Raw genomic sequence first — 70,597 nt, 5'->3', positions numbered from 1 at the left:
ATGTGAGTTTGAGGATATGTCTCTAATCTGAGAGACATCTCCATTCTTCATGTGCTACATAACCAGAGTTCTGAGACTGTCAGGATACTGGACCATGGTAATGCCAGCCTGTGAGGGGTAAGTCTGAGTGGCCAGCTGCCTTCCCTGAGGAACACATCATTAGCCGTACTGCAGGCCTAGTTCTTACCACAACCAGATTACAAGGTCTTTAAGAGCACAGATCATGGCTTCCCCTTTTTTATCTCCTACTTCTGGGATCTCTGGGTGGTGCAGCGGTTTGGCGCCTGCCTTTGGCCCAGGGCGCGATCCTGGAGACCTGGGGTCGAATCCCACGTCGGGCTCCCAGTGCATGGAGCCTGTTTCTCCCTCTGCCTGTGTCTCTGCCTCTCTCTCTCATTCTATGTGACTATCATAAATAAATAAAAATTTAAAAAAAATTTTATCTCCTACTTCTGCCTAGCAGAGGGCTGGGAAGTTTAGAAACTTCCAAAAAAGATTAGGAATATTAATGAAGGAGAGAATATATTTAGTACATTTGGGGAAAAGTCTCTTAATTGTGGAAACTCATATTCTGTCTCTGTTCTCAGACCAAAAAGCTGAGATACCTTGGCAATGGTGTCCATGATTTTGGATTGGATGCCAGGCGCCAAGCAAGCACCTCATTTCTGAAGCTTTGCAAACAGGTGCCTGGGAAGGTAAGAGGGAGTGTGTAATTCTTAGCTAGCTGAAACTCCTTTGTCCTTCAGACCTCAGACATCATCTTTCCCAGAATATTTTTCTCTGGTTTCTCCTGATTCTTTTATACTAGCCAGTTCCTCTTCTCTGTAATCCCACCGCCTCTTCTGCTTTCCTCTATCATAGCCATCATCACAGTGTACGCAGGCTGAAAACCATGCAACAGGTATATTAAGTAGGAGAACCGCAGCTGAAGACCAATCGCACAAACAGAATCAGTCTGGCCTATCCCAAACCAGGCCTAATTCTTGGTCCCACCTGCTACAGAGGTATAGCAGTCTACCTCTACACTGGTCACGTGGGACTGGCTCAAAAACTAGCAGAACTGACCCTTTGGTTCCAGGGTATAACACGGTTAATAGTTATAATTTATAAGCGATTACTCTTGTGGAGATTGGCACTGATCTTTTCTCCCTACCTCATAACAATCGATGGAGGTGGGAATGGAAATGGGGACTGTTATTTCCAAAGAAAATTTTTCAGAAAAAAATTGAGTTTCAGAGGTGGTAGGCAACCTTTCCAACTATATAGTTAATATGTGGTATGGCCAGGAATTTTATTTATTTTATTTATTTATTCATGAGAGACCTAGAGAGAGAGGCAGAGACACAGGCCAAGGGAGAAGCAGGCTCCATGCAGGGAACCCCACGTGGGACTCAATCCCAGGTCTCCAGGATCAGGCCCTGGGCTGAAGGCGGCTCTAAACCGCTGAGCCACCCGGGCTGGTATGGCCAGGAATTTAACAAGTTTCAAAGTTTGCTTGCTGACGAAAAGAAGAGGTTTTAGGGGTGCCTGGGTAGTTCAGTTGGCTGGGCGTCTGCCTTAGGCTCAGGTCATGATCTTGGGGCCCTGGGATAGAGCTCCGTGTTAGGATCCCTGCTCAGCAAGGAGTCTACTCTCCCTCTCCCTCTGCCCGTCTCTCCACTCATGCTCTTTCTCAAACAAATAGATAAGATCTTAAAAAAAAAAGTTTTAATTTTTGACAAGGCAAAGAAATTTTTTTTAAATTTTTATTTATTTACGATAGTCACAGAGAGACAGAGAGAGAGAGAGAGAGGCAGAGACACAGGCAGAGGGAGAAGCAGGCTCCATGCACTGGGAGCCCGATGTGGGATTCGATCCTGGGTCTCCAGGATCGCGCCCTGGGCCAAAGGCAGGCGCCAAACCGCTGCGCCACCCAGGGATCCCCAAGGCAAAGAAATTTCTGAGGAATTTTCTAATAATATAACATATCTCGGGATCCCTGGGTGGCTCAGCGGTTTAGCGCCTGCCTTCCACCAAGGGCGCGATCCTGTAGTCACAGGATCGAGTCCCGCGTAGGGCTCCCGGCATGGAGCCTGCTTCTCCCTCTGCGTGTGTCTCTACCTCTTTCTCTCTATGTCTATCATAAATAAATAAATATATAAATAAATAAACAAATAAATAAATAAATAAATAAATAAATAATAAAATATATAACAGATCCCTTATAAGCACAATATACCTCCTAGTATCTCAATATGGAGCCTAGCCTCAAACCTTCAATACTTCTACCAGAAACTCATATAACAGAGGGCAGCCCTGTGAAATATTTTCCACAGGAAGCATCTGCCCAAATATTTCTAAGGCTGCAAAGTGTCCCAAGAGGAAGTGGGGAGAAGCTGAGGCCAATCACAAGCATGGTGGTAAGTCCAGGTACCAGGTGGACTGAAACAGAGAGAAAATGCAGGCTTCCTGCTCTCTGCTCCCTCTGGAAGCATGCTCTAGTAAAATAAACTTTCCAAGACTCAGGTTCTTAGGTTAGTGATCTGGTTTTCTTCTAATAGGAAGTGAGCTGTCTCTCAATCAGAGAGTGGGGGAGGGAGAAATTGTTGCCAATTACGCTAAATACTTTGGGAGGGAAGATTCAGACGTTTTATGTCTCTACAATTAAAAGACCTTTTTTTTTCCCTTCTCCCAGCCCCCTCCCCAGACCTCCACTTTATTCTTAGAGTCAATTACCCCAGCCACAGGATAGACATTCTTTCTTTGAGTGTTTACAAGAGAATCAATTTTGAAAGATTTTTTTATAATCCTTTTTTTGTGTAAAGAAGTGGACATAACAGAAAGGATTGAGTCCCTGCCAAGAAAAGGATTTCTGAACCTTCTTTGGCTCAGATCAACAACACTTTAAGGTCTTTTCAATAAACCAAGTCACTGGCCCCAAACAGAAAATTGCTACCAAGGAAGAATTTTTTTTTTAACAAGATGTCTGAGTTAAATTATAATCACCCCGAATGTACTATTCAGACTCATGTTTGTTTGTTTTTTAATATCTGCTCCTTTTATTATCTTTTGAAATTGAAGTATAGTTGACATACAATGTTACATTAGTTTCAGGTGTAGAACATAGGGATTTGACAACTCCCTAGGTTACGCTATGCTCACAAGTGGAGCTGCCATCCGTCACCATACACTAGGACAATCCCATTTGCTATATTCCCTATGCTGTCACCTTTCACCTTTGTGACTTATTCATTCCAAACTGTTCCAAGCCTGTTCCTCCCACACTTCTCTATCCATTTTGTTCATCCTTTACTCCCCTTGCCTCTGGCAATTGCCAGTTTGTTCTCTGTATTTAGCAGGTTTTTTCTGCTTTTTTGTTTGTTCATTTGTTTTGTTTTTTTAGATTCTACATGTAAGTAAAACTATATGGTATTTGTCTTTGACGTATTTCACTTAGCATAATACTTTTGAAATCCATCCATGTTGTCACAAATGGTAAGATATCATTTTTTAATGGCTGAATGATATTCCATACCTATACCACATATTTATCCATTCATCTGTTGATGGACACCTAGGTTTCTTCTATATCTTAGCTATTGTAAATAATGATATAGTTAACACCAGGATACATACAACTTTTCAAATTAGTGTTTTCATTTTCTTTGGGTAAATATCCAGTAGTGAAATTACTGGATCATATGGTTTCTATTTTTTAATTTTTAAAAGATTTTATTTATTTATTTGACAGAGAAAGAGAGCACGGCAGGCCCAGGGAGAGGGAACTGGAGAAGCAGACTCCCAGCTGAGCAAGGAGCCCAATGCAGGGCTCCATCCTAGGCCCCCAGGATCACACCCTGACCCAAAGGCAGACGCTCAACCACTGACTGAGCACCTCAGGTGCCCTTATTTTTTATTTTTTGAGGAACCTCCATACTGTTTTCCACAGTGGTTGTACCAATTAACATTCCTACCAACAGTACACAAGTGTTCCTTTTTCTCCACATCCTCACCAACACATATTATTTATTGTCTTTTTGATACCTAGCATTCTGATAGGTGTAGCATTGTGGGGGTTTCTTCTTGCTTTCTTTTTTAAGATTTTATTTACTTATTCATGAGAGACACACAGAAAGAGGCAGAGACATAGGCAGAGGGGAAGCAGGCTCCCTGCGGGGACCCACCCAGGCATCCCTTCATCGTGGTTTTGATTTACATTTCCCTAATGATTAGTGATGCTGAGGTCTTATGTTTGTTGGCCATTTGTATATCTTCTTTGGAAAAATGACTATTTTTTAATCAGATTATTTAGTTATTTTTGGTGTTGAGTTGTAGAAGTTCTTTATGAATTCTTCTATTAACCCCTCATCAGATATATAATTTGCAAATATCTTCTCCCATTCAGTAGGTTGGCTTTTTTAAAAAGATTTACTTATTTATTTGAGAGAGAGAGAGAGAGAGAACAAGCAGGGGAAAAGGCAGAGGGAGAGGAAAAAGCAGATTTCCCACTGAGTGCAGTTTGCCAACTAAGGGCTCTATCCTATGACCCTGAGATCATGACCTGAGCTGAAACCAAGAGCTTGGCACTTAACCTACTGAGCCACCCAGGCATCCTGGTAGGTTGCCTCATTGTCTTTTATATTTCTACTTCACGTGATTAATGAGAGCCATTCCTCAAGTGCCAGGCATTAATCTATCCTGATCCCTCTTCTCCAGGATTTTTCAATGTGGGGAGATGAACTCACAGATAATACAAGAGAATGAAAAGACAGTGGGCAAAGTGGGAAAGTCTAAGGGGGGCTGAGCATGAAACATTGAGTTAGAGGGTTGTAAATTGGAATTTGGAGTTCTTGAGTGGGAGGCACAGTGCTTTAGTCATCTCTCAGTGATGAGGGGGAAATAATCGTCTCTCATCTAAGGTTGGAAGGGAATCATCTTTTCCTTGTTTGTCTTTTCCTATGTCTTCTCTTCAACCACTGCCATACCACCTATCTGCCCATTCATTCAACCAGTATTTACTGTGTGCTGAGCATTGTGCAAAGCACATCACATACATCTTTTCATTCAACCTTCACAGAAGCCCTGTAAAAATGGAATGATTGCTTTCCTTGACCACTGGGAAAGTAAACCAAGGAAGGCTAAGGTCCCATGGCTAACACCTAACTCAACTGACGTTGCCCTTTGTCTGTGCTCGGAAGCCTGTGCACTCTCCAGTAAACTCAAAAGCCAGAGAGTTCTTAGAGATGAGTTAGATAGGATCCTGGGCCCTGAGAAACTCATATTTCAGTGGAGAAGACGTATAAAGAGTTTAATTCATTCCGTCATTCATTCAACAACGCTTACTAATGCCACTGTTTGTTGTTGTCATAAAGCAGAATCAGTTTCCTGCCTTTAAGGTACTTAATGGTCTTTAGGAGAACAGACAAAATTTTACAATCCAGATAAATGACAATATAATGTAATGGATCTTTTAAGAAAAGACATAAGGCTTTGGGAAATAGCAAAGGCTCCAAGTCTCCCTGGGATAACTGGGAACAGCTCCACAGGGACAGGGGACATGTTTGAGTGGAAAAAAAGAATGTATAGGAATTTGCCATGAGAAGCTTCAACCAGTTGTCCAAATGCACCACGCTGTCTTGCCTCTGAACTTTTACACACATTATTCCGCTGCCAGACCAGTTCCCTGCTCCTCCCCCCTGAACTGGCTAAGTCCCCACATCTTTCTGGTGTCTATTTGGGTGACAGTTCCTCCTGGAAGTCGTCCTTCACACGCCCCTTTTCCTTCCTACATCCAGACTAAGACTTACTGCCATAGTTTCCTATAGAACTATGTGTGCGTGCAAATGTTGGAGAGGGATAGAGCTTTTGGAACTAACAGTGTTCGGTGTGGGTGAGGTTAGGGTATGCGGCTCAACCAAAAATATTTGCGGCATGAGCATGCGAATGAATGCTTTAAAGAACTATAATTTTACCCAAGAAAGTAGGCATCAACTAGATTATTAAATCTCTCCTAATTCACACATCCAGACCTATGAACTGTCTCTATCACATTCCCCTTATTTCTCCCTAGTCTTCTACTCATTGTTCAAAAAGTCCTTTTGTCCTAGGAACCTTTCCAGACAACTCTCCTCTGTTTTTCCAGTCTTAGCCAAGTGCTTACCACTCTCTTGTGCCTTTCTGGAATCAGTGAGGTCAGGCAGATGGGCTCTGGGGGCCTAATGTTGCTGCTCTCTGGATCAAAGTCCACTAACTGGAACTCTAGATACCAAATTGTACGGAACCTTCAAGATTATCCCTCCTCTTAAGGGGAACTGATCTCCCGGCCTTAGGCCTTAAATTATTTGTTTGTTGCTGAAGCACCTATTCCATGGGAGGCGTTGATGGGAGGGACAGCAAGGCCACCATGGACTCCTGGGTCTCTCCACTGGATGATCTTTGGGCACCTCAAATTCAACTCATCCAAAATCAAAATAGTGGAAAGGGCTTGGGTTTTGGAATAAGAAAAACCTGGGTTTAGCTCTGCGCTTTACTTGTTATATGGACATTGGGCAAGTTATTTCAAAGCTCTGAACCTTAGTTTCCTCAAATGAGAGCCCAAAGGTTTTGGAATAGGGGAGTGCTATGGTCTATGCCGGTTTTAGAAAAGATCTGTCCTGCAGCTGTGTGGGGGATGGGGCGGAGGGGCGAAACCAGAGGCAGTTCAGAGGCTGCTGAATAGAAGTGTTTCCAATTACCTCAGCCTCAGCCCCCATAGCACACTCTCCACCGTGACCCCAGAGCCAACCTCATGCTGTTGCCTAGCAACTCACCTGCATCACCCAGGGATCTGAAGCCGGGGCCCCACTGACGATGGGGAAATGACCAGTTTAATTACAAAGTCTCAGGGGAATCATGCATCCGTTCATTCCTCATCACTGGGCTCCCACCAAGTGCCAGGCCCTGGGCTAGGTATTGGGGGTTTAACGATTAATAAAACACTGTTTCTTTCTTCAAAAAACTCATAATGTAGCAGAATGGGTAACCAAATGACCTATGATGAGTGAAAGAAGCCAGATAGAAAAAGACATCATTTGCTCACAGGCTAAGTCACTGAAGGGTATTTAAACAAAAGAGAAAGAACCATGATCAGTTTTTTGTGTGAGAAAGATTATTCTTGTGTCTCTGTGGGACATTGCATTGGATTGGATGGGGCAAGAGTGGAGGCAGGGAGACCAAAGAGAAAGCTGCCCCAGGAGTCCATGTGAGAGAAACTGAGGCCTACTTGAGGACAGAGGCTAAGGAGAGGAGGGGAGGATCTTTAGAAATCCATGACAACCTAACTGCTTTGCATTTTGCATATACTGCTAGAAATAAAACCCCAAGAAGGCAGAGATTATAGTATTTTATTTTGTTTTTAAACTTTAAGTGTGAGAGTTGTGTTAAACATGTTACTTAGCTGTCTTATTTGGCCTGGAAGTCTTGTTTTATTTATTCATTCATTCATTCATTCTCTCTCTCTCTCTCTCTTTTAAAGTAATCTCTGTACCCTACATGGGGCTGAAACTCATAACCCCAAGACTGAGTTACAGACTCTATGGACTGAGCCAGCCAGTGCTCCTCTTTATTTTCTTTTACCTTCTTTCCTCTCCCTACCCCTGCAAGTATCTCTTTAGTGTGTTGTTTGTACAACTGTTTTTATTGCAAAATGTGCATTTTCTTTTTTTTTTTTTAAGATTTTATTTATTTACTCATGAGAGACACACAGAGAGAGGCAGAGACACAGGCAGAGGGAGAAGCAGGCTCCACGCAGGGAGCCTGATGTGGGACTCGATCCCAGGTCTCCAGGATCACACCCGGGGCTGAAGGCAGACACTTAACCGCTGAGCCACGCAAGCGTCCCTGCATTTTCATATTGTGTGCACCTATTTCATATTTATGTAAATGGCACTGGATTATGTACAACACACTATATTTTTCAAGATCTATCTCGGCTGCTATGTGTATCTTTAGTCCGTTGTTTCTAACTGCTTGCCAGGATTTTAGAATTGGATTGACAATACAATGCCATAGAAAATGCTCTACTGTGGAGCGGAGAGCCTTCAACTGTAACCTCTGCCTCTCTATTAACGTTGTGTGAACTTAGGCAAGTGCCTACCCCTAATTCAATCTTGGCTACCTCACTTGTAAAATCAGAGGTTTCTTTTACCTCTAATTTCCATGCAATCTCCCTTATTTTTTTTTAAAGATTGTATTCATTTATTCATGAGAGACAGAGAGAGACACACACACACAGAGAGAGGCAGAGACCCAGGCGGAGGGAGACGCAGGCTCCATGCAGGGAGCCTGATGTGGGACTCGATCCTAGGACTCTGGGATCAGGCCCTGAGCCAAAGGCAGACACTCAACTGCTGAGCCACCCGGGTGTCCCTCTCCCTTATTTTATACCCAAGAAACTCAGGTCTGGATTGTATGACTTGGTCAATGTCACACAACAGTTATCAATAGGTTAGCCCACATTTATTGCGTACCAGGCATGGTGCTAAGTGCTTTGGATACTTAAATAAGTAAGCCCTGCTGAGTCCTCCTCCCAGGGCCTCTAAACAGAGCTGTGTTAATTTTCCAAGAGCAGGTGCAGAGACAGCCTGCGGGCACCGGTCAGAAGCAGTAAAGATATTAATAGGACATAGCCTCAGATAGAATCTAAGGCAGCACCTCCACCACCCCAATCAGGCCCCACAACATTCCTGACCTCAAGAAAAGGAAAGAGGTTGGGTACTTAACTTCCTGTTTGTAAAAGGTTATTTATTGCCATAGCATTTACAAATAATAACTGATCTAAGACAAAACCCCTTATCTATCTGTATACCTAATACTATACAGCAATAATTGCAGGATAAATAGGTTTTATACTCTGTTTTTAAAAAGCGTTTTTTTGTTGAACAATAAAACAGCTATTGTTGATTATTTACTCTGTGCTAGACACCAAGCACTTGATGTGTATTACTTCATTTAATCTTCATTACAACCCCATGAGGTAGGAAGTACTATTATTATCCTCATTTTAAAAGATAGGGAAACAGAAGCACAGAGTTTGGTAACTGTCCTAGAGCAGTGGAGTTCCAGCAGTGTGAATGCAAGCTACAGTAGAAACATAGTTTGTGTTGCAATCTGGATCACTCATACCTCTTTCACAATACTACCCCAACTCTTACTATTTGAGACCTACGTTGATATTTTTCTATTCAATCCTTTTTTACCCCGCCATACTGGTCTGAGACACTAAATTGATCCTACGACCTACTAATGGGTTGCAACTTGCAGTTAGAAAACAATGCCCTAGGTGACAAATATACCACAATCCTAACAAAATTACACAAAATGTGAAGTCATCATACTCTGTAATGGGAACTTTCACGTCCTGAGCACTTGCCATGTATCAAGTTCCATGCTGCGTGTTAAAGACATCATCTTACCCTCAAAGCGCCCAGACAGTCCTCAAGGAAACACAGGTAGGTAGGCAATGATATCACAGCAGTGGTTCTCAGTCCTGGTTGCACCTTAGGAGGATTTTTAGAAAGCACTAATGTTGAGGACCTATTTCCAGACTTTCTGATTCAACTGGTCTGGAATGGGACTGGATGTTGATACTTTTAAAAATCTCCCCAGATGGGGATCCCTGGGTGGCGCAGCGGTTTAGCGCCTGCCTTTGGCCCAGGGCGCGATCCTGGAGACCCGGGATCGAGTCCCACGTCGGGCTCCCGGTGCATGGAGCCTGCTTCTCCCTCTGCCTGTGTCTCTGCCTCTCTCTCTCTCATTCTATGTGACTATCATAAATAAATAAAAATTAAAAAAAAAAATCTCCCCAGATGATTCTAAGGTGCAGCCAGAATTGAGGATCCTTGCAATAGAGCATAAGCACTAGGTTAAAGGGAAGCTTAGAATAGACACACCTCCCTACCTAAAACTGTTGGGAGGGGTGCTGGCTGGCTCAGCTGGTAGAGCGTGAGACTCCTGATCTTCAGGGTTGTGGGTTTGAGACCCACACTAGGTGTAAAGATTACTCAAAAATAAAAGATGTTGAGAAAAGCCTTAGAAGTTGTTTTTTGGATCTGGGATTGTGTGCTGGATACTTCTGTTTTGCTCTTTGTGTTTTTTTTGGATTGTCTGGCTTTTTGGATCTACTGTCCTCTCACTGCCCAGTACAGTGAACCTATGTAGACTAAGTTAATTGGTTCCTTCGCTCCCTGGCTTCCGCTTAGGTATGGGCCAACACTCTTGCAGGGGACTGGTGAGAGGGAGGAATGTGAGGGTAATTAATTCCCTGGCTATTTCCTCCAAGTTTCCCCTTGAGCTGGCCGTGAACCTTCTTTGAAGGTAACTGTCCCTTTCACATTGGTCTGATGAACTGGACTCCTCCAGTTTCTGAAACTCCTCTTTCCTATCCCCACGCTTTCAGGTCAAGGGGGCGTTAACAGCTACCATTCTGCTCTTGAACTGTCTCCCTTTGTCTTCCTCTATCCCCCACCCACAGGTTTGAAATTAGTCCCTTTGTAAATAAACCTTTGTCTAATTGTCCTAATCTGAGTGTGTCATCTGTTTCCTATTGAGACTGACTGATAAAGCCTGGAAGCAGGATGGGAGCCTGCCATAAGGATAAGGAAGGGGGAGAAAAGGGCAGAGGGAGTGGGATGAGTAATGGCAAAAAGGCATGAAAATATTGTATTTTTGTTTGTATGATTCTCTCCATTGGTTAAGGACAAATTGCTAAATCCAATGTTCAGTTCTCAGTTCTAATATTACTATTAGCAGTATTTGACTTGTTAATAACTTCTTCTTGGTAAAACAAAAAAAATTAAGAACTTACAAAATTAGAAAAATAAGCAAAAAAACCCCACCACTCCTTGACACAAATTTGTCACTTGGCCTCCATGGTACTGCACTCTATTGGTTCTTGTCCTTCCTCCAGGTACTCGTTTAAGTCTCATTTCCCCCGATGTCTTCATCTCCCTGATGCTGAATGTTGGCGTCCCAAGAACTGTTCTTCGTTCTATCTACACCAACTCTTCATCATCATCCAGGATCATGGTTTTTGGTTTTTAAAGATTTTATTTATTTATTCATGAGAGACAGAGAGAGAGAGAGAGAGAGGCAGAGACACAGGCAGAGGGAGAAGCAGGCTCCATGCAGGGAGCCCGACACGGGACTCCATCCCAGGACTCCAGGATCACGCCCTGGGCTGAAGGCAGACGCTCAACCACTAAGGCTCGCGGGCATCCCAGGATCACGGTTTTAAATATTCCATCTGCCATCCACTCCCAAATTTATATCTCTGACCTGGAGTTCTCTTCCAAGTCCAGACTCAGCTAGCCAACCTAACTAGAGAAAGGAGTGTTGTCTGGAGCTGTCTCCTAGAGCCCATTGTTACATTTTCAGGACTTTTCCCAGCCTCTTGTTAAACACAGCCATTACTAAAAATTAAATTATGTAAACTTAAAAATTAAATAAATTCTATTAAAAACAAAGGTACTATTCAAAACTCATCACTTTTTTTTAAAAAAATATTTCATTTATTTATTTGAGAGACAAAGACCAGCAGGAGGAGGGACAGAGGGAGAGGGAGAAGCAGACTCCCCACCCAGTGGGGAGCATGATGCAGGGCCCGATCCCAGGACCTTCATTGAGATCATGATCAGAGCCAAAGTCACTCAACTAATTGAGCCACCCAGGCACCCCAAAACTCATCACTTTCCTATATTTTATTATTTCCTATGCTCTTGGTGTTATTTATATCTATTCTCTCTGTATTATAGAAATACTATTTAATGTGTGCTGTTCTTGCATCTCTTTCTAACTCCATTTTCAGTGACGTCATGTTGGTAGCTCTGAAATCAGGCATGGTGAGAGTATTATTATTCTGCAGAAATTGGCAAATTTGACCAGTTTGATTTACTACTTTATCGGTTGCCTATACCTAAGAAAGTGATGTAAAGAATATTAACAATGCAGATTAAATTTAGATTGCAGGGATGCCTGGGTGGCTTAGCAGTTGAGAGTCTGCCTTCGGCTCAGGGCTTGATTTTTAAGTGATCCCAGGGTCCCCGGATCGAGTCCCACATCGGGCTTCCTGCATGGAGCCTGCTTCTCCCTCTGCCTGTGTCTCTGCCTCTCTCTGTGTCTCTCATGAATAAATAAATAATATCTTAAAACAATAAATTTAGATTGCATTGTGTCTGTAGATTTTACACTGTAAATGACATTAAAAATTTGAGGAACTATTCTTCCAGCGTTGCAAAACTGCTGAGTCAACAAAGCAGTCATTTGTGTCATTGCCTGGTGAAGTTCCAACATAAGTATTTATTATTTCACTTTCATCTTACTAGTTTAAAGATTTTATTTTTTCTATTTATTTATTTGAGACAGCAAAAGAGAAAAAGAGAGAGGAAATGGGGGGAGGGACAGATGGAGGAGAGAATCTTAAGAAGATTCTGCCCCAAGCCTGCAGCCTGACCCAAACCTTGATCCCACAACCCTGAGACCATGACCAGAGCCAAATCCAAGAGTCGGACACCCAACCAACTGAGCCATCCAGGATTCCTACTTTTGCCTTTCTATTAATGTAAATAAATATTAACTAATATTTACCTTGGAACTATCCTTTTTTAATTTTTATTTTAACTCCAGTTAACATACAATGTTATACCAATTTCAGGTATATAATATAGTGATTCGCCAATTCTATATGTTACTCAGTGCTCATCACTGTAAGTGTACTCTTAATTCCCTTCCCCTATTTCACCCCTTTCCCCATCCACCTCCCCTCTGATGACTGTTTGTTCTTTCTTTAAAAAAAAAAAAGATTTTATTTATTTATTCATGAGAGACACACAGAGAGAGAGGCAGAGACATGGGCAGAGGGAGAAGCAGGCTCCATGCAGGGAGCCCGACTTGGGACTCGATCCTGGGTCTCCAGGACCACACCCTGGCTGAAGGCAGACGCTCAACTGCTGAGCCACCCGGTGTCTTTGTTCTTTCTTTTAAGAGTCTGCTTTTCAGGTTGTCTTTTTTTCTTTGGTCGTTTGTTTCGTTTCTTAAATTGTGCATATGAGAGAAATCATATGGTATTTGTCTTTCTCCAGCTGACTTATTTTGTTTAGCGTAATACTCTCTGGGGATCATTTTAATTGCATGTCGTTGCAAATGGCAAGATTTCATTCTTTTTTATGGCTGAACCTTAGAACAATACTTGTTCAGCAATTGCAACCATTAGTTGGCTACAGATACAAGTTTGGCAAAAATCGTGGCTGCCTGGCTGGCTCAGTCAGTGGAGCATGCAACTCTTGATCTTAGGATCCTGAATTCGAGCCCCAAGTTGGGTAGAGAAATTACTTAAATAAGTAACTTAAAATTTTCATTGAAAAAGAAGCAAACAAGTGAACAAACAAGCTTGGCAAAAATCAATTAAGGCATTCTGTGAGAATAAATTGGCCATATGGAATTTATGATAAGGAGGATCATATAAAGTGGTCCTCCTTTACCCGAGGCTTTGTATTCTGCAGTTTCACCTACCTAGGTCAACTGCAGTCTGGAAAAAGTCCTCCTCATGCACCATCAGAAGGTCAGTAACCGCCTAATACTGCATCACAAACGCCTAGTCATTCGCCCCACTTCCTCTCATCATCTAGGCATTTTATTATCTCACATCATTACAGGAAGGGTGAACATAAAAGAGGATGTCAGCTACCTGCATTATGACCTCGGTCTGTACTTTCACATTGATCAGTTCTTCTTTCCAGCTCAAATCTTGACTCAGGCAAAAGACTCTGCAGGCAAAGCATCCCCGAGGGGAGCCCGAGCTACCCCTCAAACAACAAGGACTGCCCTTATTGACCGAGCCAGCAAGACCCTGCCAGTGATTGACTTCAAGATAATGACCAACCTGACCCTAACCGCGCACCTGCGTGGACCCACCTTCCACTGTCCCACTTTTTCTTTATAGAAACCTAGAAGTATTTTCGACACTTTGGAGACAGTCTTTGAGACCCACCAGTTGCTATCTTCCCGGTGTTGGCTTCACTGAAATAAATTCCTTTCTTGTTTTACTACCAGTCATCTCTCTGCCTTCGGATTTTGTCAGTAAAAAGTAGCCAAACTCGGTTTGTTTGGGACCCCTGGAGCCAGGTGCTCTTCCACTTCTATGCCCTGACTACAAACACAGTACAAGATATTTTGGGAGGAGGACCACATTCAGCCAGCGTTTACACTATATTGTTATAATTGCTCTATTTTATTATTTGCACTTGTTGCAAATTTATATCTATAAATTAAGCTATTTATAAATTAAACTTTCTCAGGTATGTATGTATAGGAAAAAACATAGGTTTTGGGGTCTTTTTTAGGGGGGCAGAGGGAGGGGGAGAGAAGGTAACTCCCCACCGAGCACAGAGTCCCACGCAGCTCAATCCCATGACCCTGAGATCATACCCTGAGCTGAAATCAAGATTCAGATGTTTAGCCAGCTGAGCCACCCAGGCGCACCAAAACATGGTTTTATAAAGGGTTCAGGACTATCCATGGTTTCAGGCTTCTATTGTGGGTCTTGGAACACATCTCCCATAGGTGGGGGAGAACTGCTAAATTTAATTATTTGTGAGTTGTGTGCTATGCACCCATTTATATCAGTAAACTTTATAATAAACTTATACGGACACACACACACACACACACACACTTTTCCCTGGAGAACCAGTTGTCAAACACTGACAGCATACCACCACTAATAAGCAGCTGCAGAACCGAGCTCTTGATTTTCCATCCCAAACCAGTTGCCACTGTAGGCATCTTCATTTCAATTATGGCAAAACTTCATTCTTCCAGTAGCTCTCACGACCCCAGGCCAAACATTTAAGTCATCCGTGACTCTTCTTTCTCTTATCCCCTACATCCAAGCAACAGGAAATCCTTTGGCCTCTACTTCCTTTTTTTTTTTTTTAAGATTTTATTTATTTATGAGAGCAGAGAGAGAGCAGAGAGAGAGAGAGAGAGGCAGAGACACCGGCAAAGGGAGAAGCAGGCTCCATGCAGGGAGCCCCACGTGGGACTCCATCCCGGGACTCCAGGATCACACCCTGACCCAAAGGCAGACGCTCAACCACTGACTGAGCCACCCAGGTGTCCCCAAGCCTACATTTTGCTTCACAATGATTACCGCAGTAGCCTGCTGACTGGTCTCCTCACTTCAACGATACAGTCACAGTGATTCTGTTAAAATATGAATTAGAAATGCTATTCCCCTGCTTAAAACTCTGTTTTTTCTTTTTAATTTTTTAAAAAAGACTTTATTATTCGAGAGAGAGAACATGCCCGTACACGCGTGAGAGTGACAGCACGAGGAGCAGAGGGAGGGGACAAGCAGACTGCATGCCGAGCGCAGAGCTCCGTGCTGGGCTCGATCCCACCGGTGAGGGAGCAGAGGGCAAGCTGAGGGCCAAGCTCGAGCGGACACCCGCAGTCCACTCCCACTCACAGGTGGGATGTGTGTGACACTCCTCGGGCACTCCTGGCTGCCCTAAAGCTAAGGAAAGGAAAAACAAATGGTTAACTTGTTGAGGTCACAGTTCAGCAAGACCAGACCCTCCCTCAGTTTACAAATGTCTTAGTGATTTATAAGGAAAAAAAGCATTGTTACCAAGAACCTAACTTCCAGAAGGAAACTCCCTTAACTCCTTCAACTATCTTAATGTTAATGCTTTACTAGAGGGGAAAACAACCTGAACTTGACAATGGCAAGGCCTTTAGAGTCTTGTAGGTCCTCTTTAGCATATAAAATTCTGAAAATCCTCCTTTCCCTTTACTCCCCAGCTCCCAAGTATATAGTCAGTGCTACCCCAGGGCAGCAGCTCTTTCTGCCCACAGGTCCTGGCCCCATGCTTTAACAAAACCACCGTTTTTGCACCCAAGATGTCTCAAGAATTCTTTCTTGGCCATCGTCTCTGGACCTCACTTACACTCAAAAACTACATCACTAGATCATAACCCAACCTGAAATCAAACAGATGCTCAACTGAGCCACCCAGGCGCCCCTCCCTGCTTAAAACTTTTTTAAAAAATTTGTTTATCTGACAGAGAGACAGAGAGAGAGAGAGAGCACAAGCAAGGGGAGTGGCAGGCAGAGGGAGAGGGAGAAGCAGGCTCCCTGCGGAGCAGAGCCCAGATGGTCCCAGGACCCTGGGATCAGGACCTGAGCTGAAGGCAGGCACATAACCAAGTGAGCCCCCCAGGCGCCCTGCTTAAAACTCTTTAAGGGCCTTACATTCAGATTCCAAGCCAGTGTCTTTGCAATGGCTCCTGAGGCCAAAGGGCCTGGGTCTTGCTGGATGCTGGATCCCATTACCCCGTAGTGTCCTCCCCCCATACCCTTCCCCTCACTCCCTCCACACTAGCCTCTTTGCTATGCTCCTGCCTCAGGACCCGTGTCCTTGCTGTTCCCTCTTCCTGGAAGGCTGCTCTTCTAATTTTCCCCATTGTTTGCTCTCTTTTCTTGGGTCTTTGCTCAAATACCACTTTCTCAGTGAGGCCTCCTGCCAGATCATTGGAATTAAAGTCGCCAAATCCCTCCCACTACCCACTCCATTCTCAATCCCTCTCCCCAGCTTATCGCCATCTAATGTACTGTATGTTTCATATTATACTTTTAGTTATCATTCTTTTCCCTCTACTAGGATGTATGTTCAAGAACTATTGTCTTTTTTTTTAAGATTTTATTTATTTATTCATGAGAATACAGAGAGAGAAAGAGAGAGAGAGAGAGAGAGAGAGAGAGAGGCAGAGACACAGGCAGAGGGAGAAGCAGGCTCCATGCAGGGAGCCTGATGTGGGACTCCATCCCTGGTCTCCAGGATCAGGCCCTGGGCTGAAGGCGGCGCTAAACCGCTGGGCCACCCGGGCTGCTGACTATTGTCATTTTTTTGTCTGTCTTATTAACTACTATATTCCTAATCCTTAAAATTTGTTTTGTAGATAGTAGGTGCTCAACTATTTGATGAATGAACAAACCATTAATGGGTATTCTAAGTACCCAGGAAAAGCTTCTTTGAGCTTATTATGGGAAGAGGAGTACAGGGTATCTAGGAGTGAGTCCCTTGCCCTTTCAGGTGCTCTGCTAAGAACTGTGTGTGCATATATGTGTGCCTGTGGGTCTCCTACTTGTATAGAGAGACCACCTGGAATCAGCTGCGCTCTTTCAGAAACACAAAAAAATTCATAGTGGACTGAAAAGAAAATGACAAAATATTCACTGATGGCTAAAATCAATAGCATTTCATATCAGATTCTAGCACAGACAAGTAATAAAAGTCACCAGACTAGGGGAGGAGGATAGATCCCAGAAGAGAAACATTTCACCACTACTTTTTTTCCCTGCTTAGTAGAAATGCCTACCTATCTGGATTTTATTTTTTTTAAAGATTTTATTTATTTATTCATGAGAGACACAGAGAGAGAAGCAGAGACACAGGAAGAGGGAGAAGCAGGCTCCATGCGGGGAGCCCGACATGGGACTCGATCCTGGGCCCAGAATCAGGCCACCCAGGCGTCCCATCTGGGTCTTAACAGGAAATAGCTTGGCCAAGCTTGCAAAACTCCCAGTTGTATGGCGCAGAATTTGCCGACCGCCGTCATTGGGACTTGCAGGGAGAGGCTGAGTGAAAGGGACAGGCGGCACCGGCCCAAGGTTGGGGGGGGGGCACCTTTTCTCTTCTCTGCCTCTTCCGAGAAGGCTGCTGCTCCTGGGCAGAGAGGCCACCCTGGCAGTGCAGAAGGAGCCCAGCTCTGACTTTAAAGGCCTGGCTTTCAGTTTCATTGACTGTGAGCTTGCGGCCACCTTCCAAAACTGCTCATCACAGCAGAGAGCAAAGCCCAAGCTCCTCGGCGTGGCCCTGACGACCCCCTCCATGTGGCCCTGACGACCCCCCAATCTCATCTACCCTCTACCTTCTTATGCCAACGGCCAAGCAGCCCCTTGTTGACTCCGGGCCTTCACAGGCCCTGCTCTCTCAGGCTCACATTTCCCCCTCCTCTTCCCTAACCTGCAGAGTTCTCATTCCTCCTTGAAGACAGGATTGTAGTGTCACCACCTCCAGGAACTTTCCTGACTGCTAGGTTCACCACTGCTCATGGCTTAAGAACCCAGAGTTTCCTTTACCTCAGTGTCCAGAACACACATGCTTTTCCTGTTTCTATGCACTTTCTTTGGAACAGCCAGAGAGACCTTTCCACACCATAGGACTCCCTGCCACTCCCCTGTTTTAAATAACAAAAACGGGCCCTTGGGTGGCTCAGTTTTTTTTTTTTTTAAATTTTATTTTAATTTTATGATAGTCACAGAGAGAGAGAGAGGCAGAGGCACAGGCAGAGGGAGAAGCAGGCTCCATGCACCGGGAGCCCGACATGGGATTCGATCCCGGGTCTCCAGGATCGCGCCCTGGGCCAAAGCAGGCGCCAAACCGCTGCGCCACCCAGGGATCCCAGGTGGCTCAGTTTTAAGAGCTGACTCTTGATTTCAGCGAAGGTCCTGATGTCAGGATCATGTGATGGAGACCTGCACTGGGCGTGGGGTCTTCTTAAGATTTTACCCCTCCTCTCTCTCCTTCCTCTGCCCCTCCCCTCTTCACCTTCTAAATATAAATAAATAAATAAACAAACAAACAAATAAATAACCATGATCATTTCTTGGTTTACTCTTGACCGTACTCTTTACTGTGGCCTACCAGTACTGCGTGACCTCACCATTACCCGCCTCATTCCTTCCCCTTTGCTCTCTCTGCACCCCCAGGACCAGCCTTCTGTACTCTTGAGTGCACCATGTTTCTCTCTCCCTCAGGACTTTTGCACTTGCTTCCTGGCTTCAACCTGGCTAATACCTACTTACTCTTCAGAGTGCAGCTCAAACTTTTCTTCCTCTGGGAAGGCCTCCTTGTCTGCGCCCCCTCCCCCCAGCAGGCTGGTTTAGGATGGTACTTAACACAGCAGTGATTATAGACCTGTTTATGAATTAGTTAATACCTGTGTCCCCCGGGAGGGACCCTGCTGTCCTGTTCATCACTACATAGAGGCACCTAGAACAGAACCTGGCATAGACCGGGTACTCAATAAAGTGTTTGTCGAAGGACTATAGGAGTGTGTAGCCATGATATTAACTGAAAAAGGACTTCAGCTGCCTCCATTTTGATCTCAAATTTTCCAGTTGGGCTCTTTTTTTTCCAGTTCATCTCTTAGCTTGGATTGAAGACCTTGCAGGCAAAGCATCCCCTGATGGGAACCCAACTCACCCTCTCAGGCAATCAGGACTGCCCTGACCATAACTTGACTCCAAGACAGTGATCAATCTGCTACTGCCCACCTGCACATCCCACCCACTTCTGTCCCACGTTTTCCTTATATAAACCTGGAAGCACTTGTGGCTCTGTAGAGACAGTCTTTGAGACTCTAGTCTGCTGTCTTCCCAGGAGTGGCCTTCCTGAATAAATTCCTTTCTTGTTTCACTCCCACACATCTCTCTGCCTTTGGATTTTATCAGTTAATAAACAGGTGGCCAAACTTGGTCTGTTTGGGACCCCTGGAGCCAGGAGCTCGTCCACTCCTGTGCCCCAGCTGCACTGTCACAGTGGCCTGTGAGGTCCTGAAGAGTTAGTAGAGCATCAGCACTCAGCACCATGCTTGGCATTTTGTGGAGCTCAGTAAGGGTTTTCTGAGTGTGTGAGACACTGTGATATGCTGCTCAGACTCCCCATCAGTAAAGACCCGAGACACCAGCTACTGGGAGGGCGGTCAGTGGAAGGCCTTCAACTGTCAGCCCCTCCAGGGACAAGGTCACCTTCCTAGTTGGCCCCACATTCAAGGACTGGTGAAGCAGGGATATAAAACCCTAGTCTGGCCATTTTAGTTTATCTGGGGGACTACTGTGATGGGCCATTGTAGCTCCAGAGTCCCGAGGGGGTCAGCCAACACTGGTCTTTGGCCTGTAGGACTTCTGGACCCTATAGTAGGAGCCCACTCCTGTTCCCTCCCTCCCTTCCACAGATGTTGATCCCAAGGGTGGTCCCTCAAAAATTCCTGCACCGTAACCTCCATCTCTGACTGCTTCTCCAAAACCCAACTTGCAACAGGCCCTTTCTGTCTTCTCTTCCCTTTCTCTGTGCCATCCATCTCAGGAAACCTACATGCATTCACCTAAAGTTTGTAGACACCATTCAACTTGACAAGCACTTTGAAGTCATGGACCAGGAGCAAACAGTCAAGAAAAAATTCTTGGGATGCTTTTTGGTGCAAAAGGTGCTTTTATTAAAGCACAGGGACAGGACTCGTGGACGGAAAGAGCTGCACGAGGGTCCTGAGGGGTGACTGACGATACATTTTTTAGTTAGTGGGGGTTAGGGGTAGTGTGAGACTCTAAGGAATTTTGAAGGAAAGCTTTCAGGACCTTGAGGGGGCCAGCTGCCCTAAGGTAAGGTCATTTACTACTGCCTGGAAGGAGCTCATCAGGAGACCCTGAAGGTGCCTGTCAGTGGGCCAGCGCTCAGGAGGGATGCCAATAGCCCCTGGGAGGGGTCCCAGCCACCGGGAAAGGGACACTAAGAAGAAGAGCAAAGCGACAGGACAACGCAACGAGGCAAGCCCTAGAGAGCAGAGGAGTCCCGATCCGTGGACCTCAGGACTCCTTTGTTCCTCTCTGCCCTCAGTTCACCCCATTCTCTCTCTGCCCTTCCGCGGGGGGTCGGTGCGCGGGTGCCCCGGGGGCTGCGGGGTCGCGGCGGCCTGCACCCCGACCGGGCCTCCCTGCCGCGGCTGCGGGGCTGCGGGGCTGCGGGGCGCGCGGGGGGCGGGCGCAGGGGGGGCACCTGAGGCCCCGCCGCAACCCGCGCCAGTGGGCAGAGGGCGGGGCGCGCCCGGGCCCCCGGACCCACCCCCCGACCCCCTCCCTGGGGCCGTCCCCGCTCCTCCTCCCGCTCCTCCCCCCACCCGGCCGCCCCCCGCCCGGTCCCCCGCCGCGCCCCCGGGCCCCCTGCCCGCCCCCGCCTCTCCCTAGAGCCGCCCATGCCCGCCCCCGCCTCTCCCTAGAGCCGCCCATGCACCCCCCGCCCCTCCCCGGGGCCGCCCCCCGCCCCCCTGCCCCCCTCCCCCCCCCCCCCGCGCCCACTCCGCCCTCGCAGCGCTGCCTGCTCGGAGCCAGGCATGGTGGCCCTGGTGGCGGCGTGGCTGCTCCTGTGGGCTGCGGCCTGCGCGCCCCGGGAGCAGGACTTCTACGCCTTCCAGGCGGTCAACATCCGGGGCAAGCTGGTGTCGCTGGAGAAATACCGCGGCTCGGTGAGTGCGGGCGCGGGGGGCGACCCCGGCAGGGCCTGCTGCTCCCCCACTCCGCCCCTAGGCAGGGCCTGGTGCCCCCCCCCCGGCAGGGCCTGCTCCCCCCCCCCCCCCGGCAGGGCCTGTCCCCCCCCCCCCGGCAGGGCCTGCTCCCCCCCCCCCCCCCCCGGCAGGGTCTGCTCCCCCCCCCGCAGGGCCTGCCCCCCGCCCCCGGCAGGGCCTGGTGCCCCCCCCCCCCCGCAGGGCCTGTTCCCCCCCCCCCCCCCCCGGCAGGGCCTGCTCCCCCCCCCCCGGCAGGGCCTGTTCCCCCCCCCCGACACGGCCTGCTGCCCCCCCAGCACCCCCGGCAGCCCCGGGGCCCCCTGTCCCCCCTTCTCCCCCTTCACCCCCTCAGCCCCGCGGCGACGTGGCCCCGGCCTGGGCAGGGAAACCTGAAACCCCGTCCGCCGACGCGGGTTCCCCTCCCGGCCCTGGGCTAGGGAGTCAGACCGGCCGGCCCAGCCCCTGTCCCCCGGGCTGCAGAGCGCCGCCCCCTTCGCCCCCACGCTGGGCCCGTGCTGCTCCCCAGGCCTCTGAGAGCCCCGCGGAGGCCACGTGCAGCCCGGCAGGGACCCGCTCAGGTGCGCGCACACCTTGCTCCAGCGCCCGCACCAAGGCCCCAGAGGAAAGGCCTTTGCCCAGGGTTTCGCCCAGCTCCACAAAGCAGAGCGGAGAGGGGACTCCCCCATCCATCCGTAGACTTCTCTAGGCGAAACCCTAAGATGGCAGTGGGGCTGAGCTACCAGAGTCCCCCAAGGCTGACAGCTGTCTCCTCACCAAGGCGGGAGCTCAGCTCAGAGAGGACTCACAGGGAAAATGGGCCTGGGTAAGTCTTTGAAGCAAGAGTGAGTGGCAAGACCCAAGAAGAGCATTCCAGGCAAAGAACTGTTCATACCAAGGCTCAGAAGCAAACCAACACGGACAAGGAAGGAGGAGGGGGGGGTGGGCTTCGAGCAGCTCTGCTGGCAGGAGTATCAAGCCTGAGGCTGAGTGCGGAAGATGAGACTGGAGAGAGTAGGGAGGGCCCAAGAGGGGCCTTGAACGCTATATTCAGAGGCCTAGATGTTGCACTGTGTGTAATAAAGAGCACTCACAGTCCATTTCTCAAAATGGGCTTGAGGCAAAAAGGAGGAAAAAAAAGATGGACCTACCTAGGGCCTTGGTGTGGGAAATGTGGGGAGTTGGTAATGGACACATAGGTACAGCATCCAGATTTGGGTGGACCACAAAGAAATGGCTATCAGCACTTTCTAAACCTTAAAATGCCAAATTATGGCGGGAGTCCTGGTGTTCCTTGTCCTAATTGTTCCCTAATGTGTTGTGAATTTCAAATGAGATGACAGTGTGGAAGTGATGTGGGAAACAAAGGCAAAAGAAAAAAATAAATTTCCTTGCTGCTACAACCCATTGACAAGTCCTTGAAACAGGTAGAGTGACTTTCCTCTAGGAGCTCAGCTACCTCGATGTTGACACTTTGCTAAGAACAAAAGACAATCTTAGCCTGACCCCCAGGATCCATTGAGTCTGCTTTAACATATAAAAATTCCTCTGGAAACTTTTTTTTTTTCTCTTGCTACCCCCCTCCCCCCAAGATACAGGTTGGCAATCATTGTCCAAGCAAATGAGCCACTGATATACATCTGAAGGGTGTATATCAGAAGCACCCTTGACTGGGTCTCATGACTGGGTTTTTACTAAGTAGTAATAATTGACCTTTTCCTAACAATAGTTAGCCCCCTCAGGATCCTGGAAACCTTGCTTGCAAAATGCCTTGGAAATTTGTGCTATCCCTAACCCTCTCTCAACTTGAAAGTGTGTAATCAGCCACTCTCTTTCTGCCCCTGGGTCCTGTCCCTGTGCTTTAATAAAAGCACCATTTTGCACCGACAATGTCTTAAGAATTGTTTCTTGGTTGTTGGCTCTGAACCCCAACATTTTCCTCCATCAGAAGCACTGTACCCAGCAGGGCAACTCATCCAGGACTGAGGACAAAGAACCAGTAAGAGAAGGCCTTCTCCGTCCGGTCTCTCCTTCCTTCTAGTGTTGGCATGACTAAGCCCCAGGTTTAGCACTTGAGCAACTCTGCTATTCATTATTTATTTATTTATTTATTTATTTATTTATTTATTTATTTATTTTTTAAAGATTTTATTTATTTATTCATGAGAGACACACAGAGAGAAAGGCAGAGACAGAAGCAGGCTCCATGTAGGGAGCCCAACGTGGGACTCGATCCTAGGTCTCCAGGATCACGCCCCAGGCTGAAGGCGGTGCCAAACCCCTGCGCCACCGGGGCTGCCCTCATTCATTATTTATTATTGAGCACCTACTATATACTAAGTATTAGGCCAGTCTTTAGGATACAGTGGTGAAGAAAACAGACAAGTTTCCCTTTAATAAAGTGTATCTGAAATGGAAAAGAGAGAGACAATAAACAGGAACAGAGAAATGAACAAGGTAATTCTTAGTACGGTGGTATTAAGTACTAAGACATAAATAGGACAAAGTCTATTTATTTTCAGAATAAGGTACTCAGAATGTGAGGAACAGATCCAGAGAAGTTATCCCAGAATTCTGAATGTTTTAATATTCTAGGTCAGGGAGATCCCTGGGTGGCTCAGCGGTTTGGCGCCTGCCTTCGGTCCAGGCATGATCCTGGAGTCCCGGGATCTAGTCCCACATCTGGCTCCCTGCATGGAGCCTGCTTCTCCCTCTGCCTCTCTGTGTGTGTGTCTATCATGAATAAATAAGTAAAATCCTTAAAAAAAAATTACTCTAGGTCATTGGTAACTCCTAAAAAGCCAAGGATTTTCACTCATGGGAATGAGAAGCCAATAAATCAATCAGAAAAAAATTGAAAAAGAAAGAAAGAAAGAAAGAAAGAAAGAAAGAAAGAAAGAAAGAAAGAAAGAAAGAAAACAATAGAAAAAAAGAACAAAGTCACATACCTACTAGGAGATAGAGTGAGAATTTTAACCCAGGCAGTCCAGTTCTAAAGCCCAAGCCCTTAACTGCCAGGTTTAAAGGGAAATCAGAAACAGGTAGTTCAGGGAAGCTGTTAATAACTACTGGCTCATTATATGTATTTTACCATAGCCTTTTTAAAAATTGAAAAAGGTTTGCTGGCTGCCAGTACCTGCCTGGCACTGAGTCCAATCCCAGAGACAAAGCCATGAGCAAGATTGTATGGATTGTGCCCTCAGGCTCAACTGGGAAGGCTGTCATTCGGACCAGTGTTGAGTATGATGCATAAGTGACTGCCTGGGAATGTGCTTGTCTAGGACGTGAGCTTACACATGTAGAGGCCTGAGTGTAGTGTGTGTGCTAATGCTTTCTTTGTTTACTCCTATGTGCACACCTGAGTCTGTATCTATATTTGGATATATATATATATATATATACTATGAGCATTTGGATGTGTCTGTCCATGTTTTGGTCACTTTAAAGATAAACTTTATAGGTTTCAGGTATGGAAGGACAAGTAGAATTTCCTTCCAAAAAAGTGGGCAGATGCACAAGATGTAAATTAAAAATAAGCAACCTTTCATGCTCTCATTGCTCAGGGATCCAGCAGAGAAAAAAGAGAAAGACCCCTAACTAGGGAAGGGAGTTAAGGGTCCTAGTTTCTCCCCATCACAGGCAGACTATGACATGCTGACACAAATGAGAGAGGTTGTCCTAATGACCTGTGGCCCCATGGACTGGGTCCTTCCTTACCTGGTGGAAGCAGGGGAGGGGAGTTCTAACTCAGTGTTCTCATCATTCAGCCCAGTAGTTCTCACCTACTCTAGGACACATGCAACAATGTTTGGAGACATTTTGGACTGTCAAAACTAGACATCTGGTGGGTAGAGGCCAGCGATGCTGCTAAACTCTGTACAATGAATAGGACAGCCCCCGTGTAACAAAGAATATCTGACCCAAAATGTCTGAAGTGCTGAGGTTGAGAAACCGTGTGTAGCCTGAGCAGTTGTGCCTGTGCGTGGCCAGGCTGCCTATGGGAGGGGACTCTCTTTATGGAGCCAGCCAGTATAATCCCGGCTCTTCTAAAGAAGTGGCCAAAGGAATGGGGCTGGGCTGCCCAGACACAGGGTAAGATTTAAGAATTCTTTAACAATGTATAACTAGAAGCTAAAAACAGCATTGGTGCCAAAATTCTAAATGCAGTATTATAAGTGAGTTCTATCAGCCAGCTTTGTATTTATCACCTAAAGGCTATAGTTAAACACATTTATTATAAGGTGATAATACATTTAAGGTTTAGTCTAGTGACTCAAGAAAGTGATATTTGTGTGCTGGAGGGAGAGGGGCAAAATGGGGTTGCCCTGGGGGCCTCTTATGAAGAAACCTCATGTCTGTCTACAACCCCTGCAGGTGATTGTGTACGTGTGCACATGTATTCATTCAGCAAACACTTTCTGAGCCTTTTCTGTGTGTCACGCCTGGGAGTGAAGCAGACATAGCTCCTGCCCTCCTGGGTTTCCAGTGGGTCTATTGCAAGGGAGGCCACTAGGGCGATGAGCACGGTGGACTGGGCCCGAACCTGAACGCACATCCACCTTTGCACTCCCCGGCGTTACCTCAGGACGTGAGCGCACCCGTGGGTGCACCTCTATAAATGTGTGTGTTGGTGGGCTTTGTGTGATGTGTGCTAAATGTATTTTTATGGCTGGCGGAGGCTTGTCCTCAGACGTGCATGTGCACGTGTGATGTGGGGCGCCTCTGTGGGCATGTTGGTGCCCATTGGGGTGCTGCCCTTGCGTGCGACCCGGCACTGGAGGTCAGGGCCCCGGGGCGACCCGGCACTGGAGGTCAGGCCCCGGGGCACCCAGGGCCCGACCACTCAGGCTGCGTGTGTCCGGTTGCTTCTGCCACAGGTGTCGCTGGTGGTGAACGTGGCCAGCGCGTGCGGCTTCACGGACGGCCACTACCGGGGCCTGCAGCAGCTGCAGAGGGACCTGGGGCCCCGGCACTTCACGGTGCTCGCCTTCCCCTGCAACCAGTTCGGCCAGCAGGAGCCCGACGGCGACCGCGAGATCGAGAGCTTCGCCCGCCGCACCTACGGCGTTTCCTTCCCCATGTTCAGCAAGGTCGCGGTCACGGGCACCGGGGCGCACCCGGCCTTCAAGTACCTGACCCGTGAGTCCCCTGAGGTCGCGGCTCCGCAGCAGAAGCCGCTGGCCGGCTGGGTGACGGGCCCTGGCCCTGGGCGCTGGTGATCGAGAGCAGCCCCCCCCAGCCCTTGAGCCCCCCCCCCCCCCCACTCCTGCAGGCCTCGCTGGGACTCTGTTTTCATTCGTGGGGCTGCTTAAAGGAGACCCGGCCCTCAGGTGCCGTCAGTGTGCATCAGTTGAGCTTAGGATAGAGAAAACAAGCCACATCCCCAGAGAAGGCTGGGCAAGAGGGGGACAGGACGGGCGACTCTTGCCCTGAGTTAGGGGCCAAGTCTGGAGGCCATGAGCCAAAAAATACCAGACCTTAATATTTCAGAAACAGATCCCTTCTGCAACCCCAGAAGCCTCGGAACCACAAGATGGGGTCATAGGCCAACCTTGTCACTATGGCCCTGTTTCTTCCCTTGGCCCTTTCTCTTCCTTTCTGGGCTCCATTTTTGCCCTGTCCTGCTCCATGCTTCTGATGCCTTCAAATCCCTACCACCACCCCCCATTCGCCTGGAGGAATAGATGAAAAACAACAGTATGGCAAACAAAGGATCCCTTACCGAGGCTGATTTGAATTTTGTTCTATGAGTCAATCCTAGTATTTGTTTATTCCCCTATGTTTTTATTAGTACTTTTTCCGGGTCTCATAGTTATAGATCAAATCTAATATTGCTTTAGAAGCAACTGGGGAGCTCTTAAAAGTGGGTTAGCCTGAGACCTACTGAAGCAGGGCCTGAGAATCTTTATATATATATTTTAAAGATTTTATTTATTCATGAGAGACACAGAGAGAGGCAGAGACACCGACATCTCCCTGCAGAGAGCCTGATGCGGGACTTGATTCCAGGACCCCAGGATCACACCCTGAGCCAAAGGCAGATGCCCAACTGTTGGGCCACCCGAGTATCCCAAGAATCTGTCTATATTAACCACCTCCCCACACCACCACCCCACACCATCTCCCCCCCACCACCATGATTCAGATGCAGCCAGTCCACAGATTAACGTTTGGAAACCATTAAGATTTCATTAGAGAATAGGTGTAGACTATTCAGTAGTTTGAGATCATTAAGAAAGGAGGAGCTGATATTGCTTTTATCAAACACTTAACAGAATCCTAAAGCAATAGTTCTCAATGTTGGAGCCATACTGGCATCTCCTGGAGAGCTTTTAAAAAATACTGATCCCTGAATCTTACTACCAGAGATTCTGATTTAAGTAGTCTGGATGTGGGGATCCCTGGGTGGTTCAGTGGTTTGGCGCCTGCCTTTGGCCCAGGGTGCAATCCTGGAGTTCCAGGATTGAGTCCTGCATCAGGCTCCCTGCATGGAGCCTGCTTCTCCCTCCTCCTGTATCTCTGCGCCTCTCTCTCTCTCTCTCTCTCTCTCTCTCTCTATGTCTATCATAAATAAATAAATCTTAAAAAAGTAGTCTGGGTGCGGACCGGGCATCAGGATTTTAAAAAGTTAATTCTCACCAACAGAACCACTGCTTCAAGGGAAGGATGGACTCTGGTAGTGGAATTCTAGGAGAGGGGACACAGGGGAAGCACACTTAGCTCTCTTTCTTCCTTTTTCTCTAGAGACTTCTGGGAAGGAGCCCACCTGGAACTTCTGGAAATACCTAGTGGCCCCAGATGGAAAAGTAGTAGGGGCTTGGGACCCAACTGTGTCGGTGGAAGATATCAGGCCCCAGATCACAGCACTTGTGAGGAAGCTCATCTTGAAGAAGCGAGAAGACTTATAACCACTTTCTCTCCTCTTCCACTATCCCATTCCCTACTCTCCCTCCGTCTTCCACCTTGAATAGGTGACCAAAGCAAACTCAGTGGTGCTCAATGGTGCTTGGAGGGAGGGCCTATGGACTCCACTTTTATCCCACCTTCCCTATTATTCCTAAGGGGGAAATTTTCTAGTATTTTGGATTACTTGAGTCTTAGAACAACTTATCGGAACTCTTGGCCGATGAGAGCTCTTGACCAATGAATCACCAGCCAGTAAGAACCTCTGGCCCGTGAAAACATGTGGCAAATAGAAGTATATCAAGCAATAATCTCCTGCCTATTAAGAACTCTGTAAAATGGGACCATTTCCTACCTCACAGGGCCGTTGTGAGGATGAGGATGAAAGATCTATTAAAGTGCCTAGGGCAGTGCCAGCTTATTAGGAGTCATTCAATAATTTTTTTTTGCATATAAACCAAAAAATAGCTTGTAATCAATAAAAACTTGTGCCCAACATGAATTTCCAGCCATTGAGAATCCAGGCCAAAGATTTATTTGTTGTTGTAATTGTTTTCCTCTGTATTATTTTTTTAAATTACAAAAGTAATGCATATAGATTGTAAAATAACACAGAATGATGTAAAATAAAAATGAAGATATCCCCCTCCTCATTTTCTATATCTCACTCCCTGGAGGTAAATAAATACTGTTAGCAATTTGGTACAAAGACTTCCTATTTTTTTTTTATCGAGCCAATCATTATTGCTCAATAAGAACTCACTGACCGAAAGTACTCAATAATAATAAATAGGCAGAGGTTATAAATAGATAATTCAATGAATATTGTGGAAGGATAATAAGGCTATGAGAAGATATTCAGCCTCATTAAAGTTGGAAAGATTTTTTAAATGATAATACCCATAGCTGGTAAGGGTGTGGGGAGATGGGCATTCATAACACCTGTTGGTGGGACAATGAACTGGCACAAGTGGGTGATTTGGCAGTATCTATTATTTCTTATTTATTTTTTCTTATTTTTTCTTATTTATTTATTTTTTAAAGATTTTATTTATTCATGAGAGACACAGAGAGAGGCAGAGACAAAGGAAGAGGGAGGAGAAGCAGGCTCCTCGCAGGGAGCCTGATGCAGGACTGGATCCGATCTGGGAATCCCGGATCAGGCCCTGAGCCCAAGGCAGACACTCAACTGCTGAGCCACCCAGATATCCCAAAATAAAATATTATTTAAAAAATCCAGAATAAGGAAGTATAATATTTTTATCAAAATTTTTTAGTGTTAAGTGAGGGAGAGAGAGAATATGGACCAAACTATTTTTTTTTTAAGATTTTATTTACTTATTTGAGAGAGAGAGCATGAAAATGGAGAAGCAGAGGGACTGGCTCAGTGGGAAGCGAAAGGCAGAGCTGACCTGGGGCTCAACCCTGAGATCAAGACCTGAGCCAAAGTTAGACACTTAACCAATTGAGCCACTCAGGTGCCCGTAGACCACCTTAACATGGTGGTTGTCAATGCGGGAGTCAGGGGAAAGGGGATAACAGGAGATCTTCACTGTCTTTGTTGAGTAATTTCTGTAATATTTGAATTTTGTATGTAAAATATTTATATAGAATATATATTCTATAAAAAAGTATTTTTTTATAGAAATATAAAAAGAGGCAGCTAAAAACTGAGGTGATAGACAAAGTCACTGACTGATAATTCCTTAGCCAATAAGAATTTCATGTCCACTCTTCCCAAGGTCACTCTTCTAGAAGGGAGACTCAGATTTAAGTCCTGGCTGTGCCCCTGACTCCTAGACCAAGCAAATTGTTTCCTCTCTGCTGTCTTCCATTTTCCCACTGGACAATGAAAGGGTTAAACTGTGCTTATCCTTCTTGCAGTGTCCCTTAATGGTCCCTCTCCAAAGCTACCCAGAGTAAATGAGGGCTCTCTGTGAGTGACCACGAGCCCCACTATGGTGGCTTCCAGGGTGCCCTTACACACCCTGCTCCAAGTTCCAGCTCCGCATATGCTGTGTGCGCACACACAGAATGAAACGCAGCAATGACAGAAATGTTCCTAATGGACACCTCGGAACCACGTTCTCAGTGGACCTCTCTCTGACCTGTCTTGCTTGACCTCTCAGCCACATCTGACATTGCCGACTGCATTCCTTTCCCTGACTCATCCTCTTCCCTTTCTTGGTTTTCCCCCTTTCTCTTTGAGTGCTCCTTCCTCCTCAGTATCTGCTGATGTCTCTTCCTCCTGCTTACTCCTTCCTGTTGGTCTTCCTTGGGGTAACAGGCTGGTCCTTCTCACTCCCTGTACCCTTCTACAGCCATCTCATTTGTTTGACCACGATCAATGCCCTATTTTCAAAAAACATTTTATTTATTATTTATTTATTTATTTATTTATTTATTTATTTATTTATTTAGAGCTAGCAGGGGTTGGGGCAGAGGGATAGTGAGAGGAAACTTTTTTAAAAAATTTATTTATTCATGAGAGACACACACAGAGAGGCAGAGACACAGGCAGAGGGAGAAGCAGGCTCCATACTGGGAGCCTAATATGGGACCCCATCCCGGGTCTCCAGGATCAGGCCCTGAGCTGAAGGCAGGCGCTAAACCGCTGAGCCACCCAGGCGTCCCAGGAGAGAGAATCTCAAGCAGACTCTAAGCTGAGCATGGAGCGTGTCATGGGGCTCAATCCCATAACCCTAAGATCATGACCTGAACTGAAATCAAGAGTCAGGCACTTAACAACTGAGCCACCCAGGCACCCCGCCATTATGCCCTACTGACACCCAAATCTCTACCTTGTATCTACACTGGACTCATAGTCACCTGCCTACTAGGCATGTCTACTGAGATTTCAGTTCAACATGTCCAGAACGAAACTCATCATCTCTCCCTGACATACTGTCTCTCTTCCACTGAGCTTTTGCAAACCCCACAACCTTTCCTTTCACACACCACTCACTCACTACATTATTATTATTTAAGCAACTGCTCTCCTCTCCTTAGCACAGTGCCTGGCCCTTAGCATATATAATTTAATTACAAAGTAAACATTTCGAGCACCAGCTCCATACTGTCCCTGACTAGAATCTATCTAGAAACCAAAGATGAGCAGTTTCCCCCAGAAATTTAAAGTCCAGCTGAGGATTCTGCAGGCCCAATTAGGCTGTCATTCCTATGCTCTATCAGCTTTTTGATGCTCCCATGTCCCCTCTACTGTGCAAGGGTTCCCTAGGGGGAAAAAATCTCTTTAAATCCTTATCAACTGTCACCTTCATCACTGGCTAATCAGTATCTGCTAACAATTTAGTTTTAAATTAATCTATTGGTAATCAGCTAACAGTTGAGTAGTTAATATTTGAGTTTCAACTAACACTTTAGTTATCTTCTAACACTTTGTTTATAAGCAATATTCTTTATCAGGTTTTATTTTAGCATTTAGTACTTTAACTATTTGCCAAGCTTAATTTTTAATCAATATGTTGTCTGCTTAAGTCTTATTACTGTTCCCTTAGCTATCTGCTATTAGTTCAGAGTAGATTAGCAAACCAATGACCCTTGGAAAAGGGTCATTTCTCGCTGTGGGTATGAAAAAGGCCTTTTTGTGTTTGGCTGACTTCTCCTTTTCCAACATCAACTGGTCCCAGGTCCTTCAAGAAAGGAAGACCTCTCTGAGCTGGGCTAGAGTGTGCTAAGAAGAGAGTATACTGATGAGGATACTTTCTGGAAAGTTATGGTTGAAAGGGACATTCATTCATTAACAAATATGTCTTCAGCACTGTTTATGTGTCGAGTTCTGCACCACGTTCTAGGGATACATCAGTGAACAGAACAGGCATGTTCCTAGCTGTCATGGCACTTAGAGAATAGTGGGAAAGCCAAACATTAGTGGGAAAGACAAACATTAAACAAATAATTACACCAATTATTACATAATTATGACAAGCGCAGGGAAGAAGTACAGAGAGACTGGCACTGGAGCTATTCTGGAGTTCAGAAATCTCCCTGATGAATGCCATTTAAGCCAAGAGCTGAAATTTTATTTTATTTATTTATTTATTTTTAAGATTTTATTTATTTGAGAGAGTGTGTGCGCGTGCACCAGGTGGTGAGGGGCAAAGGAGGAGGGAGAAGCAGACTCCCCACTGAGCAGGGAGCCAGCTGTGGGGCTCCATCCCAGGACCCTGGGATCATGACCTGAGCCCAGCAGACGCTTAACCGACTAGAACCACCCAGGCACCCAAGAATTGAAACTCTAATAAGAGTTAGGGGGAAAGGAGACACCTCGGTGGCTCAGTGGGTAAAGCCACAACTTTACCATATGTAAAAGTTGGACCTTTAGCTAGGCTAATGGCTCTGCCATCCCTAGGATAGTGACATCATTTGCACAACCCAAGAGAGCTGACCACCTCAACTTTGTATCTTTTTTTTTAAAAGAAGATTTAAAAAATTTATTTGTTTAAGAATGTGTGAAGAGGGGGAGATGCAGAGAGAGAGGGAGAGAGAGAATCTCAAGCTGAGCACAGAGCCCAACATGGGGCTCAATCCCACCACCCTGAGATCATTTACCTGAGCTGAAACCAAGAGTCAGGTGCTCAACCAAGTGAGCCACCCAGGTGCCCCTCCATCCTCTACTTTTATGTTAGGGCACTACAGCACGTCCTCCAGGTCAGAAGAACTTAACCAAATAGCCACTCAGACAAGGATCACTGAGAAATAAAGTTTTTACTTGTATGGCCATGTGCCCAGATGAAAATTGAGAGTTTCATTAACATAGAAGAAGGGGAGAACAAATAGTCCTAATAGTTGGGGGGGGGCAGGAACACAAAGCCCCACATCTTAATATCTTTCAAATCTCTCCCCTCTCCTTCTTCCTGCTATCATTATCCTAACTCAAGATTTCTCATCCTTCTAGCTCATTATCTTGGTTCCAACTCCCTCCTTCAATCCATCCTTCACATCACAAGCTAAATGATGGTCCAAAAAGCAAACCTGACCATATCATCATTTTGCTTCAATGTGTCCTCCATTCCTATTCTTGGAGTAAAGGCTCAGTTTCTTAGTCTGCCATTCAAAGTCCTTGTGCTTTATGTTCCTCAATTTCTTGCCATATTCTCTTTATTCCTTCCTCCGATCGCACAGGTAGAAAATTTTCTCACTTTTCTTGATATTGCTATATTGATATTGCCTTATCCCTCTTGTATTTTATATATATATATATATATATATATATATATATATATTTATTTATTCATTCATTCATTCATGAGAGACACAGAGACACAGGCAGAGGGAGAAGCAGGCTCCATGCAGGGATCCATCCCAACGTGGGACTCGATCCTGGGTCTTCAGGATCACTCCCTGGGCTGAAGGTGGCGCTAAACCTCTGAGCCACCTGGGCTGCCCTCCCTCTTGTATTTTTTGGGTATAAGAAATGCTTGGCTCAGGGATGCCTGGGTGGCTTAGCGGTTGAACGTCTGCCTTTGGCCCAGGGTGTGATCCTGGGATCCAGGATCAATTCCCACATCAGGTTCCTTGCAGGGAGTCTGCTTCCCTCTTAGCCTATGTTTCTGCTTTTCTCTCTTGCTGTGTCTCTTATGAATAAATAAGATCTTTAAAAAAAAAACAAAAACAAAAAGAAATGCTTGGCTCAGAGTAGGTGTTCAAAAGGCATTTGTCATTTGACCTCATGGTCATCATCTATTGTTTTTCTGAATGTCCCAAGGACTGTCTGGACCCCTGCATCTGGTAGGCTCCCTCCACAGAGGAGATGACCCATCTCAGCAATATGGGAAAGCCCAGTCAGAAACCCCTTCTCTAATCCCTTAGAATATAAGTGCTCCATTCTGACTGCATGGCCAATTGAGCCCTACTCATCATTCTCCAGAGGGAGTATCAGGGCCACAGTTGTCTTTGATATTAGTGATATCATCATGGGACATACCTCTATTAAAAAATTATTTGTTGAAAAAAAATTATTTGTTGTTTACCTGAAATTCAATTTTAACTAGCCACCCTGGCAACCCTTCCCTGGATTGAATACCATACAGTAGTGAGTTGAGCTAATAGCCTGGTGGCTCCTTTCAACTCCAGGAAACAAAGATTCTAACTCTTCTGATTTACGTTGTTCCTCCCAATGAAAGCAGAAACTCTTTGGATTAAAGTAGAAAACCTAAGAACAATAGTTAACAGGTTAATTGACAGGACAAATGACAGTACCCACTTACCAGCTGTGTAAACTTGGAACTGTCACTTAACCCCACTGAACTATTATTGCTTCAACTAGCCAATAAAAGAAAATCAAGATTTTACCTACTAAGCACTGGGGACTGTGCTAGACACCTTTGTCTATATGTTCCTTCACCTGGAACATTCAGATAAACTAATGTATGAGAAGGTACTCTGTAAGTGGAAATGGGCTGTAACATATATGAAACAGTATTATCACCAATGCAGTACTTGTCTGCAGTTGACTTCCTTTACTGACTCTTGTGGGGAAAGAAGCTTCCCTAGCTTGGTCATATTGCAGAGGAAAGACATTGTCTAGGACTCTAGAGTATAGACAAATGGTTTTTAATTAAGGGTGACTTTGCTCACCAGGGAACATTCAGCAATATCTGGAGACATATTTTGTTGTTGCAACTGGGGGATGGGTACTACTGGCATCTAGTGGGTATAAGCCACAGATGCTGCTAAACATCCTGTAATGCACAGGACTATCCAACGCAACAAAGAATTGTCTCAAAATGTCAATAGGTTGAGAAATCCTAGTTTAGAGAATTGCAAAGCAGGATTCACATCCCAGCTCTGCTGCTTAGCAGCTGAGTGACTCATAAACAAAGTACTCTACCTCTCTGGGCTTCAGTGTCTTCCTCTGGGACATGGAGGATATTAATAGCACTTACCTCATAAGCCTATTGTGATGATTAAATTCTAATAGACCCACAAACCACTGCAGTGCCCGACACATAGTAAATATCCAGTAAATGATAGTTCCTATGGCTATTTAGGTATTATTGTCTCCATTTAAAAGACAGGGAATTGAGGCTCAGAGACGAGAACAGACTTGCCCAAGATCAAGAGAAAAAGCAGTTCCTGTCATAGGGTTGACAAACGTCACTAAGAATCCCCTGTAAATAAATGCTGCAGTCTTCTTGTGTGTGACATAAGACATGAGACATAATCCTTGCTCACAGCAAAGTGGAAGGAGTGCTCACATACCTCCACATCATTCCTATAGGGTTGGATATTTTGATTTCCATTTTACAGATGAGGCTAAGTAAAAAGTCCAAATTCTTCCAGGAAGTCAATTGCCAAGTAGAGACAGTCTGATCTTGTACCAGAATCCTTGCCTTTCCCTATTCTTTGCTTCCTGGACTCTGATAACACTCCAGCTAGGACAGGGGTTTAGGGTTAGAGACATAATCCTGGAACAAGGGAAGACATTCACCCCAGACTGCAGAAATCTTGGCGTAAACTCCAGAAGTGGCTGACTGTGGGTTGAAAGAGAACTGTGAACATGAAAAATGCTTACTAACATGTAAAGTGCTGGACTAATGTTGAGACCAGAGAGGGAGATAGGCAAAGGCAGTGTTTCCTTGAGCTTTGGGGACCGACAGACCCAGGACAAAACCGACTGGGTCCTCAGGTGAGTAGTTTAACCTCTCTGAGCTTCAATATATATAATACCTACATATTTATATTTAAAATACATATTTCAGAATGATCTGTTCAGTTATTAATTGCTTCCTTGAGGTATAGTTGACCCTTATGGCCATGCAGGTTTTGAAGATGTGCAGCAGAGACAAGTGGAAATTGAAATCTGGCCTGAACTCTAATTACCCAGCCTTACCTTTGGCATAGACCTACATCAGACCACAGGAAAGGTTCCTTTTTTTCCTGTTATGCACAAAGGAATAAAGACAGCACAAAGCAGCAGCCCTGCCTTCAAGAAGACCCTAAGCTGAGTGCGGTGAAACTGGGACTAAAGCAGGTGCAACTTCCATCAAAGAGGAGCCTGTAGGGGATCCCTGGGTGGCGCAGCGGTTTGGCGCTTGCCTTTGGCCCAGGGCGCTATCCTGGAGACCCGGGATCGAATCCCACGTCAGGCTCCCAGTGCATGGAGCCTGCTTCTCCCTCTGCCTGTGTCTCTGCCTCTCTCTCTCACTGTGTGACTATCATAAATAAATAAAAATTAAAAAAAAAAAGAGGAGCCTGTAGTCTGAAGCTGTAATTGCTAAGTGAGATAATAGTACATGGAAGATGTTCAGTGAATGGTACATGTAGTCAGAACAACAAATAATGTATAAAAGAACGATGCCCTGAGAATTGCTCACAGAAGGGCTTCCTGTAGAAGGGGCTTTTTTTTGTTTTTTTTTCCAAGCTGAACATTGAAGGGTGGAAAGGATTTAGGTAAGTACAAGGGGGGAGCTACATGAACAAAAACCTGGGGGAGGAGGCTCCCTTATCAGGTCTGATTAAATCAGAAGTTTCCTCTAGGAAAGGAGAGTCAGATATAATTGGAGGGATAGGGAGAGTTCAGATTTTAGAAGTAAAACTGGAATCACTGGGGCTATTGCAACAGCCCAGGTCAAGCCTTCAGAAAATCTCTGCTGATAAGTGTGTGAGGAAAATAATCAAGTGCAGATAAAAGAAGTGCACAATCTGCCTCAAAACTCAAAGGAATTTTTTTGACATTATACTAGAGATCCTAGATAATGTAATAAAACAAGAAAAAAACTTAAATGGCATAAACTGGAAAGGAAAAGTAAAACATGTTGTCTGTGAATAAATTATGTTTTTATATTAACATAAAAAATCTTAAGGGATCCCTGGGTGGCGCAGCGGTTTGGCGCCTGCCTTTGGCCCAGGGCGCGATCCTGGAGACCCGGGATCGAATCCCACATCAGGCTCCCGGTGCATGGAGCCTGCTTCTCCCTCTGCCTGTGTCTCTGCCTCTCTCTCTCTCTCTCTCTCTCTCTCTCTGACTATCATAAATAAATAAATAAATAAAATTTAAAAAAAAATCTTAAAAGTAGTCTACAAAAAAGCTACTAGAACTACTAAGTGAATTTAGTAAGTTCTCAGAATACAAGGTGAATACAAAAAAATAAATTGTATTTCTTTTACTAGCAACAAGCAATTGGACAATCACATTAAAAATGTCATTCACAGAATGCCTGGGTGGCTCAGCAGTTGAGAGAGAGCCTACCTTTGGAGACTCTAGAATCATGAGTTCTGGGATTGAGTCCCCAAGGGGAGCCTGCTTCTCCTTCTGCCTATGTCTCTGTCTCTCTCTCTCTGTGTGTCTCTCATGAATAAGTAAATAAAACCTTTTAGAAAAATGTCATTCACAATAGCATCGAAAATAGAAAAAAGGGATAAATTTTACAAAATATGTACAAGACCTTACATAAGAGTACAAAGCATTGATGAAATTACAGAAGAGCTAAATAAATGAAGATATATACCATGTTTATGGATTGGGAAACTAAATATTAAGATGCTAATTCACTCCAAGTCGATCTATTCATTAAACATAATCCTAAGCAAAATCCCAGCAGGATTTTTTTAAGGGGCAGACATTGACAAGCTGATTCTTTTTTTTTTTTTTTTAAGATTTTTTTATTTATTTGAGAGAGAAAGCAGGAGTGGGGGTGGGGTAGAGGGACCAGCAGACTCCCTGCCAAATAGAGAACCCAATGCAGGGCTCCATCCCAGGATCCCAAGACCATGACCCTAGCCAAAGGCAGATGCCCAACTGACTGAGCCACTTAAGCCCCCCTGATAAACTGATTTTCAAACTTATATGGGCACACCTGGCTGGCTCAATTGGAAGAGCATTCAGCTCTTGATCTTCAAGTACTGAGTTTGAGCCCCATGTTGAATTAGAGATTACTTGAATAAATAAATCTTAAAAAAAAACTTATATGGAAATGCAAGGACCTAGAATTACTAAAACAATTTTGAAAAATAAGGACAAAGAGGATTTATACTACCTGATTTCAAACTTACTTATAAAGCCACAGTAATAAAGACAGAATAGTATTGGCTTAAGGATAGATTCCGATTAATGAAATGGAGAATCCAGAAGTAAATCCACCCATTTTTGATTAATTGAGTTTTGACAAAGGTGCCAAGTTAATTCAATGCAAGAAAAAACAATCTTTTTAAAGGATGATTTTGGAACAACTGGATCCATATGTATTTTTAAAGTTTTACTTATTTAAGTAACCTCTACACCCAATATAGGGCTTGAACTCACAACCCTGAGATCAAGAGTCACCCACTCTTGTCACTGAGCCAGCCAGGTGCCATTGGATATCCATATGTAAAAGTGCACTTCAACCATTGCTTTACACTAGACACAAAAACTAACTCAGAAAGGTAAATGTAGGGACACTTGGGTGGCTCAGTGGTTTAGCATCTGCCTTCTGTCCAGGGTGTGATCCTGGAGTCCTGGGATAAAGTCCCACATCGGGTTCCCTGCATGGAGCCTGCTTCTCCCTTTGCCTGTGTCTCTGCTTCTCTGTGTGTGTGTGTCTCATGAACAAATAAAATCTTAAGAAAAAAGGTAAACATAAAACTTCTAGAAGAAAACACAGGAGAAAGTCTTTGCCATCTTGAGGTAGGTGAAGATTTTTTTAGATAGAACACAATAAGCACAGTCTTAACAGAAAAAAATGATAAACTTCTGTTTAAAAGAAAGATTTAGGGCAGCCCGGGTGGCTCAGTGGTTTAGCGCCACCTTCAGCCCAGGGAGTGATCCTGGAGACCCAGGATCGAGTCCCACGTCCGGCTCCTTGCATGGAGCCTGCTTCTCCCTCTGCCTGTGTCTCTGCCTCTCTCTGTGAGTCTCTCATGAATAAATAAATATTTTAAAAATATAATACAAGAAAGATTTATTTATTTATTTAAGAGAACGAGAGAGAGAGAGCACAAGCGGAAGGGGTACAGGAAAAAGGACAGAGGGAATCTGAAGCAGACTCCATGCTGAGTGCAGAGCCCTACAGGGTTCTATCTCACCACCCTGAGATCTTGACCTGAGCCAAAACCGAGAGTCAGATGCTTAACCAACATAGTCACCCAGGTGCCCCTGGAGCCCTGCCTCTTATACGTTTTTGGTGGGGATGTAAAATAGTACAGCCCCTGGAAAACAGTTTGGTGAATTCTTATAAAGTTAAACATACATCTACTCTATCACCCAGAAATTCCACTCCTAAGTATTCACCCAAGAGAAATGAAAATATATGTGTGAACATGTGTGTGCATACATGCAAAATGTGTATAGCAACTTTATTCATAATAGTCCCAACCTGGAAATAACCCAAATGCCTATTAATGGTTGAATGGATAAACAAATTGTAGTATTTCCATATAATGAGTGTATTTCCATGTATTCAGCAATAAAAAGGAAGAACTATTTGTATACACAATAATCTGTGAGTATCTCAAAGGCGCTGGGGTGAGGAAAGGAAGGCAGACACAAAGAAGACGTACTATCCAAGTCCACTAACAGAGTTCATGAAGGGCAAAACTCACTTCTAGGGACACAGAGAGCAGAGAGTGGCCCAAAGGCGGAGCTGGGGTGGGGAGGACAGCTAACTGCAGAGGGGCGCAAGGGTGAGGACGGGTGATGGAGATGTGCTGTACTAGACTACGGTGGTAAGCACACCAATGCGTACATTTGTCAAACTCACCAAGCTTTAAAACCTAAAAATAGGTATGTTCTCTTGTTTATATAATATACCTCAATAAAATTCACTATATTTTCTTTTTTTGACATTCTACATTTTTTTAAATTTTTTTTAAAAATTTATTTATGATAGTCACAGAGAGAGAGAGAGAGAGAGAGGCGCAGAGACATAGGCAGAGGGAGAAGCAGGCTCCATGCACCGGGAGCCCGATGTGGGATTCGATCCTGGGTCTCCAGGATAGCGCCCTGGGCCAAAGGCAAGCGCCAAACCGCTGCGCCACCCAGGGATCCCACATTCTACATTTTTAAAAGATTTTATTTATTTATTCATTCCTGAGAGACACAGAGAATGAGGCAGAGACACAGGCAGAGGGAGAAGCAGGCTCCATGCAGGGAGCGGGATGTGGGACTCGATCCAGGGACTCCAGGATCACCACCTGAGCCAAAGGGAGACGCTCAATCACTGAACCACCCAGGCGTCCCTAAAATTCATTTGAGAAGAAGAAAAAACCTCAAGAAAAGCATCATTGTATAGCAATGAAAAAAAAAAAAACATGAAAGGAATCTAAATATTAAGAAAATGGATAAATCATCATACATTTACTAAGTGGAAAACTACACAGCAGCAAAAATGGATGAACCAGATTGAGCATACACATCGGTACAGACAAAGCTCACAAACACAAGATTAAGTGAAAAAAATAGGTTCCAGAATACATGCCGTATAATGATTTCTTTTTAATTTTTTATCTCATGTTGGAGCGTCTGGGTGGCTCCGCGTTTGAGCGGCTGCCGTGTACTGAGTGGAGGGTACGTGGGTGTCGCTATATTATCCTTTACATCGCTTTATGTGTCTTAACAAACACCCTAAACCTAAAGGGTGGTCACCTAGATTCGGGAGAGAGTTTGACTGGTATCAGATCAAAGCCTGGGTCCCCATTAGTCCCTGGGTGGAATGTTCCATCTGGTAAAGTCCCTTCTCCCAGGACGAGACGCAGGGGCCTTAGTATGGACAGGAAGGGAAAGGGTCCGTCCTGGGCATCAGGGGAGAGACCCCGAGGCGACCCGCACTGAGAGCCGCGGGGCGCACCCCGACCTTAGGGCTGGGGGGGGGGGCGGACCCAGGCGGAGCAGTCGGGACAGGCAGCAACGGGAAGCGAGCGCCCAGCAGGAGGCCGCGGGGACCGGCCACCCGGCTCCACTGTGCACCCCAGCGGGGCCTCGCCCTCCGGACCGGACCGTCTCCAAGGGGGCTGGGCTGCCGAGGTCTAGGGGCCCTGCTGTGACAACCCCTCGGAAGGGGCTTCCTGCGGTGGCTCCCTGGCCAGGCTGGGCACTCCTCCGTCTCGGGTAACTGTAACTGCTGCCCTGCGCAGTGCCGAAGGGGGAAGCGACCCACCTGGGGCCCCCCCCCCCCGCAGGTGACCGGGGCTTGCTCCTCCTACCGGGTTGGGCAAGCTACCCTCCCTTCTTGGCCCAGTTTTCCTATTGCTATAGTGGTGTGGGCGTGTGTCTGTGTATCTAGAAGACACCATACCGAAGTATTTGTTTTTGTGTGGTGAGATTATCGGTGATTTTTGTTTTTTCTTTTAACTTATTGTAATTTCGAATTTGTTTTATGATGATACATATGTTGTTATGTAAAAAAATATTAAATGGGGAGGGGCGCGTGGCTGGCTCAGCCGGTTGAGCTTTGGACTCTTGATTTCTGCTCAGGTCATGATCTCAGGGTCCTGGGTTCAGCCCTTCCTCAGGCTCTGAGCTCAGTGGAGAGTCCGCTTGAGGATTCTCTCCCTTTCCTTCTACCCCTCCCCCTCCCCATGCTCATGCTCTCTCCCTCTCAAATAAATAAATAAATAAATAAATAAATAAATAAATAAATCTAAAAAACAAACAAAAAAACACCAGGGACAGTAATACTGCACAGGGTTGTTGTAAGTTTTAAAGGAGTGGATGAAAAGCACAGAACACAATCTCAAGATTACAGTGTGTTCTCCATAAATGTGAGCGTTCCTTGTTCACCCCTCCCTCCTCTACTTTCTTTCCCTTGTGGTATTGGACATTCTGGTCCCCACACCTCAGCTGGGGACAAAGGAGTTGGTGGGACAGGACTCTGATCAGTTACTGGCTGTGTGGCTTTCAGTAAATCACTTAACCTCCCTGAGTCTCAGTTACTTTGCAAGGTGGAAAGAATAACACCTATCTCATAAGAAGTTTTCTGGACTATGTGACATACGAGATGGGAAACTTCCAATCACTTAGTAGCTCTACAGTAAGTGTCTGCGGGAAGAACCAGCATTAGAGTAGGAGTTAGGCCAGAAGACCTAGAGAATTTTAGCACAGGCTCCACAGAGCCCAAAGGCTCCATGGTAAGAGTTTGGCAGGGGTGGTCCATGAACTTAGAGTGGGAAAAAAATTACATCCTGTTTTCACTAACCTCTAATTGGAATTCAGCATTTCTTTCTGTCATGGAGGGAAGCAAAAAAAATCACAGTACTATTTAGCAGTATCTGTGACTTTGTCACCAATAGAAATGATAGTTTGTATTGCATTATAATTGCAATATACTTGAAATACTTTTTACACTCGTTCATCACCTCAAAATTCCAATAACTAGAAAAAGACATTCACAAAATAAATATTTTTTAAAAAGTACTTTGAGGGGCACCTGGGTGGCTCAGTCGGTTAAACATCTGACTTCAGCTCAGGTCATGATTTCAGGGTCCTGGGATCAAGCCCACATCGGACTGTGTGCTCAGCGAGGAGTCTTCTCTCGCCCTCTCCACCCAGTTTGTGTTCTCTCTCTATCTCTCAAATAAACAAATACAATCTTTACAAAATATTTTGATAATGATTCTATATAACTGGTATTCTTGTTATCCTAAGTGATTTACTTTTCATAGTTAAAAATACTCTTCTGAATAGGGGCCCATCAGTCTTCATCAGACCACCAAAGGAACCCTTGGCTAAACGAGACCTGGGTGCCAGTCCTGCATGGGCCATTGACTGCTGTGTGACACTGGGTTTGTTATTTCTCAGAGGCACAATCACCCATGCTTGGCTCACCTCACAGGGTTGTTGGGAGGAACAAATTAATTCTTGGCTGGGAAAGGGCTCTGGAAACTGTTGGCAGCTTCACAATTTTCCCAAAAGCCAGAGCAGAATGCCTGCTACGTCCCAGCTAAGCTCTGTCTCCAGGAGACCTCTCTCCTTTCCACAGGATTTCCACTCCACCCCCTTTACTTTCCATCTGATAAATAAAGAGGCCAAAGTACACCAGTTTGCAGAGATACACAGCTCAGTAGGAAGGTTTTCTGGGGGACAGTAACAATTCCCTCCAGTTTTCATATTTGACAGTATAGTGACCCTTGAGGACACTACCCTCTCAAAATTCATCTTCTCTCCTTCAGACAGTGGTCGCTCTGCAGCCACGGTCCCCGCATTTTCCCTTTCACTGCTCTGTCCTTTGATCATCTGTGTGACTCTCCCATGATACTGTGTGTTTCTCAGGGGCACACTCAGATCTGACTCCTGTCAGGGACTCCAATGCTCAGCTCAAAAGCATGGCACACATTAGCGTCTTAGAAGCTGGCCTAGATGAAGAAAGGCAACCTGAAACACAGAGAAAAATCAGGGAAGGAGGAGAGCTAGGGCTTGAGCCCAGATTGCCTTGATGCCCATGTTTATCCCCCACACACCCAGAGCAAAGGATGGAGAAACTGGGGAGTCTCCAGGCATCACAGTAACTATTCTCTACTCTACCCTCTCCTGTGAAAAATTACAAGAGCTAAAGATCTTGTCATCTCCAGCTGGCCCCTGCCCATCTGTCTAATGAGATTCAGGGGCTTTCAAACCTTTTTGACCTGACTCAAACTAATAAATGCATTTTATATTGTGATCGGATCCATAATACACACATAGATATGTAACTGAAACATTTTATGAAAGAATACTTAGCTTTACTCTCTGCAATGCACTTTTTCTATTCCATTTAATTATTAGTTTATTTTTATTTTATTTAAGTTCAGCCCCAAAATGGGGCTTGAACTCATGATCCTGAGGTCAAGACCGGAGCTGAAACCAAGAATCTCATGCTTAACAGACTGGGCCACCTGGGCATTCCTAATTATTATTTTCTAAAGCTAGCCAGTGACTCATTAACTGGTCACATGTCCCATAGGTCTTGTTCAGCCCCCACACCCCGTGGCTAGCTGAATAGGATAACTAAAGCTCATATAAAATGGGACAACTAAAGCTCAGGAATCCCTAGTCCTGGATCAGTGTGATTGGGCCAGGCTGTGTACCTCTCAGAGCCTCAGTTTCCCCAGTGTACCCTTAGAGGACAGACAGGCAATTTCTAAGGGCCACATAGGCTCCTTCAGACTGTATGCCTGGATCCTAGTGAGAACAGTGCTCTGGAAATAATTTCTGAGAGTGGAGAGGTGTGCTGGCTTTGCTTCCTAGGGGGTTAGGGTTACCATTTGGGACGCTGTAGCCCCCTGTTCTAGACCACTGCGGCGGCGAGTCTGAACAAAGGAGTGTGAACAGGTCGATCCATGAGTTAGCAGCTCAGGGGAGGAAGAGGCAGGTAAGGAAGCCAGAGGCTGAGGATATTTAAACCTCCAATGGGGGGACACCTGGCTGGCTCAGTTGGTGGAGGGGGAGACTCGAACTCAGGGTTGTGGGTTCGAGGTGACTTAAAGATACAGTCTTGGGGCTCCTGGGTGGCTCAGCCCGTTAGGCGTCTGCCTTCGTCTGGGGTCCTGATCCCAGGGTCCTGGGATGGGCCCCTCGGCGGGGAGTCCGCGTCTCTCCTCCCCTCTCCCTCCGGTGCCCGGTGCCCGTGCGCTCGCTCTCCGCGCCCTCTCTCAAATAATAAATAAATAAACAAACAAACAAACAAATAAATATTTTTTAAGGTTAAAAAAAAAAGTCCACTGGAAAAAGAGGCCTAGTGAGAACCCCAGAAACAACACGAGCTTGGGGACTAGGCAGACGCGGGTCAACGCCCCCGCCGCGGGGACAAGGGGAGGCGCCCTCTCCGGCCCTGGGGCTCATTCCCAAAGTCAGTGAGAATCCCCGCAGCTCCGCGCGGGCGGGCACCCACCGGGGGTCCCCCCGGGGCGGGCGGGCTCCCACGGGCGGGCACCCACGGGCGGGCGGGCTCCCACGGGCGGGCACCCACGGACCGGCTCCCACGCCCACTCGCTGGGCTCGCGCAGCAGCTCCAGCCGCCCCGGCCCCGGCCCCGCCCCCGCCGCGCCCGCGCACGTGGCCGCCTCTCGGGGTCCTGGGGGCGCCGGGTCCCTCACGCCCGCGTCCCTGCGTCGCTGCCTCCCTGCGCGCGGCGCCCCGGTCCGGGACGGCCCGAGCGGCGGCCCGAGGCGGCGGCGGCGGGCGCGGGCGGCGGGCGCGGGCGCGATGAGCGGCGCCTGCACGAGCTACGTGAGCGCCGCGCGGGAGCTGGTGCGCGGCTTCCGCTGCCCGCGGCCGGGGGGCGAGGCGGCCGCCGTCTTCTGCTGCGGCTTCCGCGACCACAAGTACTGCTGCGACGACCCGCACAGCTTCTTCCCCTACGAGCACAGCTACGTGTGGCGGCTCAGGTACCGGCCGCTGCCCCCCCCCCCCGCCCTCGCGGCGGCCCCGCACTCTGCTCCCACAGGCGCAGGAGACCCAAACTCTACCCCACCCCGAGCGCTCACCGGGGCCCCGTCCTGACCTCATCCCTGGCCCCCCCACCCCGCGCCCCTCCCCCGCTCGGGCTCCCCACGCGGTCGGGCCCTACACCCAGACCTCAGCCCCGGGTCGGCCCCGCCCGATGCCTCTCCCGGCCTGGCCAAGACTCAACGCTTCCTTCCTCCTCCTGCGCAGTCAGTCATTCTTCCAGCTACCCCTTACGGAGCACTGAGCTGGGGCTGGCGGGGGAGGGGAGGGGGGGGACACTGGGGATGGACTCCACTCCCGAGCTAAAGCAGAAGACCAAGGGATCAGAGCCCCTGCAGGTCAGTGGCGTCATGCCGCAGCAGAAGCCAGCTCACCATAGATTAAAAGGAGTGTGATTTGGGTGAATCCCCACTCAGAGGATCTCAGTTTCCCCACCCGTTCAGGGAAGGGGCTGGATAGACCAGCGCTGACATTCGTGGGACCTAAGTGCAGTGCTGAGAGGGCAATGGGTCTCCATCTCTCTCCACCTCTCTCCATCTCCAAAGGCTTCAACCAGAAAACAGGACCTGAGCCTGAGCCCACTCTGGGAGATAGGCATCAGGAAAAATGGAGCGGGCCATCTCAGGGGACAGCGATTTTCCTGTTCCTGGAGGTATGCGACCAGGGGCTGCATATCCTCTGGTAGGAAAGGACAGTCTGCCACGGAAACCTCTCTTTGCAACTATTAGATGAAGAGTATGATAAACAATTGCCCTGATTTCGGACTAGGACCAAATGAGATAGATGAAATCAACTTGACATGTGCCATGGACAATTACAGATAATTGCTTTTCCTAGCCTGTTCAATCTGTAATTCTAGAACTATTTTCAGGGGGCCAGATGTTCCCATCCTGCATATTTGGCTGCTCTCTGTAACCTGAGGAATTACGTTATTCTCTATTCAACTATAAAGTCATTCATTCCTTATAGCCTTTGCTTTGTTTGGGGTGCTATGCTAGGCAACAGGGACACAACGATTAATTAATTATTGCCTGCCCCGAGGAGCTCATCATCCATTCAGAGAGATATGGTATGTACCTAGAGTATGACAATGGAGTATTTGCTGAAGCCCCACTGTGTGCTTAGCCCCGAGCTGAGTGCTGAAATATGGTTGCCTTGACCTCCCTTTGAGGTACAGAGATAGTGTGGACCTTTGGACTAGTCAGTCCAAACCTTGGCTCTGTCACTTAATTGCTATGTGAATTCAGGCAAATTCTCTCCAAGGCTCTTTTTTCATCTTCAAAATGCCGATAGTACTACCTGTCTCATGGAATTGTTGTGAGGATTAGGTGAAATAATGCATGTGAAAGTAACTAGTACATACTGTAGATGCTCAATTGGATGGACTTTCTTTCCCAGTGTCACAGTGGGAAAGTGAAGCTTGGAGTCTGGAAGTGAATCATCCAAGATCTTCTAGCAATGTCTGGGTAGACGGAGATTTAAAGAGCATCACCTAGGACAAACCCAGAGTTAGGTGTATTTGCACCTTCACAACCCTGGCATGTCTTCTGCCCATTTTACAGATGAGAACTTGAAAACAGTTAAGTTACTACTTGGGAATGCCCTGGTGAGAACAAGTGGCAGAGCTGCGGTGAAACCTCAGGCCTGTCTGGCTCCAAGTCTGGGTTTGTCCTGTGGCACAGCTGTCTAAATCTAGCCCAGCTCTCTCATAACCCCCTCTAGTCAGATCATTTGAAAAGACACTCATTGACCCTCCACTATCTTCTGGGCCCTGTGCTAGCCCTTGGAGACACCCCCCCCCCCAGCACCTAGCCAAGACCTCATCCCTCTTCTAACACCTCCTTCCTAGCACACCCCTGTGGTCCCTCCTGTTGCCTTGGGCCCTTGTGATATGTGGAATGCTTTAGTGGCTCAGACGATGAGGTTGGATGGGGTGACCTCTGAGGTCACATCACATGTTATTGTGCTCCCATTCTGTGACCTCAGGGGCAGTTGAAAGGTTTAGCCTGCAGGGCTGACTCTTTCTAGGCTTGGACAAAACATGGTTTATAAACATCACAGACAGTTGCAAAATGGAGGAGGGGAACTGAGGGTCCCCAGGACATGTAGGTAATCGATGTACTCCAAACCCTAAAACAACCCCCCTGGAGTGCTCCCCAGAGCCCCCCATTGCAGGCTGGCGAGCTTGTTTTGCTCTTGACTCCATTTGGCCTTTTTCATGAAAGTTGGCCCTTAAAAGCATAAAAATCTCCAGGTGAACAACTGTTTCCTTGGATAGCACTCAAGGAGAATTACTGTCTTTAAAAGTGTGTCTCAGGAAGTGAAGACTCCCTGTGGAGAAGCAGCTGGTGCATCACATGTCTGGTCCACTTTCCAAACACCCTCTATTAGTAGCTCTGTGTTTTAGCAGGACGTGAGCCAAAGGCAGCAGCCTCGCCGCAGAGCAGACCTGGTTCTGAGGCACTGTATATACACCACCTCATTTAATCTTTAGGGACACCTGGTGAGATAGGAACCTTTCCAAATGAGGAAAAATGAAAGTCAAGAGATGAAGGATTTTTCAGTTTACATATGACAGAACTGAGATTTGAACTTAGAACTGCCTGAAATCCGAGAAGGCTAGGAGCTCTTTAATTTCCCACCCGGAGGGATCCCTGGGTGGCGCAGCGGTTTGGCGCCTGCCTTTGGCCCAGGGCGCGATCCTGGAGACCCGGGATCGAATCCCACGTCGGGCTCCCTGCATGGAGCCTGCTTCTCCCTCTGCCTATGTCTCTGCCTCTCTCTCTGTGTGTGTGACTATCATAAATAAATTAAAAAAAAATTTAAAAAAAAAAAAAAATTTCCCACCCGGGGCAGGAAACTCTAACTTCTTTGAAAAGTGTACTCATCCAGGTGTTCTTTACAAACCTGTGCAATAATAGAGAACTTGCCACCTCTCGAGGCAGTACATTCACCTGGAGACAACTCTAATTATTTGAAGTCCATCTTCTTTTTTTTTTTTTTTTTTTTTTATTTTATGATAGTCACAGACAGAGAGAGGCAGAGACACAGGCAGAGGGAGAAGCAGGCTCCATGCACCGGGAGCCCGATATGGGATTCGATCCCGGGTCTCCAGGATCGCGCCCTGGGCCAAAGGCAGGCGCCAAACCGCTGCGCCACCCAGGGATCCCATGAAGTCCATCTTCTGCCAAGCACAGATGTTTCCCCTTGGAGCTTCCTCTGTCCTTGGGGCCTGGTTCCTCTGCCCCCAGACTGTCAGAGACAGCGCCTGCTCCCTGACCCACTGCAATCTGGGATATCTCTCCACAGCTCTCTCAGCCATTCCTCAAAGGACCCTATTTTAGAGGACCCTTTCCACCCAGGTTGCCACAGATGTCCCATGTGAAGTGAGTGGTCCCAACCGGAGCACACGTCTTCCAGATAATAGCCTTATAAATAGTGAACATATCTCAAAAGAGGAAATATGTTTAAAGTACTTACGAGACCTAAAAGGTACGGCATGGTCAATATGGAAAATGTGGAAAGGACAGGGGTATCACAGGAGATCCAGTGTCTTAGCTTGGATTCCCCCAAAGACTCAGAAACAAGGGTTTGAGAGCCAGTAGTTTTTATGGAAAGCCATCCTACAAAACACTGGTAGAGGGCGGCAAAGTGAGGCAGGGAAGGGCAAGCACAAAGGATAGTGTCAGTGCTGAGGGTCCCTGGAGCTTAAACCTGCTGAAACCTACCCGCCACTATAAAAATTACACCTGAGTCATCCCACATGAGGGCCAGAAAACCGGCTATTCACATGCCAATTTCTGTCGGTCATTAGTTGCATGTTGATGGGAGAAGCGGGGCGTTAATTTTCCTGCGCTTCTGACCTGCTCGATGTACAAATGGAGACTGTGCTGGGCCGATGGGAGCCCTCAGGCAAAGGGATGCAGATGCTGGCATTTGAAACTGGCCAGAACGTTGTACAGTGACAGGACCCGACAGGCCACGGACAGGACGTCCACAGCCTGCGCTACAACCAGACAGCCTGTTAGCGTTGTGGTGTGCTTCTATCCCAGCTTACACATGTATAATCATGTATATATTTATGTTTATCTACTTTGGGATTGTGCTGTATATTTAGTACTGTGTCCTACTCTTTTCACTTAACATTGTCTCATCAGAACTTATCCTTGATCTTAAATATTATTTGAAAACACGTTTTGAATGGCTCTATACTATTCCATTGTAGGGGTGTTCAGTAATCTATTTAGCCTTGAGAAGACAGATTCTCCAAAGCTCTGAGGTGTTTCTGCTTAGTGGTACATAGGCATCAGCTAGCTGGGAGCGGAATCTAGCAGAAGTGCCAAGGGCAGGAGTCTGGGGCTGGGGTCAGGGGGAGGAGTGGGCAGAAAAGCCGGTGAAGGAGTCCTGGGCAGGAGGGGCACACGAAGCCTGCTGCCTGCCTCTCCACTACTGTTGGGAGAACATCTCACAGTGTCTGACGCATAGTAGGTACTCAGCAAAATTTCTACGTGCTTACTCTGTGCCAGGGCTTCTGTAAGGAGAGGACAAAGCTGATCATACACGGCCTGAGTCTGCCTTCAAGGAACACCTAAGGATTGTGTTGAACACCTACTGTGTGTCAAGAATATTACATGTATTAATCATCCTCACTACCACCTGTGAAGTATTGTGTTTTGATCATTTTTCACTTTTCAGACAAAGAAACTGAGGCTCAAAAGGTCTAATAACTTCATCAAGATCTCAGAGTGAATTGTTACATACCTGGGTCCTAACCCAGGTAGGTTTGGTTCCAAAGCCCTTTGTTCTTTCCTACCACACTGGGCTGCCTGACCCAGTGAGAAGCGCCAGAGGCCCTGAGTGAAGTGTCCTGGATGGATTAGTCTGGCATGTGTGGGGGTGGGGAGAGAAAGATGGCCAAGGAAAGCATTACTGAGGAGGGGACATTTGAGATGCACCTTTAAGGACAGTAAAACTCTAACGTGGGGAGATGATGGGAAGGAATCATGTGAAACAGGAAAGACAGTGGCTCCCAAATGAGCCAGGAGATAGTCATCTGGAGACCAGGTGGCCAGGGCCTGACTTGGGGCAGAGGTGACGAGGTTGGAGGGTTGAGGCAACAGCAGTGAGGAGGTCCTCTAACCATGGAGTCCACACTAGTGTGATGACCCACCGGAAGCTGGATCAGAAACTACCTTGAGGCTGCATGGACAGCTGTTTTCTAGTCAAGGCCTAATACTGTGTGTCTTGGTTTTTAAGAAACAGCATTGTGAGGAGGGCTCTTTAAGACCATGTCCAGCTCCCTGGGGTGGAAGCAGGTCAAAGATTGTAGGGAGGGTAGGAGAAGAAAGGGAACACATACCGAGTGCCAACTACATGGTGGCATTGAAGCATGTTGTGTCACGTGTGCAGTGAGTACTTGGCAGTTAGCTAATGCCCTTTCTCATGCTCCGCACAAATAGCCTAAGGCAAGTAGAGACAACAAAAGTTGAAGCCAGCTGATCCCAATAACACCTACAACACTTCACATCTCACGGGCTGCCTCCTAAGTCCCTTCCCGACACTCCGCTCCCTGTGGTCTTCTCTCCGCAGCATTGGCACCCTTGTGGGCCTGTCCATAGCAGCAGTGGTTCTCCTGGCCTTCATTGTCACCGCCTGTGTGCTGTGCTACCTGTTCATCAGCTCAAAGCCCCACACGAAGTTGGACCGGGGCTTAAGCTTACAGCCTGCAGGTAAGAAACAGACCTCACAATTCCTTTATTAAACAGGCTAGCACCGGGGCACCTGGGTGGCTCAGCTGGTTGGGCATCTGCCTTTGGCTCAGGACCCTGGGATTGAGCCCCACATCGGGCTTTCTGCTCAGCAGAGAGCCTGCTTCTCTTGCATCCTCTGCCTGCTGCTCTGCCTACTTGTGTTCTGTCTCTTTTTGTCAAATAAATAAATAAATAAATAAATAATTAAAATCCTTAAAAAAAAAAAACCCAACAGACTAGCACCTTTACAGAGGGGAGATATATATTTTTAAAAGATTTTATTTATTCATTCATGAGAGACACAGAGAGAGAGAGAGAGGCAGAGACACAGGCAGAGGGAGAAGCAGGCTCCATGCAGGGAGCCCGACGTGGGACTCGATCCCGGGTCTCCAGCATCATGCCGTGGGCTGAAGGCGGCGCTAAGCCGCTGAACCACCGGGGCTGCCCATAGGGGAGATATTTAGATGACATTTGGAACATTTGCCTCATGAGAGTTCCTAGAATATTCTGAAGCAGCAGCACATTTTTTTAGAAAGTTCACAATCTGAACATTTTCATCCTGAAGTCTTCATGTGCCCAGTGTTTATCAAAATCATTTGATATAGTCAGCATTCTATTTGTCACACAAACATTAATCCATCTTGTGGACTTTCTAAGATGGTGTTTTAAAACTCTAGCTTGAAGGAATGAAAACTGATTTTAATATTAAACCAAACAAAATTTAAAAAATAGATAAACCAAACAAAATAGAATCAACAAGAAAAATTTGCTGCTCCCCAAACTCAGTTTCTTCAGAAATTAAACAGTTATTTTTTGATAATCTGAATTGTACTACCCCTTCCTTCATTATTAGCTTAGGCCATCTAGAGCCTCAAAGCCCCCCACCCCTGCCCCGCCCAACAAAAGTGTTGATTTTTCATAAGTCTTTATTGCACGCCTTTTTACAACTTCTGCAAGGTACTGTGAAAGATACAAGTGCCTATTGGCAAGTGGTCTTTCTGTATAGTTTGGTAGACAACACTCAAAATGAGTATTATTATCTCCGTTTTACAGACGAGAAAATCAAGGCTAAAACAGATTAGATGACTTATGCAAAGTGTTGCAGCTAATAACTGGTAAGGCTAAAATTCAGCCCATGTTTCTCTACCTTAAATTGTGCTCTTCTGTCCACCACACGGGGTCTGTGCGGATATATAATTAAGTACAAAATTGTTTAATACCAAATGTAAGGAGAATTTCAAAAAGGTGTGTAGATTTGAATGAGCACTGAATTAGCGAAGGACTTGGTTGGGTTAAAAAGAGAAAAAGTATTCCAGGGTAGGGTAAATAATGGGTAAAAGTGTGTGGGTAGTTCTGAGTAAGACCTATGCAATGACTGGGTCGTTCACCCTGGAGCACCATGTAAATAAGGGCAGGCAGGAATTTAAGCAGAAGACGGAAGGGTGGCAACTATCAGGGTAGGAGAAAAATGTGTAGTAAGTAGCTGAATTTCAGAGAAAGAGAGGGCTTTTTAGTTGTAAAAGATTAGTTTTTCAACTTGACATCAACTTGTGCAACAAATAACAGTACAAGAACCCTTCCCAGATCCTGGTGACAATAAATAATCCTGCTGTTTCTGAGCATTGAAAAGTAGGGGGGATGGCTTCTGAGGGCAGAAGGGTTCTTCTGGTTCCCCTCGTAGTCAGGAACCTGGGAGGCAGTGGCAGGGGAACGGGAAGAAAGCCTGAGCACAGATCCAGACCACCCAAGGGAGACCAGACAGCCCAGGCTTCAACTTTGATAGAGAGAAATCATAGAAGTTAGTGGAAGGTATAAAAGGACCTGACTGTCTCGTGAGAGACAGCATGTACGTGGATAGAAGACTCTATCATAGGCGTATCAGTTCTTCCCAAATTAATCTGTACATAAAATTCCCAACAAAAGGGCGGCCCGGGTGGCACAGCGGTTTAGCACCGACTTCGGCCCAGGGTGTGACCCCGGAGACCTGGGATCGAGTCCCATGTTGGGCTCCCCGAATGGAGCCTGCTTCTCCCTCTGCCTGTGTCTCTCTCATGAATAAATAAATAAAATCTTTAAAAAAAATTCCCAACAAAATATTTCATGGGATTTGTCAAATTAGTTCTAAAATTAATCTAGAAGAGGGGCGACTGGGTGGCTCAGTCTGTTAAGCATGTGCCTTTGGCTTAAGTCATGATCCCAGAGGTCCTGGGATCGAGCCCCACATGGGACTCCCTGCTCAGCAGGAGCCTGCTTCTCCCTCTCCCTCTACCTGCTGCTCCCCTGCTTCTGCTTTCTCTCTCTCTGTCAAATGAATAAATAAAATCTTCAAAAAAATTAATCTAGAAGAGTAAAAGCACAAAATAATTTTGGAGAAGAAAGAAGAGAGGGGGCCTAGGTGACTCAGTTAAGTGTCTGCCTTCGGCTCAGGTCATGATTCCAGGGTTCTGGGATCGAGCCCCACATCAGACTCTCCGCTCAGTGGGAAGCCTGCTTCTCCCTTTCCCTCTCCCTCTGTGCTGTCTCTCTCTCTCTCAAATAAATAAATAAATAAATAAATAAATAAATAAATATTTTTAAAAAAGAAAGGAGGGGGATCCCTGGGTGGCGCAGTGGTTTGGCGCCTGCCTTTGGCTCAGGGCACGATCCTGGAGACCCGGGATCGAATCCCATATCGGGCTCCCGGTGCATGGAGCCTGCTTCTCCCTCTGCCTGTGTCTCTGCCTCTCTCTCTCTCTCTCTCTCTCTCTGTGTGTGTGTGTGTGACTATCATAAATAAATAAATTAAAAAAAAATTTAAAAAAGAAAGGAGGGACTTGCCCTATTAGATAACAGACATTTTAAAAAGATATAATAATTGCTTGCTATTGGCACAGCAACTGACAGAATTGGGCAATGCAGTAGTCCTCAACAGGGTACACATTTGCCCCCCATGGACATTTGGTGATGTCTGGAGACATTTTTGGTTGTTACAAAGAGCAGGGTGTCCCTTGGTGGAGGCCAGGGATGCTGTTAAACATCTTAGAAAACAGAGGACAGCACTCTACAACAAAGAATTTTCCAACCCAGAGCATAAATAGTGCCAATGTTGAAAAACACTAGAATAAAATAGAGTCTAGAAACAGATTAATTAAAATATAGAAATTTGAGTAAAACATTTCTTTTTTTAAATAAAGGGGGGAAATTGACAAATCCGCCTTCATCAAGTCCAAATAGACATGAAATAAAAATCAGATGGGGCGCCTGGATGGCTCAGTTGGTTAAGTGTCCAACTCTTGATTTCAGTTCAGGTCATGATCTCAGGGTTGTGAGATGGAGCTTGAGTGGGCCTTGGCTCTCAGCAGGGAGCCTGCTTCAGATTCTCTCTGTCCCTCTGGCCACCCCCACCCCCACTCATTCTCTCTCCCTCTCAAAAAAAAAAAAAAAAGACAAAAGACATCATACATAATAGTGGTGGACTACAAAGATAACATAAAGATAAATATACACAGACATCCTCATCAATCACAGAGTTGGTATTTGTGAATTTGTCTACTTGCTAAAATTGATCTGTAACCTCAGAATCAATACTAGCAGTGTTTTTGAGGTCATCTGTGGATGTGGACGTGCGCAGAACAGCACACACTTTGAGTTGCCCCCTCACACACATTCCCACCTGAGGTTAAACAGGTCTACACTTGACCTTCTTATTTTCAACTCTCATACTGTAAATAAGTGTCTATTTAGAGCCATGTTTTTTGCATTTCTGTGATTTTTATTAACTTCACTGTTTAAAGTGGCCTCTAAATGTAGTGCTTTAGTATTCTCTACTGTTCCTAAGCCTAGGAAGGCTGTGATGTGCCCTGTGGAGACAATACATGTGTTAGATGAACTTTGTTCAGGCACAAGTTAGAGTAGTACTGTTGGTCATGAGTTTCACTGTTAATGAGACAATTATATATATATATATATATATATATATATATATATATATATTTAGGATTTATTTATTTATTCATGAGAGACACAGAGAGAGGCAGAGACACAAGCAGAGGGGAGAAGCAGGCTCCCTGCAGGGAGCCTGATCCCAACTCTGGGATCAGGACCTGAGCCAAAGGCAGATGCTCAATCACTGAGCCACCCAGGCGTCCCGCCAATAATATATGTTAAATAATGTGTCTTTAACTGAAACACACAAAAAGCAAATTTCTATATTATTTGCTTGACAAAACTGTTGTGACCAGGGAATCCCTGGGTGGCTCGGCGGTTAAGCGCCTGCCTTCGGCCCGGGGCATGATCCTGGAGTCCCGGGATCGAGTCCCACATTGGGCTCCCTGAATGGAGCCTGCTTCTCCCTCTGCCTGTGTCTCTGCCTCTCTCTCTCTCTCTCTCTCTCTCTCTCTCTCTCTCTGTGCATCTTTCATGAATAAATAAATAAAATCTTTAAAAAAAAAAAAAACTGTTGTGACCAGAGGCTCACAGGAACTGAGCCTTGTATTTTCCCTAGGAGCAATTATTCAGTATTTGTTAATTCAGTGTTTGTGGTGACTTTATAGAATATAACTACTGTGAATAATGAAATCAACTCTATAGAGAGGTAAGGTTGATATCCAAAATATATAGGCACATCTTTAAAGAAACCAGAAAAATGTCATTTACAAAAAAAGAAATACAGATGCTCAATACACATGAAAAGATGCTGCTCAGCCCTACTAGTAATCAGAAAAGCGTGGGGCACCCGGGTGCCTCAGTCAGTTAAGTGTCAACTCTTGATTTTGGCTCAGGTCATGAGATTGAGCTCAGAGTTGGGTGTAGAGCCTGCTTAAGATTCTCTCTCTCCTTCTCCCTGGGTCACTGCCCCAAGGAAGGAAGGAAGGAAAAGAAAGAAAGAGGGAGGGAGGGAGAAGAATGCACTTTAAGAATGATGTAAGTTTCTAATATTTTTAAAGATGTATTTATTTATGGGGTGGGGAGAGAGAGAGACCGTGCACACACCAGTGTGGGGGAGGGGCACAGGGAGAGGAAGAACATTCTTTTCTTTCTTTTTTTTTTTTTTTTTTTAAAGATTTTACTTATTTATTCATGAGACAGAGAGAGAGAGGCAGAGACACAGGCAGAGGGAGAAGCAGGCTCCCTGAGGGGAGCCTGTTGTGAGACACAATCCTGAACCTGGGATCTTGCTCTGAGCTGAAGGCAGATGCTCAATCACTGAGTCACCCAGGCGTCCGGTGGGAGAACTTTCTATCAGACTCCTTGATGAGCCTGAGGCCAAAGGCAGGCGCCAAAGGCAGGCGCCACCCAGGGATCCCTGCTTCTTATTTTTAAGATGGAAAATACATTTCCTGACCTTTTACTAAATGATAGCTTTCAGCTCTCTCTGCCTTTTGCCTAAACTCAGCTCTTACTTCCTCCCCTTCTTCATTAAGCACTGTGCTCTCCTTCCTCTGAACTCAAAGCATCTCCTCAGAAGCCTCTTGTTCCTCCTGCATCTGAGACGGTTTACAGGCCCACTGTCTTACATTCATCAAGATTCATCAAGAGCTTTACCTTTACAAAGACATTTCATTTCTGTCTCCCTCTCTAGTAGGACATGGGGAGAGATCATTAACCCCATTTTACAGTAGAGGAAACCAAGGGTTAGCCAAGGAAAGTGAATTAGCCAAGCCAGTGAGCTTGTGTTGTTCAGAGTAATCCCAATCTCCCAGATTCTATAGCCTATGATCATTGCACTGTGTCTTGGGGCCGTGGTATCTGACTATGGGGACAAGGGCAGTGTGGGAAGTACCTCAACAAGAGCAGAGTGGAAATGGACCAGAGTTTCTGAACATATGTTCCTTCTGCTGCCCAGGCATTCTGTACTATCCCATCACTCTCACCACAACCCTATCCCCCAAACTCAGGATGTAGCAAAGACCATAACTTTCTTACTCTGGTACTTTGTGAGGAACTAGCTTGATCAGAAGGGTGCCTGAGTTCCTGTTGTGCTAGGTGCTGTTGTGTTGGTGCTATGCTTTAAACACCTTATCCCATTTAATCTGCTCAACTACTCTGTCAAGTTCTCAACCCTATTTTGCAGATGAAGTGAATGAAGTATGTGTCGAGGTGATATTCCAACCTCAGCAGATTTAATAAGAGACCCCCCAGAAATGGGGAAAATGATAGACAAGAGTTCAGTTCTCCCTCTAAACGGTGTTGGGAGATCACTAATCAGCCATTGCCATCATCCATCAGCTTAGTGTTTTCATAAAGTTAAACACACACTTACTATATGTGTGGTTTCCCATGGCTGCCGTAACAAATTTCCACAAACCTGGTGGGCTTAACATAACAGAAATGTATTATCTCACATTTCTGGGGGTCAGAAACCAAAATCAGTTTCACTGGGTTGAAATCAAAGGTTCGGGATCCCTGGGTGGCGCAGCGGTTTGGCGCCTGCCTTTGGCCCAGGGCGCGATCCTGGAGACCCGGGATCGAATCCCACATCGGGCTCCCGGTGCATGGAGCCTGCTTCTCCCTCTGCCTGTGTCTCTGCCTCTCTCTCTCTCTCTCTCTCTGTGTGTGTGACTATCATAAATAAATTAAAAAAAAAAGAAATCAAAGGTTCCAGGGGAGAATCTGTTCCTTGCTTTGTCCAGTTTTTGGTGACTACCAGCATTCCTTTGCTTGTAGCGATATCACTCCAATCTCTACATGTGTCTTCACATCACTCTGTGTGTCTGCCTTTCTCTTATAAAGGAAGTTGTGATGGCATTTAGGGCCCACCTAGATAATTCAGGATAAAGTCCTAACCTCAAAACCCTTAATTTAATCACATCTGCAAAATTTTACCATACAAGGTGACACTCACAGGTTCCAGAGATTAAGACCTGATATCTGGGGCTACCATTCAGCCCACTGTACCATACAAATTAGCAATTATATTCCTAGGTTTTTATCATAGAGAAATGAAAATGTATGGCTGCATAAACCTATACGTGAATGTTCATAGCAGCTTTATTTGTAACCAACAAAAACTGGAAACAACCCCAAAGTCCTTCAATGAACAGATGGTACAACCGTACAATGGAATATATGTATCAATAGGAATGCACTATTGGTACACATAACAACTTAAGTGGATTTCAAGGGTATTATGTAGAGCGGAAAAAAAACAATATTAAAAGCTTGTATATTGGGATCCCTGGGTGGCGCAGCGGTTTGGCGCCTGCCTTTGGCCCAGGGCGCGATCCTGGAGGGGTTTGCGCCTGCCTTTGGCCCAGGGCGCGATCCTGGAGACCCCGGATCAAATCCCACGTCGGGCTCCCGGTGCATGGAGCCTACTTCTCCCTCTGCCTGTGTCTCTGCCTCTCTCTCTCTGTGTGTGTGACTATCATAAATAAATAAAAATTTAAAAAAAAAAGCTAACTTATTGGCTCTGTAGGTGAGAAGTCTAAAAGTAAGGTGGGCTTTCTGCATGGTTTGAATAGAAGTTCACTATGTTGTCAGGCTTGTGGCTCCATCCTCTAAGAGTCTCTCAGCTCTACTTTTTTTTTTTTTTTTTTTTACATCAGCTCTACTTTTTTGAGTTGGCTTACTCCACAGGCAGATTTTTTTTTTTTTTTAAATGGTAGAAAGCTGGCTACCAGCAGTCCCTGGGACCGCTGGCTTTTTGTTTCCTTCTAGCCAGGAGAAGAAAGAAGGAACTATTTCTTCCTTCAAAGGTGGGATGCTGGTGCTGAGCTCTACTCTGATTGGACCATTCAGGTCACGTGTCCACCCCTAAACCATTCACTGTCCCCAGGGAAATGCTTATGGACCTATTGCCAATCCATGTGGCAACGGAATGGTATTATCTGATTGGATCAGATCACCCAGGCCCCATTCCTAGAGCTGGGATGGGGCCAATACCACCCAAATATAATTGCTGTCACTGGATGGGAAGAGGTGGAATGGATTTTAGGTAGCCAGTGCCAATGTCAAATACAACTTCCTCCTTGAAATTCACACTTCCCTTGGATTCAGAGGCATCATTCTTCCTGGGTACCCCTCATTAATGGTTGTTAAAACAAAGGAGTTTTCTAGACAGAGAAGGTATAAAATGTCATTCCAGGCAGAAGAAATAGGAAAAGCGAAGAATCAGAGATGTAGAGGAATAGAGCTATTTAGGGCACAGTGAAAGCCTTGGTGTCACAGACGTAAATTTCTTAAGGGAAGAGTGATAGTAATGAAGCTAAAGAGAAGGGTTAGGGCCAGTATGTGAAGAGCCTCGAATGCCACCTCAAGGATGACAGGTAATGGGAAGACACTGAAGGCTCTGGAGAAAGAACAGTACATGGGACTCACCTGACTTTAGAAAGCTCTCCCTGGCTACAAACTGGAGAGTAGACTGAAGGAGACCCAACTAGAGGCTATTCCAGTGGTCTGGGAGGAAGAAGATGAAAACCTGACTGAGGGTGGAGGCCTTGAAGATGTAGAGAAATGAGTGAATATGGAAGACAGTGATTGATGGAATCAGTGGGACTTGGTGACTCACATTTCTAGCTTGAGCACTTGATATGCTATTTTTTTTTCTTTAAAGATTTTATTTTAAAGTAATCTCTACACCTGGGATGCCTGGGTGGCTCGGCAGTGGAGCATCTGCCTTTGGTCAAGGGCATGATCCTGGAGTCCTGGGATTGAGTCCCGGGATAGAGTCCCACATCGGGCTCCCTGCATGGAACCTGCTTTTCCCTCTGCCTGTGTCTCTGCCTCTCTCTGTGTGTCTCTCATGAATAAATAAATAGAATATTTAAAAAATAAAATAACCTCTACATCCAACATGGGGCTTGAATCCACAACGCTAAGATCAAGAGTCTCATGCTCCACCAACTGAGCCAGCCAAGTGCCCCCGAAAGCTTGATAACATATTTTATCCAAAAAGGCAGGAATACTCAATTGTTTCAAATGCTCCTGATAAGTCAAGGGAGGTAAGGATTTGTGAGTGACTGTAGGATTTAGTGACAAAACATTTTGAGGTATGTTGGGAGCAGAAACAGAGTAAATTGAGGCAGAATAAGTCATGAACAGGAAATGGGGAATGCTAAGGCCAAATGAGCCTCCTTTCAAGCTCATATACAAGAGGAAGAGAGGCTAAAGCAATAGCTGAAGAGCGTCATGGGATCTATTCTTAAAGAAGAGAATAATGTATGTTTTAAAATTTTTCCGGGATCCCTGGGTGGCGCAGCGGTTTAGCGCCTGCCTTTGGCCCAGGGCGCGATCCTGGAGACCCGGGATCGAGTCCCACGTCGGGCTCCCGGTGCATGGAGCCTGCTTCTCCCTCTGCCTAAGTCTCTGCCTCTCTCTCTCTCTCTCTGACTATCATAAATAAATAAAAATTAAAAAAAAATTAAAATTTTTCCAACACTTCTCTGCATGCTAGCTGTGTAGTCAGCCTGTATCCCCATCTATAAAATGAGTTTGTTTTTTTTATGATAGTGGCACAGAGAGAGAGAGAGAGAGAGAGAGAGGCAGAGACACAGGCAGAGGGAGAAGCAGGCTCCATGCACCGGGAGCCCGACATGGGACTCGATCCTGGGTCTCCAGGACCGCGCCCTGGGCCAAAGGCAGGCGCTGAACTGCTGCGCCACCCAAGGATCCCTATAAAATGAGTTTTTAATAGTACTTACCTCATGGGTTTATGGTCAAGGTCAAGTCTTCATTTTTTCCCTAACAATTGCTTATTGTCTGTCTCCCCCACTTGACTTTAAGTTCATTAGAAACACTGACAGCTCCTGGTGAATGATGTAGTATGTTGTTAATAAATACTTGTTAAAAAAAATAATACATACATACATACATACATACATACATACATATATACATACTTGTTAAGCAAATGAAGCGTTTAAGGCTCTGAGCGCAGTTCTGCCCAAGGTAAGCACGCAGAAAAGCTAGCCAGGGTGTGTGGGACTGTAGGGGAGGAAGAGATTGCCTTCAGCTTGCTGTTTTCCAGACTCCAGGGAGGAGGGGCCTCCAGGCTGCCAAGGTGGCAATGCCGGCAATTGGATGGAGGTGCCAGGAGCAAGCACTCTTGAGCAGAATCACTCCTTCCTGATTCCACGGCTGGATGGCACCAAGGAGCAGCCTGTGCACCCCAGACGCCTGCTCCAGCACTGCTTCATGGCCAGAGTGACTGCCAGTGACATCCCAGGAAGCCCTGAGGAGGCCCCTGTCCCAAACCTAGACCCATGTAGACCAGCCCCATAAACATCCAATAAATGTCTCTACACCCTCTTTTTCTGGAGCCTCTTTTCCATAAAAGGTAGGGGAAGGGGTGATCAGAGGAACTTTGGAGACTGGTGGGATATGAGGGCGTTTCTCAGCAGGCCCCCCTTTGCCCTGCTTTGGGACCCAGGGAGATTGCTCTGCCCGGTCTACTGTGAACCAAAGAGAGTTGAGACAGGAGTCCCAGGGAAATGGTTGGTGACAACTCCATGCAATCCAGTGGGGGAGTCCGGGGCCTCTGGAGGCTCAGAGGAGCCCATCACCTACCTTAGAGAGCTCGAGAACTCTGACATGGTCTTCCCATCACAGAGCAGGTGTACTTTACATCCCCCAGGAAGCTGGCTGGGACCCAAAGGCAGGTGACTCCTGCTTCTCCTATAGCTCTGCCAAAGGCACAGAAGGAGAGGGGCTGTAGAGTACACAGGGCCCAGCCGTGCTTAGGATCACTCCATTGCTGAGGTGGAGGAAGGAGTGAATAAACAAGGGGGTGAGGGACTGTATGGTTAACAGCCCGAACACAGGCTGCCCAGTGTGGACTCAGCCACTTCCTGACCCCGCTGTGTGGCCGTGATAAAGTCCCTTAGTCTCCCTGAGCCCCAGTTCCCTGCTGGGCAACGGTGAGTGTTCAGTGAGATGATGGAGATGGTCTCCCTTCATAAGCATGAAAGTGCTAGAAAGACTTTTTTAAAACTCCAGACAGGGCAGCCTGGGTGGCTCAGCGGCTCAGTGGCTCAGCGCCGCCTTCAGCCCAGGGAGTGATCCTGCAGACCCGGGATCGAGTCCCACGTCGGGCTCCCTGCATGGAGCCTGCTTCTCCCTCTGCCTGTGTCTCTGCCTCTCTGTTTCTCTCATGAATAGATTAGTAAAATCTTAAAAAAAAAAAAAAAAAAAAAGGGATCCCTGGGTGGCGCAGCAGTTTAGTGCCTGCCTTTGGCCCAGGGCGCGATCCTGGAGACCCAGGATCGATTCCCACACCAGGCTCCTGGTGCATGGAGCCTGCTTCTCCCTCTGCCTATGTCTCTGCCTCTCTCTCTCTCATTCTGTGTGACTATCATAAATAAATAAAAAATTTTAAAAAAATTAAAAAAAAAAACTACAGCTGGATGTTTTTCAGTATAACATAGTGAGGAGGGGCAGGGACTCTGGAACCAAATGCCTGGTTCCAATCCTGACTAAGTGATATCTGTGCTTCGGTTCTCTCATCTATGCAAGCAGGTATATTAGTAGCACCTTCCTTGTAGAGTTTGGGGGGGATTAAATTACTTAGTCCAGCCAAGAACCTAGAACAGTGTTGGCATGTGGAAAGCACTATGTACTAGCCATCATCATCATCATCATCATCTTTATTGTTAAGGAATCTTAGGGCAGGATAGCTGACTCCTGGCTCTTCTCTCATCTTAACTTTGGCAATGGCTTTAGGCTTTGCCTTGGGAGTACAAGGCAAGGATTGAGGAGACTCTGTGGCCATCAAAAGCAGCTCTCAGCATTTCTGACCATGATACGACCTGCTGCTGGATTTGGCAACAGTGAAATGGCCACTCTTAGATATTTGTGCAATGTGCTTGAGCCAGCCAAGGGCACATGGTGGCATGGCAAGGCAGGAGTGGCCTAGAAGTGGCCTAGGCTGGAAGTCGAGAGACCTTGGTTCTGGTCCTCATTTGTTGTCCTCTGTGTGTGTGTGCACATGTGTGTGCATATGTATACATGTTTGTGTATGCACATGTGCATATGTGTCTTGTGTGTGTGTGTCTTTTATTTTCAGCACTCTGAACCCAGCACCTTTGTCTACTTACTGCATCCAGTGGTATCTATTCTGTGCCAGGACTCTCACGGGTTCCCAGAAACAAGGCGGAATTGGCCACAGCTGCTGCCCCCAAGGAGATCGCATGGAGGGCAAGGAGAGTACACGCAAGGGCAGTAGGCCCCATGGTGGCCCCTCGTGCACTTTGAACAAGGGAAAAGTGATGTCTGAGCTGAATCATCAAACATGAGTCAAAGTTTCCAGGTGAGACAAGGTCAGAAGACATTATGTTCAGAGTACAACCTGTTCCAAAACAGAGAGAGCCTAGCACAGTTCAGGGACTGCAAGTTGTCTGCTGGAGAGAGTGTGGGCTCCGTGTGTACGTGTGGGGCAGAACTGGGTGACAGGACGTGGAGTCATTGATGTTCTGCATGACCTTTCCCGGGACAGATCCTGTCTCTCTTCTTAGTATCCCCATCAGTACATTTCAATTTTCCTCTGAACTTTCTGTGCTGAGCCTTCTAGGAGGTCTCAGGGAAGAATCCAGTACTGCCTGTGCTTTAGGCTGCTCATGTCTGATGGGAGACATAATCTATAAATTCTAAAAACTCGGGACGCCTGGGTGGCTCAGCGTTTGGGCATCTGCCTTCGGCTTGGGGCGTGATCCTGGGGTCCCGGGATCAAGTCCTGCGTCGGGCTCCCCGCATGGAGCCTGCTTCTCCCTCTGCCTGTGTCTCTGCCTCTGTGTGTGTGTGTGTCTGTTGTGAATAAATAAAATCTTAAACAAAAACGCTCGATTGGTCATCAGTGGCCTAAAGCAGTGTTCTCAAACTTCAGACTAAACATCAGAATCAGATGGAGGGCTTGTTAAAATGCAGATTCTGGGCCCATCTCTTTCCCACCTCTTGCTACCTCGGAGTGTCTGAATCTGTGGGTCTGGAGTAAGTCCCCACAATTTTAACCTGCATCCAGGTGATGCTGCTGCTGCTGGTCTGGGCTCACCTTTTTGAGCATGATTGGCCAGGAAGAACAAAGAGGACTGGGCTGGAGAGATGAAGAGGCACCTCACACTGAGCAGCTTCCCTGAAGGCGGAGTAGAACTTGCCAGCAGGAGCCCCGGGTGAATGGGGCAGGGATAGGTGGAAAAGGATCGCTGACCTGTCACCTCAGGCCCCCAAAAGCTCTTCCCATCCCCTCAAGTTTCAGGTTCTCCCATTTGAATTCAATCAACCCTGGGAGCTGGCTCTCTCCCCTGGGGTTGGCTTGTCTGAGTCTGGGCTCAGAAGACAACTGCTCACCCGGTGCAGTGGGAGCAGTGGGAGCCGCCTCCCGGGGCGGTGGGGAGGGGGGGGCTGACGCAGAAACAGCCTGTGCTCACCCTGCCCTCAAGCGCACATCCACCAGCAATTATCTCTCGGAAATTGCTTTCCCGTTATGTTCACAACATGTGCACCTGCCTGGCTGAGAGCAAACACTCAGAAGGCACAGGGTGGGGGGGACTTGCGGAGGGGGGGGTGCCCAGATGGAGGGACGTCCAAGTCTGAATCTTCAGCCAAGAATTGGGGAACTGCTGAATCTTAGATCTTGAAAATACTAGAACCTTGCACTCGCCCTTGTCACACTCCTGCCAGTCGGTTTTCCAGCCTCTCCAACATTCTCATTTATTTATTCCTTCAACATTGACTGCCAGTGATTCTCTGCCAGGATCCACATCTGGCATCTACAGAAGACGCCTTCCGGGAAGCTTCTCAGTCTTGAGGAACCCACTGACAGGTGAAAAGGGGTTCGTGATGGAAGATGCAGAACAGCAGTTAAGGCACAGGGACTAGCATACATGAAGGCCTGAGCCCAGAGAGAGCAGATGGTGATTCAAGGGACAATAAGCAGTTCAGTTTGAGTGGATGGACACTAGAGTCACGGTGGGGTGGTAAAGATGAAGCTGGAGGGATATGTGAGCCAAGTCCTGAAGGCTTTGCCATATTAAGGATCTCACACTTTATCCTGAGGGCAACAGAAGTGACTGGAAAGGGTTTAGCATGGGAAGGGACTCAGAACCTTATGCAGTAGCTTGCTTTCATGTTCTTCGTGACACTCGAGTAAAATACGTTCCCCAGGAGCTCTGCTCTGGGGGTCTATTCAACACCTGCTCCTTGGGTTCTTGAAACCTCAGAAGTGTGCAGGGCAGTGATGGCTCATCTGTCCACAAGAAATAGCTCAGGCCCTGGATTCTTATTAGGAGGAGGAGGCCATTCCACTGTCATTTAAGACTCTGCTCTTCTTGGCCTGGGCCCGGTTAGCTCAGGGGCCAGAGCCTGGTACAACCAAGGCCCAGGCCCTAGACCAGACCTAGAAGGGTGCTATGACTTGCTCTGTCCCAGAGACCTGGGAAGCTCCCATGTGCACAGCACTGACAAGGGTATGAATGGTTCCTTGCATGCCTTCTCCATACCTCACAGGGTCAAGGCCACCCGGAGTGGATGGTCCCCTCAGGGAGTGTTGACTGGGGACATCCTATGGGCCCAGCACTGTGACAAGCCCTTTAGGGGAGAAGATGCAGCTCTGTCCTTGGGGACTTACCACTAGGGATGAAAAGTAGGTTTGACCCATAAACCCCCTAGGGCAGCAGTCAGAGAATTCAAAACCAAGTGCCAAGCTGTGGGCACTCTAAGCCATTAGAGTTGCAGAGAGCCTAACAGAAGAAAAGAAATAGCCTCGGAAGCCTTTATGGAAGAAGTCGGGGTTGAATTTGACCTTGATGGATCATGGCAATATTTGAAGAGTTTCAATGAGGTAGAGAAAGTGTTCTATAATGTCAACTTTATATTTAAAGAGAATATTACTGGGGCACCCGGGTGGCTCAATGGTTGAGCGTCTGCCTTTGGCTCAGGTCGTGATCCCAGGGTCCCATATCGGGCTCCCCACAAGGAGCCTGCTTCTCTCTCTGCCTGTGTCTCTGCCTCTCTGTGTGTCTCTCATGGATACATAAATAAAATCTTTACAAAGTAAATAAATAAAGAGATACTTCTTGTGGCTCCGAGGCCTTTGGACAAATAGATCATTCATTCACCAGCCCTACTCCAGCCGTAGTCATTCAACAAACATACACTTAATATCCTTTGTGTGCCAAACTTTGTTCTGAGCATGAGGAACAAAGTAATGAGTCAGTCAAAATTCCTATCCTTGGGAGCTCTCAGGTTGTTGGGGAAAACCAGTTATTTAAAGGGACAGTTACAGTACAGTGCAGAGAGTGCTTTGTTCATTTGTTGATTGGAAGATGGTTATGCTAACCTTACGCGTGGTGTTACATTGGTGCAATGTAACTTTGCCACCCCTCAGCCAAGTGATGGGATGTATTTTCCCATCCTTTGTTTCTACCCTAACTTTGTGATTTGCTTTGAAAAATAGCAAGTGGCAGAAGTGATGTTGTGCCACGTTTGAGCCTAGACTTCAGGAGACTTTGCAGCTTCCTCTCTCACCTTCTTGAATGCAATGTCACTATGGCCTGAAGGAGCTCATGCAGGACAGCCCTAAGCCTGGGCTAGCCCCCTGGAAGCCGGGACTATGTAGAAACACCACGAGCTCTCCATGGAGGCCCTCTAGACCAACCAGCTCCCAGCTGAACCACTAGAGGAGTGGAACTACATGCGTAACCCTGCGTGAGATCAACAGAAGAATCACTAGCTAAACCCAAAGTGCCAATCCACAGAATCATGAGCAAATAAATGGTTATTGTTTTAAGCCAAATATTTTGGGGTAGTTTGTTACATAGCAAAAGATTACTGACACTTTCTGACACGCTCATTTTTATGTGAGTTCTTTTCACATATTTTGTTACACTTGTGAACAGATGTACGTGTCTTCTCCATTTGTCTATGAGCTCCTCCTTAGAGGAAGGAAACTGTGCTAAATATCTTGTTTGCCACTCCAGATACACTCTCTTTCCTTCTTCACCTTGCTCTGTACCTTGAGAGGGTTACACAGGGGCTTCCTTGCCTTCTAGAATCTGGTAGGGTCTGGCCAACTGGAATCCCAGCAGAGTACATATTCTCCTAGCTTCCTCCCTGAAGGTTCACCACCAGGTACATCTTTGGACCAAGGGATATGATTCCCGTCAGGTTTTACAATGGCTTTCTTTATCCAGATTCTAGTAAGTCCTCCTTCCCTTGCCCCTTTAGGCCTACGGGTACTAATTAGTGCTCTAACATGACTTGCCCTGGAGGATTTCCTTACTCCTTGTCCCTATATTAAATAATCCCTTTATTAAGCTCTTCTCAAATTACCCAGTTTGAGAATGTCATCTATTTCTTTCTGACATCCTGAATGATAGTGTCTCATTCCTTATTCTACCCTCAGCTGCAACCTAGCTCACAGTATATGCTCAATAACTGTCATTTGGTGGAGGAATGAAAATTCCAAGGAAACTGCTGTTCAAGTTATACTTTGATCAGAAAGACTAGGGTCTGGATCCTGACCCTGTGGCTTCCTAGCTGGTTGGCCTAAGGCAAATTTCTTCACTTCTCCAGAAGAGTCTCAAGTTTCTTTAGGTGTTAAATTTGGATAACAAATACCAACACTCCAGGATTGTTGCTCAGATTATAGGTAGTTTGTAAAATGTCTGGCTCACAGTAAATGATAAATATGACTTTGGTGAGGAGGTAGGAAGGATTTCATATTTTTCCATTTCATTCTCTTCTGTGAAGATCTCTCTCTCTCTCTCTCTCTCTCTCTCTCTCTCTGTGTGTGTGTGTGTGTCTCTCTCTCTAATTTCCCTGGGCAAACTAAGACCAGGGAAGGAAAATAACCTGTGGAAGGCCACACACTGAGCTGGAATCTGAATCCAGGTTTCTGACTCTTGGTTCACTGTTCTTTTTTTGTCACACCAGGTGAGGGGTGAGCAAGAGGCTTGGCCTCAACACACCTCTCCAATAAGCCAACCAGGAAAGAAAAATAAATAAAGTGAGACCTTCTAGGAGAAGGCAGCAGGGGTTACCTCTTCTTCGAAAGAACTTTTGATTTTTTCCAAGAAAAGGTCTTAGCCCTGCCTACCTCACTGCCCAGCAGGAATCTTGAGAATGAAATCCTCCTCCTGGAGACAGGATGAGGAAAGTCATGCTTGGCTGGGAAGCCCCAGGACATGAAAGCAGTGGATTTTCTTGGGTGGCTCCAGGCACTGGAGTCTTCTCCAACATCTGTCCCTTTTGGGCACCCCCTTCCCTTGCTCCAGGCTTTCTCCTCCTTCGAGGCTTCTAGAACACTGCAGTCCTCAATGGCTGAGGCTTTCTCGGAGCTATCACAGTATCTGCCACATAATAGGTACTCTTCAAACCTGCGGAACCAAAGAATGAATGTGTCCTTCTGCATGAACCCCGCCCACGGATACCAACGTCCTCCCAGTGCCTCCCCGTTCCTTGCGGTGGGGGACCCAGAGACCATCAGACAAAGCCCACCCCTCCCACGGTGCTCGTCCGGGGATTCGCCAGCCCCCGTGCGCTCGCGGGGCCCAGGAAGCGCCGCTGGGACTCCAGGGGCCCCCGGAGACCCAGGCCTTTCAACCGCCGCGTGGTGCAAGCGGGGAGACCCAGGCGCAGAGAAACCGCGCGGCGGGACAGCGCCCGGCGCTGCCGTGGGTCCGGACGGCTCGGATGCCCCTGCCTGGGCCTCGGCGCTTCGGGGCGGCATCTGGAGCCAGGCCCTGCCGGCGGGGCAGCTTCCGTGCGGGCACCTGCGTCCTGCGAACCTGCAGCCCGCGCTTTCCACGCCGCGTGCCCGCCTGCTACCCCCCCCCCCCACGGCGGCCGCCCTCTCCCCGGGCTGCGGCCCAACTTCCCAGGACGCGGCGCTGCCCCCCCCCCCCGCCCCCAGAAGGGCAGGCACCTGCCGCAGGCCGCCCCACAGGTCGGGGTACAGCTGCGAGCCCCACCCCCCAGCCCCGAGAAGGGCAGGCACCTGCCGCAGGCCGCCCCACAGGTCGGGGTACAGCCGAGCCCCCCCCCCCTTCCGCGAGGCCCAGGAGGCGGGCTGTGCCCCGTCTCTCCTTTCCGCAGTTCTGGGATTTTGACTTTTTGTTCCAAGAAACTCAGAGCAAGTTCTGACTAAACCCGGAGTGACTCGGGGTTCTGTCCTTACGTTAGTGACTTCAAATCTGTTCTCAGATAAGCTGCTGGAGTCCTTCGTGAACTGAAATAGGGCTGGAGGAGGTGCGGATGCCGCAAGGGTCATGGCCCGCAGAGCGCTGCAACTCTCCAGAACGCATTAAGAAAAACGGTGTAAGACCATGCAGAGTTCACACAACAAACATCTGAGAATTTGGACACATTATGCCAAGTAGTTAAAAGTGTGTCTGTAACCCTGAAACACAAGGCACACGGAAAATGTGTTGGCACGTGGAAAATAGAATTTATCCTGCAAAGCTGGATTCCGGTCGCAACCTGCTCATCTGGATCTTGCGCACAGGACTCAGCCTCAAAGTCCAACACCACCCCTTCCGTGTGACAGCCATGCAGATGTGAAAGTGCTTTGGAAGTTGTGATAAGCTCAACAGATGTTATTTCTTGTTATTAAATGAAGGCTGGAGAAGGATCGCCTACATTTTTTTTTTCCAAGGCCCTCTGATTGTTAGATTCTGAAGTTATCTATGATTAACATGTGTTAGGCTGAAGGTCTAGATTCTAGAATCCTACACCTGATTCTAATCCCAAAACCCAGGGATCCCTGGGTGGCGCAGCGGTTTGGCGCCTGCCTTTGGCCCAGGGCGCGATCCTGGAGACCCCGGATCGAATCCCACGTCGGGCTCCCGGTGCATGGAGCCTGCTTCTCCCTCTGCCTGTGTCTCTGCCTCTCTCTCTCTCTCTCTCTGTGACTATCATAAATAAATAAATAAATAAATTTTAATCCCAAAATCCAGTGAGTCTGACATACTCTGATTTCATGCAAGTGTGAGGGCAAGGTCTGAAGGCCAGGCAGGATGAAGACCCAGGTCAGCCGTCTATGCCTCTGGTGGGGAGCAGTCGGCCCTGCTGTCTGGGCTCACCCGTGGAATCATAGCCTAATTCCCATCAGACCTGTCTTCAGCTCCTCACCCTTCCTCCAGCCAGCTTTCCTTGGGGCCTCATCACCTGTATTATCCACATTCATCACACACAGTCTCCCATTAGGCCCAATTAAATCACTTTGGCAACGCGGCAGGAATCAAAACCTCCCTCAATTAGTAGGCCCAGCAGAGGAGGCCCCAATTTAGGATGACTCCACCTGTCGCCCCCCACCCCATAC

The 70,597-nt window shown here is 46.7% G+C and overlaps 3 protein-coding genes across 4 annotated transcripts; all 3 read left to right on the top strand.

The window, feature by feature from the left end:
• The first annotated feature begins 21,148 nt into the window (after positions 1-21,148).
• On the top strand, positions 21,149-28,968 carry GPX7 (glutathione peroxidase 7). The gene is made up of 3 exons (XM_055342180.1): positions 21,149-21,318; positions 26,232-26,493; positions 28,099-28,968. The coding sequence occupies exons 1-3, from the start codon at positions 21,187-21,189 to the stop codon at positions 28,260-28,262; spliced, it is 558 nt and encodes a 185-aa protein (XP_055198155.1). The 5' UTR covers positions 21,149-21,186; the 3' UTR covers positions 28,263-28,968.
• Positions 28,969-45,194: 16,226 nt separating this feature from the next.
• Positions 45,195-61,596, top strand: SHISAL2A (shisa like 2A). Of its 2 annotated transcripts, none has more exons than XM_055341503.1 (3): positions 45,195-45,558; positions 51,209-51,348; positions 61,301-61,596. In XM_055341503.1, the coding sequence occupies exons 1-3, from the start codon at positions 45,377-45,379 to the stop codon at positions 61,567-61,569; spliced, it is 591 nt and encodes a 196-aa protein (XP_055197478.1). In that variant the 5' UTR covers positions 45,195-45,376; the 3' UTR covers positions 61,570-61,596. The 2 variants fall into 2 exon arrangements, with proteins under 2 accessions (XP_055197478.1, XP_055197479.1); XM_055341504.1 differs by having other exon boundaries at positions 45,205-45,558; positions 61,316-61,596.
• Positions 61,597-68,594: 6,998 nt separating this feature from the next.
• Positions 68,595-69,386, top strand: LOC129520474 (cuticle collagen 1-like). The gene has a single exon (XM_055341477.1). It carries the CDS (start codon positions 68,595-68,597, stop codon positions 69,384-69,386), a length of 792 nt encoding a protein of 263 aa, XP_055197452.1.
• Positions 69,387-70,597: the final 1,211 nt, after the last annotated feature.

This window comes from Nyctereutes procyonoides, unplaced genomic scaffold (assembly GCF_905146905.1).
Source record: "Nyctereutes procyonoides isolate TBG_1078 unplaced genomic scaffold, NYPRO_anot_genome, whole genome shotgun sequence".
Taxonomy (NCBI): domain Eukaryota; kingdom Metazoa; phylum Chordata; class Mammalia; order Carnivora; family Canidae; genus Nyctereutes; species Nyctereutes procyonoides.
Note: the sequence above shows the minus strand (reverse complement) of the source record. Positions and strands in the feature narration are given on the sequence as shown.

What these genes read in the sequence shown, in the direction of transcription:
- GPX7 (XM_055342180.1), top strand. Translation starts at nt 21,187, where the DNA reads ATGGTGGCCCTGGTGGCGGCGTGGCTGCTCCTGTGGGCTGCGGCCTGC. An exon ending in TGGAGAAATACCGCGGCTCG is followed by an intron (nt 21,319 to 26,231) that starts GTGAGTGCGGGC and finishes CTTCTGCCACAG; the next exon opens with GTGTCGCTGGTGGTGAACGT. An exon ending in GGCCTTCAAGTACCTGACCC is followed by an intron (nt 26,494 to 28,098) that starts GTGAGTCCCCTG and finishes CTTTTTCTCTAG; the next exon opens with AGACTTCTGGGAAGGAGCCC.
- SHISAL2A (XM_055341503.1), top strand. Translation starts at nt 45,377, where the DNA reads ATGAGCGGCGCCTGCACGAGCTACGTGAGCGCCGCGCGGGAGCTGGTG. An exon ending in AGCTACGTGTGGCGGCTCAG is followed by an intron (nt 45,559 to 51,208) that starts GTACCGGCCGCT and finishes TTCTCTCCGCAG; the next exon opens with CATTGGCACCCTTGTGGGCC. An exon ending in CTTAAGCTTACAGCCTGCAG is followed by an intron (nt 51,349 to 61,300) that starts GTAAGAAACAGA and finishes GATTGCCTTCAG; the next exon opens with CTTGCTGTTTTCCAGACTCC.
- LOC129520474 (XM_055341477.1), top strand. Translation starts at nt 68,595, where the DNA reads ATGGCTGAGGCTTTCTCGGAGCTATCACAGTATCTGCCACATAATAGG.